Source organism: Jaculus jaculus, chromosome 14 (assembly GCF_020740685.1).
Source record: "Jaculus jaculus isolate mJacJac1 chromosome 14, mJacJac1.mat.Y.cur, whole genome shotgun sequence".
Lineage (NCBI taxonomy): Eukaryota > Metazoa > Chordata > Mammalia > Rodentia > Dipodidae > Jaculus > Jaculus jaculus.
The window spans coordinates 363,369-433,911 of NC_059115.1; the positions used below are offsets into that span (position 1 = coordinate 363,369).

A 70,543-nucleotide genomic window follows, 5' to 3' on the forward strand; every position below is an offset into this window, starting at 1 on the left:
CTATGTAGTCTCAGGCTGGCCTTGAATTCACAGTGATCCTCCTACCTCTGCCTCCAAGTGCTGGCTGTTTCCATTCATTAAGTCACTTCCTCACCATTTTCTCCAGGGATGCTTCTGTACAATACTCATTGGGAGCTGACTACTCCATCCTGAGTAAACCCTTGAGGTGAGCCTGCCACATAGATTGTGGCCTCTTACTCAGCTCCCACTATGTTATGAGAGGACTTTTCCAAACACATGTAGTTTAATGCCCAAGAATTGGTATTTGTGGGAGTGTGCATTCCATCCCCTGCACAATCTTGCAATGTGCATTTCTGGCCATGAGGCAGCAGCAGAGAGTAGTCAGTGAGAACAGGTGCCAGTCAAAGGTAGGCTTGCCCTGTGTATGTGACTGCACGAGTGAATTCCTTCCCTGAGAGCCAAGCATGGTGGCACATGTCTTTAATCCCAGTGAGTTCAAGGCTACCATGAGACTACAGAGTAAATTCAGGTCATCCTGAGCTACAGTGAGACCATACCTTGAAAAACAAAACAAAAAAATTACTTCCCTGAGCCTCAGTTTCCTCCAATCACAGACCCTATTAGAATTAAGCAGTGTAGCATCATGTCTCTTGGTGCATAGAAATGCTAAAAGCATGGTAGCCATTACTGTTAAATCTTACAAAGTCAGGCACCACAGGGTGCTCCTGTAACCTCAGCACTTGAGAAATGGAAGCAGAAATGTCAGGCATTGAGGCCATCCTCAGTTTTATGTTGAGTTTGGGGCTAGCCAGGGATACATGAAATCCTGTTTTTAAAAACCAAAACAAACAAAATAGATCTTCAGAGCTAGGGGTGCAGATCAGTGGTATAGTACTTGCCTAGCATGCTCACAACTCTAGCTTGGCCCCCAGAGTGGCAAGAAAAAAGTATTTATATTTATATAAATATATGCACACATTCCCTTTGACCTAACAGCTTCATCTGTGGTAATCTATTCAAAGGGAGTAATTAGAGTTGTGCACAAATATTTAGCTGCTTGGAGTTTTTGAGGATAATGATTTGAATAGCAAAATATTTATCACAGCACAGACATTAAATAAGAAAGCGTGGTTAAGCAAATTAGAGTTCGTTGATAGGATGGCTTCTTATGCAGCCCTAAAAATAATCTTCTTGAAGAATATTTTTTCTCTTTTGCTATTTTTATTTTGCACTATAAAAAACCAATAATATACTGCTTTTTTTCACATTCACATGGGTCTGAGGAAAATACTGCCTTTTCCCCTAGAGAAACCACCTACTGACAGTAGTACCGCACTGCAAAATATGCAAATCCCAGTAGTAGCTTGAAGACAGCCCCCAGGGGCAGGGAGAGGACACGTGTCACAAGAAGCAACACACAAGCAAACAGGACACCAAGTTGAGGAATGGCTTCTCAGTGTCACTGACCCAGAACACAGTGTGTACCCTGTGTTTATGTGCACCCACTATCTCCACCTCAAAGGGGTAATTTTTGGTCTAGAATATGAAAAAAACTCTTCAGATGACACTAGGGTTGCTTTGAGGAAAGATGCAATGAGACAGGTTCAAGTATGAATAAAAACCATGCCAAAGTTCAAGGTCAAGGAAGAAACTACAAGTGAAAAAGAAACTCAGAGTCAATGTCTTACTCCTTACAGCTTCCATTTGACCAGAGAGGGAATCTCAAAAACACTTCTGGGTTTGAACTGGAATACAGTAGTGTCCCCATGAACCCAGCAGGGTTATTTTCCTGATCAGCTTATGCCCTGAAGCAACAGAGGCAGACATCAAGATCACGAAAGTTCAAAATCCAAGGTGGAACTGTGCTTCCTCTGAAAGAAATTGGCTTCATCATTGCCTTTTCTCACAATCCAGCAGCTTCTTTTCGCCATGTTGCTGCAGGTTTTTATTGCCTTATGCTTGAAATGAAAAGGTGAACTTTTGTTTTGTTTTGTTTTGTTTTTGAGGTAGGGTCTCGCTCTAGCCCAGGTTGACCTGGAATTCATTATGTAGTGTGAGGGTGACCTCGAACTCATGGCGGTCCTCCTACCCCTGCCTCCCAAGTGCTGGGATTAAAGGCGTGCACCACCATACCCAGCTCTAAAGCGAACTTTTGAGTTGCAAGGACTGGATGATCCTGAATGGGCACAGGGTCTAGTAGTACAATACTTAGCTCTCACTGTGCTATGGTTATGGCTTGGCCTTCCTTCCATCTCAAGAACCCATCCTCCAGGTCATCTGCAAGCTTGGTGACCACTCACCATCTTGCTGGGGCAGTGGGACAGACAGAGGTCTTCAGTATTGCACAGGTATGAAATGTCCTCAAGAAAGGAAAAGGAAGATAGAAAGAGGGGAGGGAGAGAAGGAGAAAACGAAAGGAGGGAAGAAAGAGGGCTGAAGAGATAGCTTAGGGGTTAAGTGCTTGCCTGTGAAACCTAAGGACCCTGGTTCGAGGCTCAATTCTCCAAGACCCACGTAAGCCAGATGCACAAGGTGGTGCATGCATCTGGTGCTCATTTACAGGGCTGGAGGCCCTGGCATGCCCATTCTCTCTCTCTCTCTCTCTCTCTCTCTCTCTCTGTCTATCTGCTCTTTCTCTCTCTGTTGCTCTCCAATAAATAAATAAAAATAAACAAAAAAAGAAAGAAAAACAGGCAGACAGCCAGGCGTGGTGGTGCACGCCCTCAATCCCAGCACTTGGGAGGCAGAGGTAGGAGGATCACCATGAGTTCAAGGCCACCCTGAGACTACATAGTGAATTCCAGGTCAGCCTGGGCTAAAGTGAGAACTACCTCATAAAGTCAAAAGAGAGAGAGAGAGAGGGAAACACAATCACCATTGTTCTTGGGGCTTGGCTACTGCCCCCTTCAAGTCTCCGTTGGATGTGGCTGTGGCCACAGGGCTCCCATGGAGCTCTGTGACTGTCTAGTGGTTGGCCCCTAGTGCCACAGCAAGGTAGGGATGTGCAGTAGGCACCCTGTACATCAGGGCTCAGTGTCTATAAATGGCCTACAGACACTGATTCAGCTACTACCCCTTGGCAGGAGGGTGGCTGAGGTGGTGGGGGCGCTTGGAAGGCAGGATCTCAGACTCAAAGTGCAGGAGCTGGCCGGCTAAGCCAAAGTTGGGAGAGAGATCACACTCCTCCTCTGCTTGATGGAATCGAAGGCCTCTTTCAGGCCGAAATGCTTGGTCTTCATGAGGTAAGCCATGCAGATGGTTGGTAACGGGGGGACCCCAGCCTCCCAGTGGACCAGGACCTTGCCTCCCTTTCCCTGTCAGTGAAGTCTACTGCTTTCTTGAAAATGGGAGTTAATGTCAACTGTGTGGCTCTCTTCCACAAGGATCCATTTGTGCTGTAGGTAGGTGGGTTCTGCAGGTCTCAGCGTTCAGCAGGGCTGTCATGTGCAGGTTGTTGAGAAACTCGCACTTCCTAGGTAGAGGAAGGGAAGGATCTCAGCTGGGCCACCCTGGTCATAAGCTGACCTGTGGCAGACGCTGAGCACTGCACACTGGCTGAGAAGCCTTCTCTCATTTCCAATCTTCTCTTGTGAAATAGGTTTTATGGTGGTGCATGCCTTTAATCCCAGCACTCGGGAGGCAGAGGAAAGAGGATCACTATGAGGTCAAGGCCACCTGAGACTACATAGTGAATTTTTGCTAGAGGGAGACCCTACAATAAATAAATAAAAGAGAAAGGAAAGAAAGAAATGGGTTTTACATCTTCACGTCATTCAGTATACGGTGAGTAGAAAGCGGTCTCATAACCCCCTTTGAGGAAGTAGACCCGCGGGCGGCAGGCCAGCATCCAGGTGAGCACCGCTGCCCCCGGCTCGCCGCAGCGCCGCAGCACCGCTGAGTTCAGGTCGACTTTACCCAGAAAGCGGGTAGGGCGGTCGGTCACCGCCTCCTTGCAGGCCTCGTACGCAGCTGGCAGCTGGCGCGTCTAGAGACTTGACCTTCCAGCCGCCACCACCCGAGGCCCCGCGCTGTGCGCCCCTGCACTTGCCCACCAGGGTGCGGGCGGGAGAGACTCAGAGGGCTGCCAGTGAAGCTCCCTGAAGTCACTGTGTAGTCAGGCTGGCCTCGAACTCACAGCGATCCTCCTACGCCAGCCTAAGTGTTGGGACTGAAGGCTTGCGCCAATACACTTGGACTTGAAGAATACTTAACACAGAAAGCTACTGCTGATAATCTTGATTTCAAAAGAGAATATTCTGCCCAGCACTTTGGAAGTGGATGCAAGAGGATCAGGAGCTCAAGATCAACCTCAGCTACATACATAGTCAGTTTGAGTTGAGCCTAAAATATATGAGACCCTGTCTTTTAAAATAAAATTGAGAGGCTGGTGAGATGGCTTAGCTGTTAAGGCGTTTGCCTGCGAAGCCTAAAGATGCAGGTTTGATTCCAAAGTAAGGCAGAGTCTGGAGTTTATTTGCAGTGCTTTGGAGGCCCTGATGCACCCATTTTTTTTCTGTTTCTCTTAAATTAATTGAATTAAAGAATTTTTAAATTTATTTATTTATTTGTTTGTTTGTTTATTTATTTTGCTAGGCATGGTGGCGCACACCTTTAATCCCAGCACGCTGGGGGCAGAAGTAGGAGGATTGCTGTGAGTTCTAGGCCAGTCTGGGAATACAGAGTGGGTTCCAGGTCAGCCTGGACTACAGTGAGACTCTATCTGGAAACAGGAAAGAAAAAAAATGACCTGAAGATAGCCAGGCCTGGTGGCACTGAAGAGGCTGAGGCAGGAGGATTGAAAGTTCAAGGCCTAGGCTGGAGAGATGGTTTAGCAGTTAAGGCACTTGCCTGCAAAGCCAAAAGACCCAGGTTGGATTCCGCAGGACCCAGTTAAGTCAGATGCACAAGGTGGCACATGTATCTGGAGTTCATTTGCAGTGTTTGGATGCCCTGGGACACCCATTCTCTCTCTCTTCCTCTCTCTGCCTCTTTCTCTTTCTCTCTCAAATAAATAAATAAATAAAAATATTTTAAAAGAAAGTTCAAGGCCTGCCTGGGCTACAGAGTGAGTTCAGGGCCAGACTGGGCAACTTAGTGAAATCCTATCTCAAAATCAAAACTAAAAAGTAGGGCTGGAGGGATGGCTTATTGTTTGCAGCAGGAGAAGGCCCTGGCATGCCCATTTTCTTTATCTGCCCCCACCTCCTCTATCAAATAAAAATAAAATAAAAAGTAAAACAGAGATCTGGAGATGTAGCTCAGTGATAGGGCACTTGCCTAGAATCCACCAGTAAGGACTTAGAGGAGGTCAACTGTACAGCTCTTGCCTATTATGAACCAGTCCCTAGGTTTACCTAGGTCGCTTAGTGGTTAAGGCACTTGCCTGCAAAGCCAAAGGACCCATGTTCGATTCCTCAGGACCCGTGTAAGCCAAATGCGCAAGGTGGTGCATATGTCTGGAGTTCATTTGCAGTAGCTGGAGGCCCTGGCGTGCCCATTCACTCTTTATCTCTATCCATTTATCTGCCTCTCTCTCTCTCTCTCTCTCTCTTGCTCTCACTCTCTTGCTCTCTCTCAAATAAATAAAAATAAAATCTTTTAAAAAAAGGGTTGGATGGCTGGAGAGATGGCTTAGCAGTTAAAGCATTTGCTAGCGAAGCCAGAGGACCCAGGTTTGATTCTCCAGGACCCATATAAGCCAGCTAGCTGCACAAGGGGCACATGTGTCTGGAGTTCGTTTGCAATGGCTAGAGGCCCTGGTGTGCCCATTCTCTCCTTTTTTTTCTCTCTCTCTCTGCTTGCAAAAAACAGGCGGGGGGGGGGGGTGTTGGAGAGATTGCTCAGTGGTTAAGGTGCTTGTCTGCAAAGCCTAACGACCTGGGTTCAGTTCCCTAGTACCCACATACAGCCAGATGCACAAAGTAGCCCATGCATCTGGAGTTCATTTGCAGTGGCTAGAAGCCTTGACACACCCATTCTCCCTCTCCCCCACTCTCTCCTTGGAAATATATGAAAAAGTAAAATATTTTTAAAATGAAATTTAAATTTGAAAGCCCAAAGACCTCAAGATGAGGAAGGATCTTAAATGTCTGTTTTTCAGGAAGTATAAGAAGTCCATTGCATAGTAAGATTATAGACACTCAATTTTGTTAGTTTATGGCTTTTCCCTCCCTGTATTTTTTTTTTTTTTCGAGGTAGTGTTGCACTCTAGCCCAGGCTGATCTGGAATTCACTATGTAGTCTTAAGGTGGCCTCGAACTACCACTGCCTCCTGAGTGCTGGGATTAAAGGTGTGTGCCACCATGCTTGGCTACATTTTTACTACTTATTACAAACTTATTTTAAAAATGAAGATCAGGGGGGCTGGAGAGAAGGCTTAGCGGTTAAGCGCTTATCTGTGAAGCCTAAGGACCCCAGTTTGAGGCTGGATCCCCCAGGCCCCATGTAAGAACAGGTTGGCGCATGCATCTGGAGTTCATTTGCAGTGGCTGGGGGCCCTGGCATGCCCATTCTATGTATCTGCCTCTTTCTCTCCCTGTCTGTCGCTCTCAAATAAATAAATAAAAATAAACAAAAATGAATATCAGGGCTGGAGAGATAGTTTAGCGATTAAGGCACTTGCCTGGAGATGCTAAGGACCCAGGTTTAATTCTCTAGTACCCACGTAAGCCAGATGCACAAGGTGGTGTGTGCATATGGAGTTCTTTTGCAGTGACTAGAGGCCCTGGCGCATCCATTCTTTCTGCTTCTGTCTCTCTCAAATAAATAAATAAGAATTTTTTTAAATGAAGATCAAAGCTGGACATGGTGGCACATGCCTTTAATCCCAGCACTGAGAAGGCAGAGGTAGGAATGAGTCCTAAACCACCCTGGGACTACTGCGTTTCAGGTCAGTCTGCCTCAGGAAAATAAAATGTCAGATTCCCAAACCCAGACAGACCATCATTCAAAATATATAACCTGCTTTCTGTGACTATAAACCAACTAACTCCTTTCTGAGCCTTTTTTTTTTTAAAATCTGTAAAACGGGTATTAATAATACAACAAAGGGCTGGGGAGGTGGCCTACAGGAAGCCTGGAGTTCTATCCCTAACCCTGCATAGAGCCGGGTGTGGCTGCACACATGCCTGTAATCCCAGCACTGGGAAGGTCGAGGCAGGAGGACCAGAATTCAAGGTCATCCTCAGCTACAGAGTGAGTTCGAGGTCAGCATGGGATACCTGAGAGCTGGTCAGGACTATGATACGTAATTACAAGGACCGATGCAAACCATAGTAAAGTGATCCAGGACTGCTTTAGGCCGTCAATTCACTGCCGTATTCCACCTTCTTACTCCTTAAGAGGAAGGGAACCTGTGTAACAAGAAACCGTCGTTTCCCCTTTAAGACACCGGGTGGGACGGGAATCAGCGTGTCGCACCTTTTCCAAATTTTCCAATCTCTGCTCGGCATTTTCTACTCGAAAGTCTTCCATTGGACAAGGGGCGCCAAGTCAGAGGCTGGAGCGGACGCTGCCGGGCGCCGAGCTCCGCCCCTGCGTAAGCCCCACCCCCATGCCAGGGTAGCGCCGTTGCTATGGGGACTAGTGGGCGGTGAAGGGGAAAGCCCCGGATGTTCGTTGGGATCCAATATGGCGGCGGCTGTGGCCGCGGTGGCAGCGGCGCGAGGCAGCTGAGGGCAGTGCGCGGGCGCGGAGTTCCGGGTCGAGCAGCTAGGTCGCGAGCGACGGCGACGGCGACGGCGACGCTGAGCCGGTGGGTGAGGCAGGCAGTCTGGGCTGGGCGCTGGCGGCGGGTGCCGGGGTGAGCGCGGAAGGGGGCGGGCCCGCAGGGTCAGAGTTCACCGGTGGAGGCCCGGGTCGGGTAGGACGGGGTCGGAACCGAAGGACGGACACACCGCGGGGAGATGCCCGAGGTCCGACTAGCGACGGAGGCGTGGCCGGAGGCTCGTGCCCCGAGCGCGGTGGGCGCGCGTTTGGGGGTTCGGGCGAGTTTCCAAAGGGCGTTCGAAGAAGGACGAGGGTGTACCTGTAAGGTAGGAAATCACCCCCGGGGCGGCGGGCGCCCAGGGACCGCAGTTGCAGCGCTCAGGACGGTGAATGCCCTGTAGCAAGTTTGGGGGTGTGCTATAGGGGTTCATTTCGGTTAATGGCTGGAGAGTACAGAGTTCAAAATCTTATAGTTGCGGGACGGGGTGTCAAAAGCTAAAAAGCTCAGGATGGGGATGGAGAGATGGCTTAGTGGTCGAGGTACTAGCCTGTGAAGCCTAAGGACCCGGGTTCCATTTTTCAGGACCCACAAGGTGGTGCATGCGTCTGGAGTTCGTTTGCAGTGGCTAGAGGCCCTGGAGTTCCCATCCTTTATCTGCCCCTCTCGCGATTAAATAAATAAACTCAAAAACATGTTTTTTTTTAAAGCCCAGGTGGAACTCTGCTGGGGAGGATGAGCAGGGACAACCCGGAGAGCAGAGAAGTGGGTCCTGGTGGTAGGAAAAGGGGAGCCCTAGCAGAGACAATGACGATAATAGCAACACACCGTAAAGCACAGGTTATGATGGGCTGGGCCTCACTTCTCAAAGCTTAAAGCTCCACATCTGTACTTATTTAGCCCTCACTACCACCTTAGGGCGCTCGTGAGATACTATTAAGTGGTTAATTTGCACAAAGTCAATGTGTAAGTTGAGCTGCTGAGATTCAACTCTGGACTTTGGAGTTGTGGCCCAGGGTCCTTCTCAAGTGAAAGTGCACATTGTGTGTGCCTAGTCTTGTTTCATCTCTACTCCACGAACTTGAGAAATGCGTATTGGAGAAAAACTCCACTTTACAGACAGAAAACGATGAGTTTCTGCTAAGGACAGAGGCAGATTCAAAGCTGGATGTGGATGGTTCCAGACCTCCCACACCTAACTGACCTACTGCCCATTTCCCAGGAGGGTCTGTTCCTGGAAGCAGATTACTGGGTTTGGCTGGGCCACTCCCTGGGTGGGAACAAAGTGTCTGTTTAGCCTCCTTGGAAGGGTGTGCCCTGGGAGGGGAGGTTCCCATCACCCTGTGGGAGTTGATGGGTGGCCTGGAGTCCAGTGAGTCCTAGTAGCTCTTGGTCGGGTGGGTGTAATTTTGGCAGTTCTCTGTTCTTAAACACAGCAAGCTCTTCCTGTATCCTAAGTGGCTCTCACTCTTTTTTTCCCCCATTAAGTAGAAACTTTTTTTGTGGACACATCATGTTGTGTTGGTACCATCATTCCCGCCCTCCTTTTTTTAAATTGACAATCTTGTCACTTTTTAAAAATTATTTATTTATTTGAGAGCGAAAGAGAGAGAATAGGCGCGCCAGGGCCTCCAGCCACTGCAAACAAACTCCAGATGCATGTGTCCCCTTGTGCATCTGGCTAACGTGGGTCCTGGGGAATCGAGCCTCCAACCGGGGTCCTTAGGCTTTACAGGCAAGTGCCTAACTGCTAAGCCATTTCTCTAGCCCTATTTTTTTTTTTTAATTTTTAAAAACATTTTCTTTATTTGAAAGAGAGTGAATGGGATCACCAGGGTCTCTAGCCACTGTAAATGAACCCCAGATGCATGCACCACCTTGTGTAGCTGACTTTACATAGGTTCTGTGGAATTGAACCTGAGTCCTTTGGCTTTGCAGGCAAGCGCCTTAACTGCTAAACCATAGCTCCAGCCCAATTTTTTTTTTTTTTGAGGTAGGGTCTCACTCTGGCCCAGGCTGACCTGGAATTAACTATGTATTCTCAGGGTGGCCTCAAACCCACAGTGATCCTCCTACCTCTGCCTCCCGAGTGCTGGGATTAAAGACATGTGCCACTATTTTTGTTTTTTTTTAAGGTAGGGTTTCACTGTAGCCCAGGCTGACCTAGAATTCACTATGTAGTCTCAGGGTAGCCTCAGACTCATAGGCGATCCTTCTACCTCTGTCTCCTGAGTGCTGGGATTAAAGTCGTGGGCCACTGAACCTGGGCTCCCTGCTCTTTTTTTTTTTTTTTAAAGTATTTATTTATTTATTTATTTGAGAGCGACAGACACAGAGAGAAAGACAGATAGAGGGAGAGAGAGAATGGGTGCACCAGGGCTTCCAGCCTCTGCAAACGAACTCCAGATGCGTGCGCCCCCTTGTGCATCTGGCTAATGTGGGACCTGGGGAACCGAGCCTCGAACCGGGGTCCTTAGGCTTCACAGGCAAGCGCTTAACCGCTAAGCCATCTCTCCAGCCCTCCCTGCTCTTTTTTAAACAGCTGTTGTCGCCATGGCTCCTAAGCTCTTCAGCTCTAGGCTTAGGCCTCTCTCCAGGGCTCTGCTCTTCCTGGAATCCTTTCCCCACCTGGCCTGCTCTCCCTTATGTGTCCCTCATTCTCATTGCCCTGTTTTTGTGGGAGGAAGCCTATACTGCCTTTATCTTGTTTCTAAGGGTGTGTATCATGTCTGCTAGAAAGTTTATGCTCCTGAAGCATGGCCTGGCTGAAGAGGGTGCTCTGTGGGTGCTGGGACTGGCAGGGAACAAGTGCCACACAGCCTGTAGCCTCAAGGGCCACTCAGTGTCTCCTGTGGGAGCAGACTGTGATCAGACCCCGGCAAGGACACTCAGCCACATTTCTGTATATGGTGCTGGGACAGGGAGAGTGCCCATCCTGTGGACCTGGCTTGTGGTTTGTGTCCCTGGAAAGTCCCTTGAGGAAGCTCTAAGAGTTGCATATGAGGGACAGGAAGGAACACCAAAGCAGAGGCAGAGTGTGCACAGGCTCTGGGTGAGTACAGAGGCCAGGGGATTTGCTCAGAGTTGGGGCCTAGGAGCAGTTGCTTGTAAGTGCCTCATTTTCCTCCTCTCTGGGCATAGCATGAGAGTGGCCACCTTGAGGAACTTCTGTTTAGTATGGAATGCTCAGCCAGAGGCAGTAGGCACTGTGCAAACTCTGCTGTTAACTAATGCTGCCCCTTGCTTCCTGGCTTTCTCCACAGCTAGCCCTAGTGGTGGAAGGGAGCCTGTATGCTTCCAGGCAGCCTTGTAGTACCAGCTTGGCACAGATTAGGAGAGATGGGGCTGTGTCACTGGAGAGCACATCAGGCCCTGCCTAACTCTGACTAGCTTGTGACTTGGGTAAGTGATTTAGTTGCCAGTTTTTTCCTTATAATCCACACTAGGCTAGTGAGCAGAGCTTTCTGTGTAAGGAAACAACCAGCTATCAGGCCAGGCCTGTGATAGAACCCACTGTGCATGCCCCCAGAGCAAGGGGGTTGTCTCTCTCCTCCATTCCATCCTCCCTTGCAGTGGTGGACATAGGCTAAGGTATTCAGACAGAGGCAATAGTTTTCCACTCATGCCACATTGAAGTACCTAGTGAGCCTACCCAGAGATTCTTTCTGATCCGGCCTCTCAGGGTCTGAACTGGGACTGTCTCAGGCCTTTGGAAGCCCATAGGTGAGAGCTGACCACCTGAGTTTCACAGTCATAGAGCAGTGTGTGTTTAACACAGCCTGTCTGCTGCTTGCTGGTTTCTGTCACTTAGTTTGTGTGGTGTGTCACACAGAGGCATCCATTCACCATTTAGTGGCCATTTAGGTAATTCCCTTGTGGGTTGTCACCATGCTGTTCTGGGATGAACATCCTAGAACGTATTCTTGTGTGCCATGGCCATATTGTGTCTTGCCTATGCATTGAAGTAGAGGTGATGTTTTTCCCAGATGCTGGGAGACTGTTCTCTTAGGCAGTTATGCTATGTACTTCCCAACAGTGTTGGACGGTTCTCTTACAGCATCACTTGCTTTGGGTACATTTGTGTCCCTGGCTGAAAGCAGTTCCTCAGATAGTCAGTGAATGCTATAGGACCCCTTACTCCCCAAGGAAGGAACAACTGGGGAGATGGCTTACATGACCGCATTACCCTGCCACCTGCCACTAAGTCCCACATTTAGGGTATGGGACAAGCTGGAATGACATTGGCCATTCCCTTTTAGGACATGCAGGGTGCTGACCATAGCTTTGACCTGGTTCTCCTTTTAGGTAGCTCCAGGGTGGCATTTAGGAAAGGGTCCCAACTGTCTTGAACACCCTGGAAGGAGACAGAGGTGAGGGAGAGGTGGACATATCTTTTTACATTCTGCCTGTGTGATTGTTGGTCTCAGTGGTGACCAACACAGCCCTTGGCAGATCTGCTGTCCCTTGAAAAGTAACCAGTCAGAGAGATGAAAAGGGCAGGCTCAGGAAGAGGGGAGTGGACCATGATAGGGAGGCACTTAACCCAATCTGGAGTCAGTTAGATCCTTCTTGAGAAAGGGACATCTGGTTCATGAGAAAGAATGAGCCAGGGCCTGAGCTAAGGCACTTGATAGCAAAGCCAAAGGATCCAGGATCAATCCCCCCAGTACTCACATAAACTTGGAATGCACAAGGTGGCACGTACACCTGGAGCTCATTTGCAGCAGCTAGATGCCCTGATGTGTCCATATTTTTTCTCTCTACCTGCCCTCAAATAAATAAATAAAGTACTTTAAAAAATAACTTAAGGGCTGGAGTGATGGCTTAGTGGTTAAGGCACTTGCCTGCATAGCCAAAGGACCCAGGTTCAATTCCCCAGGACCCATGTAAACCAGATGCACATGGTGGTGTATGTGTATGGAGTTCATTTGCAGCAGCTGAAGGCCTTGGTGTACCCATTCTCCCTCCCTCTCTCTCAAACAAATAAAATTACAAAGTTAAAAAAAAAAAAAAAAGAATGAGCCAGACCTAAAAAAAGAAAATAGGTAGTGGGGTGCTGAAGGTGCAAAGGCCCTGGGGTCTGAGCTTGGGATATTCAAAGAGCATCAGAGCAGATAGCATAACTGAGCAGGGCATGGTTGGGAGTGACGAGCACGTGGCAGGTGCACCTGTGCAGATGACTGAGGTAAGAAGCATGAGAAGGCTTGGACAACATCAGCTTCTTTTAAAAATTGCCCAGGCTGCTATAAGAGGACAAATCATGGGCGGGGGGGGGGGGTGCTGGGCAGCAAAGAGACTGCTGTGATGGAATGGAGAGTGGATGGCAGTGAGAGGAGGGTGAAGAAAGAGAGGAGGGTCCCGTGTGCCCACCATGGCTGTGATTTCTTCCCATGTGATCTTCACAAGTCAAGAAAGTAAGCACTACAGTCGTCCCCACTTTAGAGATAAGAACACAGAAACACACAGAGGTATGAAACTTGCCTAAGGTTACCCAGTAGGCAAGTAGTGTAGGCAGGATTGAACCATGGAGTTGGGTTTCAGAATCAACGATTATGGCTGTCCTCCAGTGATTTGAAAGTGGCTTTGGTTTGACAGTGTTCTTTCTCATCCCCATGGTTCTTACCCAGGCCCCCTTTCAGAAGAAGCTCCCTGGGGACCTATTGTACATGAAGAGTGTCTGGGCAGAGTCCATTCCTCCCCCCACCCCCGCCCCAGTGCACCCAGCACCCTGCCCTTTCTTTGCACTGCTGTGCCTCTCTTTGACCCAAGGCTCCTGTTGAGCTAGACTTCCTGGCCAGACGTCTGTCAGGGTTGTCCCCAGCAGCTGTTTGTCCCATCTCCTTAGTGGGCAGGCAGCCATAGATGCCTCCAGTAGGAAGCTGGCCCCTTCCAAATTGTAACCAGGGAAATTGGACCCTTCCTGACCCCACCACTCATCCGGGGCTAGAGCTAATTGTCTGTCAGCTGCCTTGGCCCACAGGAAGGTTGCCTCCCTCCCCAGGAAGGTCAGAGGGGGAACTCTCCTAGATCCCAGGGGAGCCTGCTATGGCTGATGTGATAGAAGCCTAGAAGTCACTGCTCAATGCAGCCTTTTTCCTGGGGCTGCTGATGTCCTGCTCTTTCCAGCAACCCCAGTGACAAGAGGGACTTCCCCTCCTGGTAGTGGACAGTCCTTACACATTTCTGGGCCAGGCTCCTTGCTGGAAACCCCTAGGGAAGAGACAGGCTCCCTGCTGGGGAGAGGGCAGATTCCAGGGAATCCTGTGTATAAAGTGTGCTTGGCTCAGGGCCTGGCCCACAGTAAGCCTGGTGAGCACTGAACTTGATGGCTTTCACAGGTGTCTCCTGGCGCCCTGTCCTGTGGCTTCTCTTGTGGTGTAGCTGCCTGGCATGTATGCTATGTGCTTTATTGCCAGGGCTCTGCCCAGGGACCCCAGGACTAGGTATTCCAGGTACTCTTCTTTTAAAAAAAATAATAATTGGTTTTTCAAGGTACAATCTTGCTCTTGCCTAGGCTGACCTGGAATTCACTTTGTAGTCTCAGGGTGATCTCAAACTCACTGTGATTCACCTACCTCTGCCTCCAGAGTTCTGGGATTAAAGTTGTGTGCCACTACCACACCCTACCAGCTATTCTTTTGTTTGTTTGTTTAAGTTTTATTTTACCTTTAGAGCCAGAGAGAGAGAATTGGCACACCAGGGCCTCAGCCACTGAATTCAAACTCTCGATGCTTATGTCACCTAGTGGGCATGTGCGACCTTGTAACTTTTGTGTGTCTGGCTTGCTTGGGATCTGGAGAGTTGAACATGTGTCCTTAGGCTTCTCAGGCAAGCACCTTAACTGCTAAGCCATCTCTCCAGCCTTTTTTGTCATCTGTTTTATTTATTTTACCAGCCAGCTGTTTTTTTATTTTTATTTTTTTTATTAACAACTTTCATGATTATAAACAATATCCCATGGTAATGCCCTCTCTCCTCCCACTTTCCCCCTTGAAACTATTCTGCATCATATCCCCTCCCCCTCTCAGTCAGTCTCTTATTTTGATGTCATGATCTTTTCCTCCTATTATGATGGTCTTGTGTAGGTGTCACACACTGTGTTAGGCACTGTGAGGTCATGGCCATTTTGTGTCTGGAGGAGCACGTTGTAAGGAGTCCTACCCTTCCTTTGGGTCTTACATTCTTTCCGCCACCTCTTCCGCAGTGGACCCTGAGCCTTGGAAGGTGTAAGGGGCTTTGCAGTGCTGAGCACTCCTCTGTCACTTCTTCCCAGCACCATGGTGCCTTCTGAGTCATCCCAAGGTCACTGCCATCTGAAAAGAGAAGGTTCTCTACCAACAGTGAGAGTAGCATTAATATATGGGTATGAACATTAAGAGAAGTGCTTACTGGGCAGTTTGATGAGCATAGTGTATACATCTAGCCAGACAGCAGCAGATGTTACACCCCTATGTATTCCCTCCCATGTAGCGGGCCTCCAGTCCAATTGGAGGGCAGTTGGTTTCCACCATGACAGACGTGCCACTATTGCACACATTGGCTTATTTGGCCTGGCTCAGCCAGCTATTCTTTTTTTTCTCTCAATTTTTATTAACATTTTCCATGATTATAAAAAATATCCCATGGTAATACCCTCCCTTCCCCCACTTTCCCCTTTGAGATTCCATTCTCCATCATATCCCCTCCCCATCTCAACCAGTCTCTCTTTTATTTTGATGTCATGATCTTTTCCTCCTCATATGATGGTCTTGTGTAGTAGTGTCAGGCACTATGAGGTCATGGATATCCAGGCCATTTTATGTCTGGAGGGAGCCATTGTAAGGAGTCCTACCCTTCCTTTGGCTCTTACGTTCTTTCCGCCACCTCTTCTGCATTAGACCCTGAGCCTTGGAAGGTGTGATTGAGATATTACTCAGTACTCCAGTCACTTCTTTCCAGGACTATGATATCTTCTGAGTCATCCCAAGGTCACTGCCATATGAAAAGAGAAGATTCTCTTCCCAAAGTGAAAGTAGCGTTAATATAAGGGTATAAATATTAAGAGAAGTGCTTACTGGCCAGTTTGATAAGCATAGTATATACATTTTTCCAGACATCAGCAGATGTTACACCCCTAGGGCTCATGACTACCCCTGTTTTAAGTTTTCAGTATCAGGGATGTATTCCCTCCCATGGAGTGGGCCTCCAGTCCAATTGGAGGGCAGTTGGTTTCCACCATGACAGATGTGCCACTATTGCACCCCTTGGGTCATTTGGCCTGGCTGGCCAGTTATAAGGCTTGCAGTGTCCACTGTTGAGTATCTTCACTGGTGTATCTCTTTCTCCCATTGAACTACATGTAGAATGGCTTCTTCCAGCTTTCTGTCAGCTGATCTACATGGAGGAGGTTATCAGCTCAGTTCCAGCAGGATTTCTCAGTGGCCTTGCCACCCAAGTATGTGGAGTCTTCAGCAATAGGGTCTTACCCTCTATTCCTGGTGGGAAACCAAGGGCCTTGGCAATGGCCTATAATGTCTTGGGGGCATCAGGGACCTCCCTGGCCACCAACTCACTGGAGGTATCTCATCCCTGGCACTGAAAATTTTCTAACAATGATCTGTGGCTCCTGAGTTTTCCATTGTCCGAAACCGGAGGATTCCATATGATTTATTTGCATCCTCTTAGATTTTGATTAGCCCTCCCTCTACCTTTCCTTTACTCAATCTCTTCCCCTGACCTCACTTTGGGCCTTTTCACCCCCATTAATCTATTCTTCTACTTACATATATACAATACCAACCTATTAAGTACCCTCCTCCCTTCCTTTCTCTTCCCTTTATATCTCCTTTTTAACTTACTGTCCTCTGCTACTGAGGTTTTTTCCTTTTCACACAGAAGCCCAATCATCTGTAGCTAGGATCCACATATGAGGGAGAACATGCAGCACTTGTCAGCCAGCTATTCTTGATCTCATTTCTCTTCCTGCCTTTGCATTTCACGAAGGTTCATTTTTACTGCATGTGCATGGATTACCCAGTTCTCAAACCATCACCAAGAAACAGCACGTGGTACAAGGCGATCCAACAGAGAGGACACCTTCCAGACATAGTGCATCGTTTCCAGTTTCAGTTCTCTCCCTCACCATGTGTGTCCCTGCAGATGTGCTGCTTTTTGTTTTTACTCAAATGGAATAGACTTCAAAGTTTGTGTCTTTGCATTTAGCTCCCCTTCCTTAATTCTTTGTGTGTGTGTGCAGGCATGTGCCTGCCGCAGAGCACGTGTGGCAGTTAGAGGACAATCTTGAGTGTCACTCTTCAACTTCTACCTTGTTTGAGGTGCAGGGTCTCCTCTTGTTCACTGTTCATGTAGCAGGCTGTGTTGTTCATGAGCTTCCAGGGATTCTCCTGTGTCTGCCTCCCATCTTGCCATAGGTTTGTGTGCCACGATTACAGGTGGAGGAACCACGTCCAGCTTTACTCAGTCTTTATTTAAAACGAGGTCTCACACTGTGGCCTGGGCTAGCCTCAAACTCGATATGTAACCCAGGCTGCCTTTGAACTCACGGCTATCCTCCTGCCTCAGCCTTCCAAGTGCTAAGATAATAGGTGTGCATTACCATATCTGGCTCACATTTTGCACTTTCCCTCCCAAATTCTGGGTCAAGATGGAGTGCATTTTCCAGTCTTCCATGTCATGTATGTGCCCCTTCTCTGTGGCTTGCCCTGCTGCATGCTGGGCTTCTCCTGTGAGCATGGCTATTCTGGTATGGCCTCCTAGCAATGGACTCCTGGAGCTATGCCCTGTAGCTGCACCAGAATGTTCCACCTGCCAAACAGGTGCTGCCAGTTTGTCATCCCAGCCCTAGTGTCTGATGGCACCACACCCATGGCCTTGGTATTATCTGACACTTTGACCTTTTAGTCAGATAGGTGGCAATAATTTTCATTGCTGTTCTGAGTTGTTTAGTATAGGCAAAGTGGGGCTTCTTTGTGCTGCTGAAAGCCACCTCATGGTCCTTTTCTGGTTGTTGTTTATACCTGATCATTTTCCTTTCCCACTGTAGCACAAGTCACAACCCCATTGGGAGAAAATGATGGATGTGGCTCTATGCCAGAGCTCAGAACTGCCCATTATAACCAGGGATGCAGCATGGCTGTGGAGGCTGCTTTGCCACTTGTCAGACAAGTCACATCTCCTGTCTGCCTGTGCCTCACCTGAAAATGGTGATAATAATGGTGTTTCCTCACTGGGTGGTGCATGTCTGTGTCTGGCACTTGGGAGGCTGAGGCAGAAGAATTGCCATGAGTTTGAGACCTGGTGCTACAGAATGAGTTCCAGATCAGCCTGGGCTTACAGTGATATGCTGCTTCAGAGGCAGTGGGTGGAAAGATGGCATCAAAGTAGAAAAGGGCTGGGGGCTGGAGAATGGTTCAGCAGTCAAGCACTGGCCTGCAAAGCCTAACAAACCCATGTTTGATTCCCCAGTACCCACATAAGCCAGATGCACAAAGTGGTGCATGCATCTGGAGTTTGTTTGCAGTGGCTGGAGGCCCTGGCACACCCATTCTTTCTCTCCTTCTTCTTTCCATCTCTCTCCACGCAAATAAAATAAATAAATAGCATGGCATGGTGGCACACATGAATTCCAGCACTCAGGAGGCAGAGGTAGGAGGATTGCCATGAATTCTAGGTCATCCTGAGCTAGAGTGAGACCCTACGTCGAAAAACCAAAAATAAAATAAATAAATAAATATTTTAAAAAGAAAAGGGAGGACTAGAGAGCTGCCTCAGCAGTTAAATGCACTTCCTGTGCAAGCATGAGGGCTTGAGGGGTCTAAGACCAGCACAGTTCAAGTCCTCAAATCCCACATAAACAGCTGGCTGTGGCCACACATGCCTGTAACTCCAATTCCACAGAGGAGCAGAGACCTTGAAGGTCCAGAATCAGTAAGAGACTCAGGCACCAAACAAGACCAGGTGGAAGAGCAATGGTGTAGGGCTCCCAGCATCCTGTTCTATCCACTGTAGGTGAACACCCCCTGCCGCAGGTTAGTATATCCACAGCATGCGAGCAAACACACAGAAGCAGACAACACAGAAGAGGGATTAGTTGGAAATAAGAGATTCAGTGGAGGGTGATAGAGGAGTGGAGGGATATAAGAGGGTAGTGGGAGGGGGTTATGATCAGAGTACATTGTATGTATGTATCTATGTTGTCAATAACGAGGTTTTCTTTTTCTTTTTTTATTTGGTTTTTCAAGGTAGGGTCTCTCTCTAATCTAGTCCAGGCTGACTTGGAATTCACTATGTAATCTTAGGGTGTCCTCGAACTCACAGTGATCCTCTTACCTCTGCCTCCCGAGTGCTGAGATTAAAGGCATGCGCCACCATGCCCGGCTATAAAAAGTTTTTTAAAACGATAGGAAATGGAGAGCCTTGAAGTTTGGCCTGGTATCGCAGAGCAAGCAGGGCTGGGAATTGGACCCAGGAGGCCTGGCTGCTAATTGCTGTGGCCACTCCTATCACTAAGAAGGCCCTCCTTCCCAGGTGTTTTCGTTCTAGGCTTCAGGGGAGCCCTGAGGGGACCCTAAGACAGGTGGTCACCCTCAGTGTCCTCACATGCAGAGTATGTCCTGCTTGGGCCCGGCTCTGGGAACTCTGATGAAATCCCATTGTGTGATTTTCCAGCCTACTTCCCAAATGTGATCTCACCACTCTCACATAACAGAGTGACCTACCATCCTGGCCAAGGGAGATGCCAGGCCTGACCCTCTTGTCTGCTTCTAATGGCTGTCACACTGGTGTGGGGGTACTAAGGAGTACTGCTTCTCTGTAGACTCATCCTCAGCTGAAGGTCCCTTTAGGCAGTTTGTGTACCTTTCCTGAGGACCCCTCCCTTCCTGCTGCCCACAGTTGCTTCCACAGCCCTGTCATTTCTTCTCCTTAAATGCCCACAGAAATCTGCTCCAGATTATTCAGCTGAAATGCTGTGCATATACAAAGCATTTATTATTGTACTGACATCACTTCCTGTCACAGTCCTTTATTCTTGTCTGCCTCAGAATTCTTATTCTATTCTAGGCTAAGTCCTGCCTCAGGACCTTGGTTCTTGCTGTCTGTCTAGCAGCCTAGCTCTGGCCATCCTTGCATTCAGGAAGTCTCTGCTGATTGTCACCCCCACCCCCAGGAAGACTCCTGAGTACTGAGGGATGCTACAGTAGTATCCACTCCCCCCTCCAACCTCCTTGTCTTAATTTTCTCTGTGGCAATCACCTTAGTTACTTACATGACATTGTGATCTATATGCCTGTTGGTGTATGGTGGCCCCATCCCATAGCTTAGTTTTGTGATTTTGTGATGGTGCGGCTGGAGTAGGACATGGCCCTGACCATGTTCCTTGCTCTGTCCTCATGGTTTGGTTTGCAGTGAGTGCCCTAAATCCTGGTGGTCTGAACTACTGATGGAATGAGCTACAGTGGCTAAGGGTCATTGCTAAAGCATGTCCTGGGGGACCCAGTGGCCAGGCATGTGGGCAGACTTCCTGAGCAGGAAATGACACTTGAAGGACCAGCTGGCCATCACTTAGGTCTCCTAAGTGATGAATTGAAGGAAGGTGGGGGGGGTCCCCAGTTGGTCTACATTTGGATCTTGACAGCCACTCAGGCCTCTTCATGCCTCAGTGTCTTCCTGTCTAGATTGCAGCTCTTGAGGCATTCCAGGGTGTTCCAGGGTACATGTTCATCTTGGTGCCTGCTGTGTAAATAGAATTGGGATTTTTATTTATTTGTTTTTTCTATTCCAGCATGACCTCCAAAGGGACATGGTATTTGGATACATAAACCCATTTGCCACCCATTTGGAGCTTCTTGAGCATTTGAGGCCAGCCACCCTGCTTAGGGCAGAAGGCTTGACATGATCCCAGGCCGAGGAGCCTATGCATTCTGGATACAGAACCCTCTTTAGGCGGGCTAGTAGGGGAATCTAATTGAGGGTGTGTGTGTGCCAGCCCTGTGCCTGGTGCTGCGCTCCTAATTAGCAGTCCAGGCCTTCCTGGAATCCCAAGGATACCATGCCAGTCTGACCCATTTCCCAGATAAGAAAATAAGCCTGGTACCTGTGGGTAGTCGTTGGTGTCTCTTCCCCAGCAATTGGCATCTCCTTGGTGGCCCTTGGGCCCTGCAGCTTCTCAGTGGCCTTCAAAGCTCAAAAACTTAATGGTGTTGCATGCTTGCTCTGTTATTAGGCCATCTGCCCTTTTATTTTTGCTTTCTCTCTCTCTCGTTTTTTTTTTTTTTAAGTATTTTATTATTTATTTATTTATTTGACAGAGAGCTAGAGAGAGAATGGGCATGCAGGGCCTCCACTGCACTCCACTCAACTACAAACTGAACTGCATATGCATGTACCACCATGTGCATCTGGCTGACATGGGTACTGGGGAATTGAACTTAGGTCCTCAGGTTTCACAGGCAAGTAAGTAACCACTGAGCCATCTCTCCAGCCCCCCCCCACCACTTTTTTTAGTTAAATCCTAGACTGCATGAGGGCCTTTTTCTGGAATCAAGCCTGAGTTTTTAGGCTTCACAGGCAAGTGAACACCTTAACCGCTGAGCCATCTCTTCTGCCCAAGGGCCTTGATGAAGTGTTTAATTTTAAGGATGTCAAATTCATCCTTCATTTCTTTTTGTATTTTAAAATACTTTATTTATTTATTTGAGAGGGAGAGAGAGGGAGAGAAAGAGGCAGATAGAGTGAGAGAGAATGGGCATGCCAGGGTCTCCAGCCACTGCAAACAAAACTCCAGACACATGTACCACCTTGTGGCATCTGGCTTATGTGGGTACTGGGGAATTGAACCAAGCTCCTTAGGCTTTGCAGGCAAGTACCCTAACTGTTAAGCCATCTCCCCAGCCCTTATTTCTTTTCTTCCTTTTTAAAATTTTTCTTTACTTATTTGAGAAAGAGACAGATAAAGAAAGAATGAGTTGGGCATGGTGGCACACGCCTTTAATCCCAGCACTTGGGAGACGGAGGTAAGAGGATAACTGTGGTTGTTTGATTCAGGTGTCCCCCATAAACTTAGGTGTTCTGAATGCTAGGTTCCCAGCTGGTGGAGATTTGGGAATTATGCCTCCTGGAAGGAGTGTATTGTTGGGGGCAGGCTTATGGTTGTTATAGCCAGTTTCCCCTTGCCAGTGTTTGGCACACTGTTCTGTTGCTATGGTCCACCTGATGTTGGCCGGGGGTGATGTCCACCCTGTGTTCGTTCATGTTGTCATTTCCCCTGCCATCGTGGAGCTTCCCCTCGAGCCTGTAAGCGAAAATAAACCTCTTTTTACCACAAGCTGCTCTTGGTTGAGTAATTTCTGCCAGGAATGCGAGCCTGACTGCATCAATAACCATGAGTTCGAGGCCTCCTTGAGACTACATAGTGAATTCCAGGTCAGCCTTGTCTAGACTAAGACCCTATCTTGGGAATGGGGGAAGAATGGGTATGCCAGGGCCCCCCAGCCACTGCAAATGAACTCTAGACAGACACATTCACCTTACGTGGTGTGGTGGTTTGATTCAGGTGTCCCCCATAAAATTATGTATTCTGAATGCTAGGTTCCCAGCTGATGAAGATTTGGGAATTAGTACCTCCTGGAGGCAGTGTTGTTGGCAGCAGGCTTATGGGTGTTATAGCCAGTTTCCCCATGCCAGTGTGTGACATACTCTCCTGTTGCTATTGTCAACCTTATGTTGGCCAGGGGGTGATGTCCACCCTCTGCTCATGCTCTCATTTTCCCTTACATTATGGAGCTTCCCCCTCGAGCCTGTAAGCCAAAATAAACTTCTTTTTCCCCACAAACTGCTCTTGGTTGGGTGATTTCTACCAGCAATGTGGACCTGACTGCAACAGTAAAGTTGCCAAGTTACCAAGAGTGGGGTGGACGGCTTTGGCCTTTTGGAGCTGATTTTCAAGAGGAATGTGGAAGGATTTGAAACCTTGGTCTAAGAGACGCCTTGCAGTGCTGTTAGTACAGCTTGATAGACTATTCTGGTCCGGGTTGAAAGACCTGAAAGCAATAAGAACTGTGGACTGTGAGGTTTGGCTTATGAAGGTGAGAAAGTTTTTCTTGGACTGGGCTAGCAGTTTGTGTGAGAAGCTTGCTATTATGTCCATGTCCTGAGAAGTTGTGCAGGGTTGCACTGCATAGAAATGAAGTGGTGTGAGCAGAGGGATATGGCAGAGGAAAAAAAATCTTTGTATGAACTACTGCCTGTTCAGCTGCAATTGAGAGATTACAGCCTTTGAAATTGGGCCAGCTGACCTGCACTGGGGCAACAGAAAGAATGTAGACTCTTGAAGGGGCCTGAGTGCTCAAGGAATCCTGTTCTTCAAAGTCTGCTTTATTCCCCCTGGATTAACAAATTGGCACCCTACCTGGTATTGTGGAGTATTAAGAAATGCAGGAAAGAGAGGATCATTGAGTTTGCAACACGGTCTTGTGTTTTGGAAATGGCCATGGGCGGTGCGAAGCAGGTTTGCTGGATGCCTGCGTGGAGACTCAATGGAGCCATGAGGGTGAACCGTGGATTGCAGTGGAGATCCAGTGGAGCTGCCAGGACCATGAGATGGCTGTTAAGGAAAGCTGCTGGCCCTGATGAAGTTTTCCAGGACTATGAGTAGCCTAGCTGGAGGGATGGAATTGGAATGCCAGAGACTTATTGCTTGTTAGAATTATCAAACTTGGAGATTCATCACTGGCTAGAATTGGACTTGAAACTCCAGAGTTTGATGTTTTCCCTGGTTGTTTTAAATCTTGAATTGGTTGAATATTTCTTTGCTATGCCCAGTGTCATCTTTTGCAGTGTGAATGTTTATTCTGTGCCATTATGGGGTGTGTGGGGGGGTATTTTTTGGTATTATGGCTCAGTTAAAAGATCTTGGACTGTGCGGGCTGGAGAGATGGCTTAGTTGTAAAGCGCTTGCCTGTGAAGCCTAAGGACCCCGGTTCGAGGCTCAATTCCCCAGGACCCACATTAGCCAGATGCACAAGGGGGCGCACGCGTCTGGAGTTTGTTTGCAGTGGCTGAAGGCCCTGGCGCGCCCATTTTCTCTCTCTCTCTCTCTCTCTCTCTCTCTCTCTCTCTCTCTCTCGATCTGCCTCTTTCTCTGTCACTCTCAAATAAATAAAAATACCCAAAAAAAATAAAAAAAAAAAAAGATCTTGGACTGTGGATGTACGAACATCATTGGGATTGACAAAAACTCTGGGGACTTTTAAAGTTGGACTGAATATACTATATTTTACATTATGTATGGATATCAGTTTATGGAGGCCAGGGGTGGAATGTGGTGGTTTGATTTGGGTGTCCCCCATAAAATTATGTGTTCTGGATGCTAGGTTCCCAGCTGATGGATATTTGGGAATTAGTACCTCCTGGAGGCGGTGTTGTTGGCAGCAGGCTTATGGGTGTTATAGCCAGTTTCCCCATGCCAGTGTTGGGCACACTCTCCTATTGCTATTGTCCACCTTATGTTGGCCGGGGGGTGATGTCCACCCTGTGCTCATGCTATCGTTTTCCCTGCCATCGTGCAGCTTCCCCCTCAAGCCTGTAAGCCAAAACAAACCTCTTTTTTTCTCACAAGCTGCTCTTGTTTGGATGATTTCTACCAGCGATGCAGACCTGACTGCAAATGTAGGCACTTGGAAATCAAACTTGAGTCCTTAGGCTTTGCAGTCAAGCACTTGAACCACTGAACCATCTCTTCAGCCTCATCCTTCATTTCTTTATAGCTTCATAGTCCATTTCATATTTAGCCCTTTCTGTTATGTGTTTTTATGTATGTGTGTGTGCATGTGAAGTAATGTCCAATTTCACATTTTCTGCATAGATCCCCATTCATTCAAGCCCTTTTTACTCTACACTTCTGCCCTTGTCATAAGTCATGTCTCTGTTTGTCTCTGGACATTCTCTGTGTTTCTCTTGCGTGTTTGTTCCTGCATCATGTCATATTGTCCTTATTTCTTCAATCATAAGACTTCATCACAGTAAGAAGCAACCTCCCACGTGTTCAAGAATGTTGTCTTAGCCATTCTTGGCTTTTTTTTTTTTGTTTGTTTTTGTTTTTCGAAGTAGGGTCTTGCTCTAGCCCAGGCTGACCTGGAATTTATTATGTAGTCTCAGCCTGGCTTCATACTCACAGTGATCCTCCTACCTCTGCCTCCCTCCTGAGTGCTGGGATTAAAGGTGTGCCACCAGCCAGCTCAATCTTGGTTTTTACAATTTCATGTAAATGAGACAAGCAGCTTGTTACTGTGTACACACAAGTGTGTGTGCTCATGTGTGCTACATTCACACACACACACGACCCACCCAATCCATGAATGTGGTATGTCTATCTGTTTATTTCTTCTCCCATGACTCAAAAAAGTGTCATATAGCTGGGCATGGTGGGCACACCTTTAATCCCAGCACTTGGATGGCAGAGGTAGGAGGATTGCCATGAGTTTGAGGCCACCCTGAGACCACATAGTGAATTCCAGGTCAACCTGAGCTAGAGTGAGACCCTACCTTGAAAAACCAAAAACAAAATGTTATACATCCCAGCAAGGCCTTCCCTGACTCCTGTTTTTCCCAGGTACTGGGTGGATGTAGCAGAGGATCTCTGTTCTCTACTCCCACAAGGCACCCAGCTCCCCAAGTTTGGCCTTGCTGAGTGAGACCCTCCCCCATTCCCTGTTCTTGCCTGGCACCACCCTGGACCCTGCAAAGGGCGGGCAGGGTGCCCATGAAGGAGGCTATAATTTTCCCGAATGATTTCAGGGGCTAATTAAAGGTTTTCCTTGACTAATCAGCTTACAGTTTAATTATCAGTGAATAGGCACAGGGATATGGAAGCAGCTCTGCTGGAATCTCCCCTTAGCATGGCTGGGAGAAGCCAAGATCCAACCCTCCCCCTTAGCCTTCCCAGGATGTTTGGATATCCCACACCTTCCCATGGGTCAGCAGGGTGAAGGACTGCATGTGCGACTGAGGTTGGTTAGACCAAGCCCTTGCCCTGCTCCAGCTGCTTTTATGGCTCCTGTAGCTAGGGATGAGATGGGCTGGACTCCATGGCTTAAACAGAGAGAGCCCTGGCCTCCTCTTAGTGTCCTTCACTGGTTCTGGGGTCCTGACTTAGAGGCCAGCATTCCTGGAAAGCCTGTGCAGGTGCCAGCCTGTCCAGCTGGGGTGCTGTAGCCTCCTGCTATCTGGCTGGTCACAGTTAGTGACCACACACACTGATAAGTGAGCTGAGGGAGATTCCCATACTGGACCCTGTGGCTTGGGGGCAAGGGCTTCTGGAGAGGAGCACTGAGGAGAGTGCTGAGGAGGAGGGGACAGGGGCATTGAGTGATAGCTTAGGCTGGCTGCTCCAGGATGGATCATGAGAGTCTATGAAGGGGAGGGGGCCCCAGAGATGGCTGTGTCAAGCCTGGTTTCATTCCTTGCATTCCTCAGTAGGCCCCAGACTCCTAGTGGCTCTAAGTGGGGGATGGTGCCCAGCAGAAGGACCTTGTGGACATCAGCCCTGCTGTGTCAGTTTCCCTTATTCACACCCTGCCATCTCCAGGCCTGGGTCTTTGGCCACCCTCCATTTCATCAGCAGGTAGAGACACCTGGAATAGGTTGAGGCGATGTAGGAGCTTAGGGCCACAGTGTTTGGTACTCCACTGTGTCTCTTGCTGTGGAGCTGGGCACACAGTGTCTGGTGAGCTGAGCAGAAACAGCAGGATGCAAGCTGCTGGCCTGAAGGCACAGTAGCACACTTCTGTTAGCTTTTGTGACAGTCTGACTAGGAGGGTTAAATCATGGTACACTGTGAAGAAACGACTGTTCTTAGGAACAGGCTTCCATTCCTGGAGGTGTGTAGCTTTTTTTTTTTTTTAAACCCCACCCCAGCCACTTTTGTTCTGGGTACTAGGGCAGTAGTCTGCCCGTGCATGCATACATACATGTTTTGTTTTGTTTTGTTTTGTTTTCAAGGTAGGGTCCCACTCTAGCCCAGGCTGACATGGAACTCACTCTGTAGACCCAGGCTGGGTTTAAACTCACAGTGATCCTCCTACCTCTGCCTCCCAATCACTAGGAGTAAAGGCATTACTACGCTTAGCTTTTTCCTTTTTTTTTTTTTTTTTTTTTGTTTGTTTTTGGTTCTTTGAGGTAGGGTCTCACTGTGGTCCAGGCTGACGTGTAATTAACTATGTAGTCTCAGGGTGGCCTCGAACTCTCAGCGATCCTCCTACTTCTGCCTCCTAAGTGCTGGGATTAAAGGAGTGCACCACTATGCCCGGCCTCTACCTTGTTTTTTTGATACAAGTTCTCACACAACCTAGAGCTCACTGATTCCACTAGACTAGCTAGGTAGTAAAACCCAGGGATGCTTCTGTCTCCACCTCCCCAGTGCTGTGATTACAGGTAATGTGCTGCTGTGCTAGTTGTTTTTTTTTTTTTTTTTTAATATTCAATTAGGGCTGGAGAGATGTCTTAGTGGATAAGGCACTTGCTTGTGAAACCTAAGGACCCAGGTTCGATTCCCCAGAACCCATGTAAGCCAGATGCACAGGTGGCACATGTATCTGGAGATTATTTGCAGTGGCTAGAGGCCCTGTGTCCATTTTCTCTTACATAAATAAATAAAATGTTAAATACTTACTTATTTGAGAAAGAGAGAAAGACATATATGAAAGAGTCCTGGGGAATTGAACTTGGGTCCTTAAGCTTCGCAGGCAAGCACCTTAACCGCCAAGCCATCTCTCCAGCCCCCAAGTTGGTTATTGTTGTTGTTGTTTGTTTGTTTGTTGGTATGTGTATGTGTAGTATATGTGGTGTGTGTAGTGTATGCAAGTGTCTGTAGATACGCACACCTCAAGCACACACCAGAATCCAGAATAGGTCATCAGTATCCTTCTTTATTATTCTTCCATTTTATTTCCCTGAGCCAGTCTCTCACTGAACCGGAAACTTGCTGTCTTTTGGTTAGACTGGTTGACCAGGGAATCCCAGAGATCCTTTTGTCTCTGCACCCTGAGCTCTGTAGTTACAGGCACATACAGCCAGACGCAGGTCCTCATGCTTGCGCAACAAGCAGTCTTACCCCTTGAGCCATCTCCCCAGCTCCTGCACCAGACTGTGCCGGTCTTGGGTACTTCTGTTCAGGTCCTCATGCTTACATGCCAAAGCACGTTATCTACCCAGGCATCTTCCCAGCTCCTCTTGTCGCATTCTCATTTCCCTCTCTCCTTCTCCCTTTCCCCTGCAGAAGTTTTGCCGATGAAGCCAGAGAGTGATGGCATCTGCAGCCCCAGGAGATCCTTGTGGTAGGGAGGAATGCTGATGTCATCTAGCCAGTCTTCCTCCCTGCTTTTATGTAGAGTTGGGTGTGGGGGGTCATACATCACATTGACAATTGGAGGCTACTGGGATTGCTTCTGGAACCTGGAGCCACCAGACCTTACATGGGCACTAGAGTTTGGCTATCCATTGCCAGTTGATTTCCAGCTGCTGTGGCCTGCTGGCCCTAGTTTAAAGCCAGTCCAGGCTTATGCTAAAATGTGAATACTGCATTGCAGGAGCCTCAATTATTTTGGTTCCATAGTCCCCACATGCTGTGAGCTATGCTGTCTTCTCTTCCCCACCCATCTGGGAGTGCCTTCCTCTCTGACCTCAGGCAAGGCCCTTAGCTCAGATGGCCCTACTTCCTATATCTTGTGCTAGAGGATAATGACTGGCTCCCCACTAGGACTGCTGGGGAGTGAGGAAGTGAGTATGGGGCATGTGTGTGGTTCAGAGCCTGCTATCATCTGTCATTAGAGTCCCCATTACTGTTATTACCATTACGGTTGTTAGAGAGGCTGGGTGTACCCTTGGATCTGTAGACAGCATTTGCAAGACTAATGATTTTATAGCCCATCTCCCTTCATAAGATGTAGAACACCTTTGTATTACAGAAATGTCCTCACAGACTCAGACTCAGGGCTTTCCTCTCCTCCCCAGGTGCCTGTCACCAGCTTCAGCAGCTATTATTCATGGCCTTTGCCATCTGAAGCCCCAGCCCAGATTAGAATTAGGGTCCCAGGCTGGCTTAGAACTCATAGCAATCCTCCTGTCTGCCTCCCGAGTGCTTAGATTAAAGGCGTGCACCACCACGCCTGTCTTTTTTTTTAATATTATTTATTTAAGGGAGTGAGAAAGAGAAAGGCAGGGAAAGAAAGAAACGATGGGTGGGTCAGGGCCTCTAGCCAAATGCAAACAAACTCCATATGTATATGCCACTTTGTGCATTTAGCTTTACATGGACACTGGGGAATTGAACTTGGGTCCTTAGGCTTTGCAGGCAAGCGCCTTAACTGCTGAGCTGCCTCTCCAGTCCAAAGTTTTTGAGACAACTGTACATTCATGTTGAAGTTGTGAGATGCCTGTAAGCAGGATGTGTCACATTCTTCCCCCAGTGGTAACATCTTAGAAAAATGTGTCTAGTATAACAACCAGAATGTGGACCTTGATCTGGTTAAGACTGAACATTCCGTCAGAAGTATCCCTCCTGTCGCCTTTCACACCTGAGCTTCTCTCCACCTCTAACTTCAGTCATCCATTCCCTAGTTTTATAATTCCATCGTTTCAGCAGTGTTACACAAGCAGACTCATACCACAGGGAACCTTTAGGAATCAGCTTCATTCACGCAGCTCAGTTCTCTGGAGATGCTTGCAGATGGTCGGGAGCTCCTCCCTTGTTATTGCTGGGTGGCACTCACAGATACACCAGGGTGTTTAGCCATCCACCCATTGAGGGACATCTGCTTATTTCTAGCTTTTTGGCTATTACAAGTAAAGCTGCTATAAACGTGCACATATTGTTTTTTGTGTGGAGCATAAATTTTTCTTTCTCTGGGACAAATACCCCAATGTGTAATCACTGGGCAGCATGGCGGTTGCCTGTTCTAAGGAAGCTGACAGACTGTTTTGCACAGTGGCTGCACCATTCATTTTCCATTCCTCCCGGCACTGTGTGGAGGATCCTGTTTCTCTGCAGCCTCACCAGCATTTGGTATTGTCGCTATTTGTTATTTTAACTCTTGTCATAAGTGTGTAGCGCTATTTCTGGATGGCTTTAATGGGCATCACTCTAATGGCTAGTGTTGTTAAAATCCCCATGTGTGCTTATCTGTCATCTGTGGGTCTGCCTGGGTGACATGTCCTGGTTTCTGCTCATTTCTTATTGGACTTTTTTGGTTTGTTTATTGCTCAGTTCTGAAACTACTTTATCTAGCCTAGGCACTATGTTTGTCAGATATGTGGCATGCAAACATTTCTCTCAGTCTGTGGCTTGTCTTTTTTTTTTTTTTTTCCTGGTGCTGGGGATTGAATGTAGGGCCTCACACATACTATGCAAGTGCTCTACCACTGAGCTACATTCTCAGCCCTGTAGCTTATCTTTGTTTTTGTTTGTTTTTTTAAAGTTTCTTGCTTATTTTTACTTATTTATTTGAGCATGACAGAGAGAGAAAGAGGCAGATAGAGAGAATGGGCGTGCGAGGGCCTTTAGCCACTGCAAACAAACTCGACGCATGTGCCCCCTTGTGCATCTGGCTAACATGGGTCCTGGGGAGTCGAGCATTGAACTGGGGTTCTTTTTTTTTTTTTTTTTTTTTTTTTGGTTTTTCGAGGTAGGGTCTCACTCTGGTCCAGGCTGACCTGCAATTAACTCTGTCATCTCAGGGTGGCCTTGAACTCATGGCAATCCTCCTACCTCTGCCTCCTGACTGGGATTAAAGGTGTGCGCCACCACGCCCGGCTCGAACCGGGGTTCTTTGGCTTCACAGGCAAGGGCTTAACTGCTACACCATCTCTTCAGCCCCTTATCTTTGTTTTGTTGTTGTTGAGATAGGGTCTCACTCTAGCCCAGGCTGACCAGAAACTTGCTCTGTAGTCTCAGGCTAGCCTGGAATTCATGGTGATCCTCCTACCTCTGCCTCCCCAGTGCTGGGATTAAAGGCATGCACCACCACGTCTGACTTTATTATCATCATCGTTATCAGAGAGAAAGAAAATGAATTGGCATGCCAGGCTCTCTAGCCACTGTACTCAAACTCTAGACACATGCATCATCTTGTGCGCATGTGTGATCTTGTGCGCTTGCATCACATTATGCGTCTGGCTTACGTGGGACCTGGAGAGTCAAACATGAGTCCTTAGGCTTCGCAGGTAAGTGCCTTAACTGCTGAGCCATCTCTCCAGCCCTGTAGCTTGTCTTTTTAGCCTTTTCACATGGACTTTTGCAGAGGGAAAAAAAATTTCTCTTTCCTTTAGAAAAAACTTGGAGCCAGGTATGATAGTGCGCACCTTTAATTCCAGCACTTGGGAGGCAGAGGTAGGAGCATCGCTGTGAGTTTGAGGCCACCCTGAGACTATCTAGTGAATTCCAGGTTAGACTAAGCTAGAGTAAGACCCTACCTCAAAAAAACCAAAAAAAAAAAAAAGTGGTTATTTGCGTGCGAGTGTGTGTGTGTGTGCGCGTGTGCGTGTGTACGGGCACCAGGGTTTCTTGTTGCTACACATGAATGTGTATCCATCTTTATGTGGTTACTGAGGCATTGAACCCAGGCTGGCAAGCTTTGCAAGCAAGTTCTTTTAGCCACTGAGCCATCTCCCCACCCCCAGCCCCCCTTTTTTTGTTTGTGTCTTTGTTTTTGAGGTAGGGTCTTGCTCTAGTTTAGGCTGACCTAGAATTCACACTCAGACACACACACTGGCTGGTCTTGATCTTGAACTCAAGGCAATCCTCCTACCTCAGCCTCCTGAGTGTTGGGATTCTAGGAACTAGTCAGCATTCCTAGCTCATTTTTCCTTTTATGGATCATGCTTTTGTTATCAAGCCCAAGAACCCTGGTGCCAGATCCTGAAATCCTGAAGATATTCTTCTGGGTTTTTTTGTTTGTTTGCCTGCTTGCTTAGTACTGGAGATTGACCCTAGAGTCTTGCACATGCTGGATAAGCATTCTTAACTAGCCCTTAGTCCTCCTTTTACTTTTAATTTTGAGACAGAGTCTTGCTAGCCTTGTATCTGTCATTGTCTTGCCTCAGCCTCCCAAGCAGCTTGTATTATAGGCCCAATTTTGTTTTCTAAAAGTCTTTAAGTTTTACATTTAAGGCTATAATCTCTTGTGAGTTAAATTTTGTGTAAAGTGCTTCAACCAAGGTGGAAGATGAGGACCAACCTGAAGTAGGAGGTGCATCCCGTAATCCCTGACCTCCACACGCACTCCATAGCACATAACACACTCATAATATGCAATAAATCAATAAACCTTTTAAGTTGTTTATTTATTTGTGAGACAGAGACAGAATGTGGGTGCTCCAGAGCCTCTTGCCACTGCAAACTCCAGTTACATGCACCAGTATGTGCATCTGGCTTTAGGTGGGTACTAGGGAACTGAACCCAGCCAGTAGGCTTTGCAAGCAAGTACCTCTTACTACTGAATCATCTCCGCAGCCCAAGTGAAGCTTTTTAAGCCGGTCATGGTACAGTGCACCTTTAATTCCAGCACTCTGGAGGCAGAAGTAGGTGGATCTCCAGGAGTGAATTCAAGGCCACCCTGAGACTACATAGTGAATTCCTGGTCAGCCTGGCTTAGAGTGCAACCCTATTTCAGGAGGGGAAAAAAAAAACACAAAAACAAAAAAGAAGCCCACCTTTTTAAAAAGCCACTGTGTTGTACACTGACAAGTAAAATGATAAATGAATATGTTACCACAATAAAATAATCATTTTGAGGAAATTTGTGGTGTTCTGTTTTTTTCCTTGCAGGGGTGGGGATGGGATTTAAGGTAGTGTCTCACTCTTGTTCAGGCTGACCTGGAACTCAAATCTGTAGTCCCAGGCTGACCCTGAACTCAAGGAGTACTTCCTACCCCAGCCTTGTAAGCCTGGAGTTAAAGGTTAGAGCCATCAAGTTTGACATCATCATAATCTTATTCTATTTATTTTAATTTTTGAGACTCATAGAGATCCTTCTACCAGAGCCTTGTGAATGCTGGGATTAAAGGTTAGAGCCATCACATCCAGCAGCAGCAGCATTATTTTTATTTATTATTTATTTTTGCTTTTTTAAAATATATTTTTGTTTATTTTTTTTTTATTTATTTGAGAGCGACAGAGAGAGAGAGTTAGAGAGAATGGGCACGCCAGGACTTCCAGCCACTGCAAGTGAACTCCAGATGCGTGCGCCCCTTTGTGCATCTGGCTAACATGGGTCCTGGGGAATCGAGCCTCAAACTGGGGTCCTTAGGCTTCACAGGCAAGTGCTTAACCGCTAAGCCATCTCTCCAGTCCTGTTTTTGCTTTTTTGAGGTCGACCTTACTATGTATATCAGGCTGGTCTCAGACTGTCAGTGATTCTTCTGCTTTTGTCTCCTCAGTGCTGGGATTACAGGTATGCACCATCATGTCTGGCATAAACACTGTTTTTAAAACCCACTAAGGTGTCCTGGTTTGGGTCTGGTTGTGGGTTCTCCTGTTGTTTTACTGTCTTGATATCTTTATATTCGTTCATGAATGTCTTGATTGCCACAGTTGAATGGCAATGGAATGACACCTCATGCTTCGTTCTTCCCCACAGAGCTCTTCTAGGGCCTTTTAAAACCTCTCCAGGATCCCAGTGTACAGGCTGGAGGCAACTCATTTTGCTCAGTTTCAGATCACCCTGGCCACCTCCCTCATCCTCAGTCCTGTGTCCAACTCATCACGAATGTTGTGAACTCACAACTGTCCCTCTCCAAATCCCTGCTGTTCTGTCCTTAGCTGCCTGGCCCATGTTCTGTCCTGACCTCTCTTTCCCACAGCAACTCAGGCCTCCTAGGTCCTACCCGCTCCCAGGAGCCAAAGTAATAATATCAAAGTTCATGTCTTGTCCTTGGCAACCCACATCAGTCCCCTTGCCCTCCTATGTCTGTCTGGCTTCTACCACAGCATCCTCCCCTCTAGACAGCCTGTCAGCCGGAGTTCATGTTTCATTTGTGTGATGTCTGGCTGGAAACCCCATGTGGCTTCTGATGGGCATGTGATGGATTCCTGGTGAGGATCCCTGAGTGCTGAAAGCAAGTTGCAAGTGGCTGGAGCTGGTGACTGGGGAAGAGGGAATGAAGAAATGAGGACAGAGTTGGGCATGGCCCGAGGCCTCCTGGTGGGGAGATGACTTTAGCTGCATAGATTTTCAGCAGAGAGGGACATGCTCAGATTAGCTTTACAAAAGTCTGCCTGAACAAGCAGAAAAGTAAGCAGAGGTTTTGAATAGAGACTTAGCGGAAAAGAACATTCTGTAAGCATGAAAGGATACTCAGTGGACTAAGTAGAAAATGCAAATAAAAACTAGGCTGAGCCTGACAGACTTCTCTGGGCAAAAATCAGAGAGATTGGTAGCACTTATGCTGCAGCAGCTAGAGGAATGGGCAGGCCCAGGTCTTGCTGTGGGGCCAGTAGCCAAGTAACCCTCACACAGGGCCACTTGGCAGTGGTAAGCTCTGCCTGGCAGTTCTACTTATAGGCATTTACCCACAGACAAGCTTGCACACCTGTGAGGTGCTAGCTGCATGCAGTTAGCATTGCTGCATTGCTTGTAAGATCTGGCTCCAAGGGGGCTGGTTCAGGGAATCACAACCCTTCCACAAGGCTGCTCATCATTCTTCCACGATTAAGACATGGAAAATTGCACATTACATACATACATATTCTCTTTCTTTTTTAAAAAAATATTTTTTGTTTGTTTATTTGAGAGTGACAGCCACAGAGAGAGGGAGAGGCAGAGAAAGAGAGAGAATGGGCGTGCCATGGCCTCCAGCCACTGCAAATGAACTCCAGATGTGTGCGCCCCCTTGTGCATCTGGCTAACGTGGGTCCTGGAGAATCAAGCCCCAAACCAGAGTCCTTAGGCTTCACAGGCAAGCACTTAACTGCTAAGCCATCTCTCCAGCCCCATACTCTTTTTCTTTACCATAGTAATTTGAAATTGTTAGAATGCATTCTGAAAAGAGCATAACCAGTTATTATAAAAGTCAAGTTTTGTTGATATCCTCCAGGTAAAGACCAAGATAGTGGGTGACAGCATCTTTGTACCCTCAAAATCTGCTCTTTTTCCTTTTCTTTTTTTCTTTCTTTTTTTTTTTTTTTTTTAAGCATGATATAGGCATTTCAGCCCCTCGCTCACTGGTGAATTCTAGGCAAGCATTGTACTGCTAATCTGCACCCCTACAACCCACACTGGTGGATTCTAGGCTGGTCAGGGAAAGCTCACTCTTTACCTATTTTTTGGTTGTGTTTTTTTTGTTGTTGTTGTTGTTTTTGTTTTTTGAGGTAGGGTCTCATTCTGGCCAAGGCTGACCTGGAATTAACTATGTAGTCTCAGGGTGGCCTCAAACTCGCGGTGATCCTCCTACCTCTGCCTCCCTAGTGCTAGGATTAAAGGCGTGCGCCACCATGCCCAGCGTTTTGTTTTGTTTTGTTTTGTTTTTAAAGAGGCTAAGATTGAGACAGGATCTTGCTATGTAGTCCTGGCCAACCTGGTACTCACTGTGTATCCCAGGCTGGCCTCAGACTTGGAACAGTCCTATTGCCTCAGCCTCCTGAGTGCTATGATTTCCATGTTTTTAAAAAAATTTTTATTTTGAGACAGGGCCTCACCTAGTTGCCCAGGCTGGCCTTGAACTCACTCTAAAACCCAGGTAGATCTTGATCTTTCAATCCTCCCACCTCATTCTCCCCTGTAGCGAGGATCACAGGTGTGTGCCACCATGCCTGGCCATTCTTCTGACTCCTGGAGCCATCACGCCATTGCCACCCCTGGCAAAGCACTAAAATGTATCCTTTCAATTGCCCGGCCTTGCACTTCATCTTAGCAGAATCCTGGGCTGTTTTATGTTTGTTTTTTAATTTATTTATTAGAGAGAAAAAGATACAGAGAGAAAGCAAGAAACAGAGAAGAGGGAATGGACATGCCAGAACCTCCAGTCATTGCAAACAGACTCCAGATGCATGCTCCACCTTGTGCATCTGGCTTATGTGGGTACTGGGGAATTGAACTTAGGTCCTTAGGCTTCACATGCAAGTGCCTTAACTGCTAAGCCATCTCTCTAGTCCTGTGTGTAATGTTTTTGAGACTAACCCGTATGTAGTGTAAACCTTTAGGCTCTCTGTGCTGTGCCCTTCCAAAGAGCCAGTAAGTCACAGTTTATGTACAACTCCTGAAGGTATTGTTTGCAGGCTCTAGTGATTGCCACCAGACTTCCTGTAGGTCAGCATTTTGCTTGAGTTGGTACCAGAACACCCGGTCCCTAGTGTGTTTTCCACCCAACTGGTGCCGCCAGAATCCTCCTAAGTGCCAGTCCCATGGCAGAGCCCAGGAGTGTTCATGAGCAGGGCTAGGTATGCAGCACATGTTGGTGGGGTTCTTTAAAGAGTGTGTATGCAGATACATTCGTGCACACATGTGTTGCCTCCAGGACAGACTCGTGACAGTGTAGGGGAAGCATCCTGCCTCTGTTTGTTCTTTGGTACCTTTTGGCTTTGGTACCATGTGACTGTATTGTACAGATTGAGGTAGGGAGATGAAAGGAAAGGGGTGTCTGGGCTCAGTGGCTCAAGGCACTTGCTTGCAAAACCTGCTGGCCCTTGGTTGATCCCCAGTACTCATGTAAAACCAGTTACACAATGTAGCCCATGCATTTAGAGTTCATATGCATCAGGCAAGAGGCCCTAGCATGCCTGTACTCTGGCTCTTCTCTCTCACTGTTGTTTTTTTTTTTTTTTTTTTTTGAGGTAGGGTTTCACTCTAGTCCAGGCTGACCTGGAATTCTGTATGTAGTCTCAGGGTGGCCTTGAACTGATGGTGATCCTCCTACTTCTTCCTGAATGCTGTGCGCCACCATGCCCGGCTTCTCTCACTCAAATAAATGAAGAAGAATATATATATATATATATATATATATATATAATTTTTTTTAAGGGACAGGGGGCTGGAGAGATGGCTAAGTGGTTAAGGTGCTTGTCTGCAAAGCCTAAGGTTCAATTCTCCAGGTCCCACATAAGCCAGATGCACAAAGTGGTACATGCTTCTGGAGATCGTTTGCAGTGGCTAGAGACCCTGAAGTGCCTATTCTCTCTATCTTCTCTGTATTTCTCTCTCTCTGCTTACAAATAAACAAATATTTTTTTAAAAATAATAAATAAAAAATAAAGCCATGCATGGTGGTGCACGCCTTTAATCCCAGCACTCGGGAGGCAGGGGTAGGAGATCGCCATGAGTTTGAGGCCACCCTGAGACTACATAGTGAATTCCAGGTCAGCCTGGACCAGAGTGAGACCCTACCTTGAAAAACCAAAAAATAAAATAGAATAAAAGGGACAGGGGCTGGGCGTGGTGATGCACCCCTTTAATCCCAGCACTCGAGAGCCTGAAGTAGGAGGATCTCTGTGAGTTCTAGGCCACTCTGAGACTGAATTACAGGTCAGCCTGGGCTAGAGTGAGACCCTACCTCGAAGGAAAAAAAAAAAAGGAAAGGGATATGAGTGTTTCCATAGGGCAAACCATGACTAGTTGAGAGTCCCTTTGCTCAGCCTTCCCTTCCCTTGGACCTGTTTCTTAGAGCTGGCCAGAGCTGCCCAGTCCTTGCTGTCTCCCTGCCCCCACCAGAGCCCAAACCTGCTGATCTGGTTTGGGGAGGCCGCCCCACTTGGCTTCTCTCTGGGTGTCTGTTTCCTGGATGCCCTACCCCCACCGGGAGGGGTTAGCCAGAGATCTGGGACTTCTAGGGTCCTGTAGACCAGCCCTGCCCCAGGGACTCTTGGGTGGCCAAGCAGGATGAAAGGGACAGAGGGCTCCAGGCCCTTAAAGCCATGTTCTGTATCTGGATGTAGTCTGTCCTCAGGGAGACTGTGATGGAGAGGGGCCAGGATGGCCACTTGCTGGCTGGCCTCACTACACTCACCAGAGACAGGGCCTGGGTGCTAAGAACATGTCTTTCCCTATATGCATTGCACCAAAGAAGCTCTCAACAGAGCCCTCTAAGGTCCAATCCTAGGGCTGGACCTTTCATCTAACTTGTCTACTTTGTGCCCTTGTGTGTGCTAGGAGCTTGGTAAGTTCAGAGAGACTGACAGTAGAAGAAAGAGGCCTGGCTGCCTTGGGGAAGCAAGGGCATCAAGGTAGGCCCAGAAGAGACATGTGACTCAGCTTGGGCTCTCAGGGAAGGCTTTCCTGGCAGATGCCTGAGATGGGCCGTGGCCCTGCTCTCACACAGCTTTTGGCCTTAGAAGGACAGACAGGGCCTTAAGTAAAGGGCTTTTTGCCCTGGGACCAAGCATCTATAGGGATGTTTCACCCAGGGCCAGCAGCCATTTGCAAAGGAGATATCAGGAGAGGAAGAAGAGGCTCAAAGCAAACCTACTTCATTCAGAGCAGCTGGTTAAGGGTATATATACCATGGGGATGACCTGCCTGGGAATCCTGGTACCTGACCTCCCTATGTCCCCTGAAGTACATTGGACAAATCACACAACCTCCCTGGGTCTCTGATGTTAAATAGCCTTGGTCAAGTACCTAACCCGTGTCTATGACCATAGTACCCTAAACAATAATCTGATCTGATTCCTGAAGCTAAGCAGGGTTGGGCCTGTTTAGTTTTGAATGAGACACATAAAGTACCTAATCCATGCAGAGCTGTGGCAAGGGAGTAGTTTTCCTCCAGTAAGATGATTGTGACCCTGTCCTTGCCAGTACCAGTGTGGCATTTATAAATCCCAGCCTCTGCCCCTCCATTTCTTTCCACTGTCCACATTTCCCCTTTCATCTTTCCTACTTGCAGCTCTTGCTGGAAACCCAGCAGGGCAGGGTAGAGGGGGGATGATTTACTAGGCTCTCTAGCTCTACCTCAGGGAGCCCAAACATCCTCCCACCCCAGGAAGCCCATCTGTCCCTCAGTCCCCATCCTCAACCACCTCAGCCCACCATCCCCCACCTCAGAGAGCTCACTCAGCCCAGAAGCCCTGTCCTGCACCTAGCCCCCTCTCTCAGGCCTCTGTCACCCACAGCCTGGTGTGGGGGGTATCTAGGTCAGTGGAGGCTGATCCTGCTGAAGCCAAACTGTGGCTGGGATCCCTGGCCAGCCCCTCTGTCCAGAAATTGTGGTCCACATGGCCCAGGCCCACCTACCCTGGCCTGCTGGCTTGACCCGCCTTCCGCCTCCTTTCCTCCCGCCCTCTGTGGGTGGGAACCACAGTCCCAGCTGGGCTGCTGCCAGGGCAGGCCCTTACAGCACTATCTCCACCCTGGAGCCTGGGGTGCACAGCCAACCACTCTGCTGGGTGGGTGCCCTGTTGGTCACTCTTGCTTTCTATGCTGGGAGCTCTGGCCTCCAGCTGCCCCTGGAGGGTGGCCCAGGAAGTAGGAAAAGGATGGTGGAGGTAAGCTGGCTGGGCTGGGCTGAGCTGCAGGGGAGCAGAAGACAGGGTGGGACTGGCTCCTGGAACCAGCTGTGCACTTGGGACCAACCACACCTTCTTGAGACCAGGCTCAGGTCATGATTGTTTCCATGTGTGAGTGGTAGGTACTGCTAAGGACTTGCTGGTGTCTGAGTATAGGTCCCTAAGCCTCTGTGGGAGTGTGTTCCTGGGTTCTAGCTTGCATGGGCCCTCTGTGGGGCTGTGCCCAGAGTTATTCTGGTGGTCTTGGATCTTTGGGGCTTTCACCACCTATCTACTGACTGTATATTGGTCTAGGGTTGTGTGAGTCTCAGAGTGTAGTCTTGGTAGGTCTTGGTGTGTGTGGCTGTCTTGGGGTACCTCCTTCACCAAGTCTGGCGGTTTTGAGCATCATCAGGGTTATGTCTGTACACATTCCCTACATTTCTTTGTTTCTTTGTTTTGTGTGTTTTTTCAAGGTAGGGTCTCGCTCTAGCCCAGGCTGACCTGGAATTCACTATGTGTAGTCTCAGGGTGGTCTTAAACTCATATTGATCCTCCTACCTCTGCCTTCCAAGTGCTGGCATTAAAGGTGCACACCACTATGCCTAGCACATTCCCTACATTTCTGTGTGCCATAGAGTGTGACGTGATTCTGGAGATGTAAGTGTGGGTGCCTTTCAAAAGCCCCTGTATCTGTCTTCAGGGTGTGGGGTCATATGTTTACAGAGGGCCCTGCCATGGGCTACCTTAGGTCCCAGCCTTTCAGCTTGCTGATTGCTTGCTCAGAGCCCACAGCCTACAAGCTGCTTCCCTGCATTTTCCCTCTGGTTCTCCCAACCTCCCTGGACCAGGCTCTGCTGGCATCACTGTTACAGAGGCAGGAACTCAGATCAAGGCTCATGTCCCTTCCCCACACCACATAGCAATCAAGGCATTGGCCCTGACCACCCTCCTGCAGTGTCTGTGCCTCTGCCAGCCACCACCCAGATGCTTGGGATGCTGGGGTATAGAGGGTGGATTACTACAATCTGTAGCTAGTTGGGGCCTTGCTGGGTAACTGATGTATATTGCTGGGGTCTTTGGTAGTGTGTGGCCAGTCCTGTGGGCTGTGGAATAGGTTTACTCTCCTGTGCATGTGTGCGTGTGTGAGATTCAGGGTGACCATGAGTTTGTTTGGTTTACTGGTGTTGGCTCTGTGATAAGAAGATAAGTATATATTGTGGCTATTAGTAACTCCGTGGTGTGTCTCCAGGGATCTGCGTGTACCCTTGTGTGGGGAGTGGGTTCTTGGCCCTGTATTGCATGGCAGAAAGATCAGCAAGAGAGGGACAGGGGAGGCAGACCCTCCTCTCTGCCTCACCCTCTCCTTCCTGCCCAGCCTTGGTCAGGGTAAGTGAAGTTTAGTACTATGTCCCCAGTCCCTGCAGTTCACCCACACTACCAAGTTTGCTCTGGAAACCATCCCACTCTGATTAAAGTTGGGGGCAGGGACACAGGCCAGCTCCTCATTCAGCCACACTCTGCAACACACCCTCACCTACTGCGTGCTGTACAGTGTTGGGGACACAGGAAGACTAAGACGCCGCGGACCCTACCTTCTTGGGCAGCAAGTTCAACAAGCAAGGCAGACTGGTCCTCAGACAGTAGCAACCCATCATGTTCCTCATCCCAGCCTAGGGGAAAGTGAGACTAACTCATGTACACTCCCAGGAGAACTGTGACCATTGTCCTCTTTCATGTGTTCATTCATTCATTCCGGGAGCATCAGAAGCAGTGGTTGTGGTAGTAACAGTGGCTAGTGTGCGGCAAGGACCCATTGAGGACAGGCCCTGCTCTACATGCTTCACTTGTGTCATCTAAACACGGACTAGTATTGCTGGGGTCTGGTAGTGTGTGGCCAGTCGTGTGGGCTGTGGACTGCTGCCCAAGAAGTCAGGGTCTGCAGTGTCTGCTCTGACCTCTAGTTTACACATGGAACTCTGAGGGCCAGAAATGTTGAGTGACTTGTCCAAGGCACACAGTTGGAATGGTGGAGCCAACATCTGTGTCTGAGCAGTTTGCTATTAACCACCAACTGCCAATTGAGCCCCTGTACAAAAGAGACAAATCCTGTCTTCATGGGGCTTCTCATCCACCCAGGAAGACATATGTCAATCAAAGGATCAAACAGACAAAAAGAAAATAATAATTGTGACAGGTGCCCTCATGGCAGTTGGAAGAAAAAAGGGATGAGAGGTGGAAGTTGTAAAGTGGGGTGTATCTCTGGACCCAGAATAAGGGCCCAGCCTATGCAAGGCCTACTGGGGGAGGATAGTTCTACCTTTGGCCAGGACAAACAGGGCAGGCCTGTCCTGGTTTCCCAGATGACCACCTTCTCCAGGTTAGGGTTGGCCACTCTGAGGGCTGGGGAGAATGTCTGCAGGCTTCTGCATGGGGTTAGCCTCTTGTTTGTCACTGCTCTGGTTGCATCTTCCCTGCTGAGGCCAAAGTGCTTGGGTAGATGGGCTTTCCTATCAATGAAGGACCTGGGGCCAATTTCACTGGGGTGCCTTTAGGTTGTGTTAAACACACACCAGGCTTCTCAACTGGATTCTTAGGCATCAGGGAACAGATATCCAGGTAGCTTGGATCAGAGGCTCTGGGGACACCTTGTGTGCAACACTTCCTTGCTTGCTTCTCAGGGTCCAGATTCATTACTTGGGCAAGTGTATCACTCACACCTGCCTCTCAGTGCCCACTGTGTACCAGACATTGCTCAAGGTGCCAGACAGCTGGCATTAAATAGGTGGAGATGAAGGTGGAGGAAGGAGGACCACATTTGATGGGTATGTGGTACCAGGTTATGATAAGAGCCATGGGAAAAGAGAAAGTAGGGTCTCAAATCTTTTTATTATTATTATTTTGGAATTTTTTTAAGAAAAAAAAATTATTTGAGAGAGAGAGAGAATGAGCATGCCCGGGCCTCCAGCCACTGCAAACAAACTTCAGACACATGTGCCGTCTTGTGTATCTGGCTTACAATTCCCCTGGGGAATTGAGCTTAGTCCTTTGGCTGTGCAGGCAAGTGCCTTAACTGCTGAGCCATTTCCTCCACCCTCTTTTTGTATTTTTGAGGTGGGGTCTTGCTCTAGTCCAGGCTGACCTGGAGTTCACTATGTAGTCTCAGGGTGGCCTCTAATTCACAGTGATTCTCCTGCCTCTGCTCCCAAGTGCTGAGATTAAAGGTGGGTGCCACCATGCCTGCCTGGCTCCAAATCTTTTTTTTTTTTTTTTTGATGGTGGGGACAGTTTAAGGCTCTTCCCTACAAAGCCAAAGGACCTAGGTTTGATGCCCCCGAACCCTCCTAAAGCCAGATGCAAAAGGTGGCACGTGTGTCTTTTTTTTTTCTTTTTTTCAAGACAGGGTCTCACTCTAGTCCAAGCTGACCTAGAACTCACTCTGTAGTCCCATACTGGCCTTAAACTTGCAGCAATTCTCCTACCTCTTCCTCTGAGTGTTGCAATTAAAGGTGTGTGCTACCACACTTAGCTAGGGTCCTAAATCCTTTTTTTTTTTTTTTTTTTTGGAAGCAAAGTAAGTTTTATTTGGGAAAGACATGAGCTGCCAGGCTGTCTGGTGAGACAAGAGCACAGCCAGGGTCCCAGATCTTGTTAGGGGAGGGGTCTGGACTATCTTTCTGAGGAGGTTTATGGGCACTAAGACCTGAATATCAAGAAAGGGTGGGGCTGGAGAGATGGCTTAGCCAAAGGACCCAGGTTTGATTCCACAGGACTCATGTAAGCCAGATGTACAAGATGGCACATGTGTCTGGGTTTTGCAGTGGCAAGAGGCCCTGACATGCCTGTTTTATCTGCCACTTTCTCTCTAATATATTTTTTTTTTAAGGGTGAGCTATGAAATTCTGGGAAAAAGGCACAGGAGGTGCAAAGGTCCTAAGGCTGGGACAAACTTCAGTTTCCACTTGGATAAGCTTGGCTGGAATACAGCAGAGAGGAGACAGGAGTTCTAAGTGGGCAGGGCTCCAGCAGGCAGGGTCATGTGGTTACTGTTGGAGTCACTAGGAAGCCTAGAAGAGTTGTATCCTCACTCCCCTTCCTCCTAAAGGCAGCTTCTCTGGCTGATGGTGAGGTTCACAAACCATCTCTGTGGTACAGAGTGGATAACCTGGCATTGTGTGGTCCTGCACAGTGGTTTTCACCATTTGGGCCTTCAGTTTCCTGGGAAGCATGAAGAAGACTCCTCACCCACTCAGTACTATTCAGAAGACCCAACATGTCCAGACTGCACGTCTGGATTAAGCTGGACTTCAGCAGCAGGGGGAAACCCACCATGGCTACACTCTGCCTAGGCACTGAAGTGCAGCCACAACCGAGTATATGACCCCTTTCCACATGAGCTGCCATTACAGCAAGGAAGGCAGCATAGGGCAAACTGGCAGTGTCATACTGGGGGCACTAAGCATGGGCTGGGAGCCAGTGGGCCAGGCTGAGTATCAAAGCAAGCTTTTACCAAACAAGCCAGGCCACTGAAACATGGGGACTGTCTTGTTTTGGGGGGACATAGTAAATAGAATCATTTTATTTCTCTTTTTCTGTTTGTTTTATTTTTTTATTTTTTATTTTGTTAAATTATTTATTTATTTATTTGAGAGCGACAGACACAGAGAGAAAGAGGGAGAGAGAGAGAATGGGGGCGCCAGGGCTTCCAGCCTCTGCAAACGAACTCCAGACGCGTGCGCCCCCTTGTGCATCTGGCTAACGTGGGACCTGGGGAACCGAGCCTCGAACCGGGGTTCTTAGGCTTCACAGGCAAGCGCTTAACCGCTAAGCCATCTCTCCAGCCCTGTTTGTTTTATTTTGAAGTAGAGTCTCACTCTAGCTCAGGCTGATCTGGAACTCATTACTCTCTCTGTAGTCCAGGCTGGCCTCAAACTCATAGTGATCCTCCTACTTCTGCCTCCCAAGTGCTAGGATTGAAAGGTGTATGCCTGATGATAGGATCATTTTCTTATGAAAAATCTGGGGTATAGTAGTAACTGGAAAATTTGAATGTTAAAGAATTTAAGTGATTTTTTTCTGAAATTAAAATATGCATTTCTGTTTGATTTTTTTAAAAATATTTTATTTATTTATTTTGGGTTTTCGAGGTAGGGTTTCACTCTAGTCCAGGCTAACCTGGAATTCACTATGTAGTCTCAGGGTGGCCTCAAACTCTCACAGTGATCCTCCTACCTCTGCCTCCAGAGTGCTGGCTGGTATTAAAGGCGTGCACCACCATGCCTGGCTAAATACTTTATTTTTATTTATTTGAGAGAGAGAAAATGGGCATGCCAGGCCATCCAGCCATTGCAAAGGAACCCCAGACACATGTGCCACCTTGTGCATCTGGTTTACATGGGTCCTGGGGAATCAAACCTGGGTCCTTTGGCTTTGAAGGCAAGCACCTTAACCGCTAAGCTGTCTCTCCAGCCCTGAAATATGCTTTTTTTTTTTTTTTTTTTTTTTTTTTAAGTAGAATACAGATATAGTACAGTTTTAGGGTCAAGCGTGACTTCAGAGGCTTCTGCCCCTAACTGGACCACCCACCTTTCCCATCATTCTTTCCCTTCCACAGTTATGGTCATCTTCCATCTCTGGGATCCCACAGTTTCTCTCAACTTTTCTACACTACATCAGAATGCCCACTGCCCCAGGTTGTAGGGAGCCTGGCAGCATTGTTGGTTACTGGATTCCCTTATGATGGTGATTGCCACATCAGCACTAAGCCAAGCTCCATTATGTCTTTTCTGCCAGGCCTTGGTGGCCCACACCTATAGTCCCAGCTACTCGTAGTCCAGGAGTTCTGGGTTATAGCGCAGTATGCCGATCCAGTGTCTGCACTACGCTCGGCATCAATATGGTATGGTAGCGGGGGGTCACCAGGTTACCTAAAGAGGGATGAATCAGCCCAGGTCAGATCTTTTCTGTGGCCAAATGCCTGGCTAAGGCCGGAGTGAACCCAGAAGCTTTGTTCCTCACAGGACCAGGATAGGCTGGGTGGTAATGAGGAAATGCCCTGTCTTTGGGAAAGGAAAAGGTTAGGGTTTTGTCTACTGGAGGGAAGGAAGGTTGTATGGTGGCCAGACCAGCCTTGGAGATAACTGTAGACAAAACCAGCAGACTCACACAGGTAAGAGCCCAGCCTTTGGAACCCAACTGCCTGGTTCAAACCTGGCAGCTTTTCACTAGCCTTTCATCAGCTAGATGCCCTGAACAAGGGGTTTCCACCGGCTAGCTCTCAGGTTTTAAAACAGAGAACTGGGATGATTAGGACCTGTCTTGGATGTGGGGTGTCATGGGATTAGGTATCATGAGCAAGGTATAAGTACTGCAATCAGAGAGACAGGTGCAGTAATTCTCAGAAGCATGCCCAGGAGCCTTGGGCCCAGAGACAGGCAACCTTGCCTATTGTCCAGCCAAGTTGGCTGTGCCCCTGGGCAAGTGGAGTGCTCTCTGTGTCTCACGTCCTTATCTGATGCAAGGAGCCTCATCCTGCCTGGGTCAAGAAGACAGATTGAAGGACAGAGGCAGCACACCCATGACCAGCACTAAGCCCTTAGCTGTGTGCAGCCTGCCTGTGCTGTAATCCTGGTGGCTTCAAGACAGGCCCTTAGTGCCTTGTTCTATGCTTTGTGTGACTCCTTGTAAAAGCTGCCAGAAGTAGCTACTGTCATCACCTCCTTTTATCAGAAGGAAACCGAGGCAGAGCACTGGAGCTCCTTCCCCAAGGCCATGTGCTGAGCTTCCTGGCATGGACTGGGTTGGGCCATCTCTACTTTACAAAGATAAAAAAGTGAGATTGAGGTATACTATTTCTAGCTGTGAGCAGGACTTATGAGAGCTGGGCTGCCTCTATAGTTATGAGCTGGTCTAGGAGGGCCAGGGTGGGTCTCTTGCCTGGTCATTATAAACATATCCAGTTCCTCTGTTTGTCCTGCCCTCCCTGCAGTGCCCAGAGGAAAGGGGTGGCTCAGGCTAATATATCCGGAGGTGTGTTCCTCAGTCCCTACCCCCACAGGGTCACAAGTGGCTGGGCTGCAGCCTGCAAGGTGGCTTGGAGATTATGGGTAGAGTTCTGCACATGAGAGTGCAAGCTGCCACACAGCCCTTGTCAGCCCTGAGTTCCTCTTTGGCTTTAGGGAAGGGTTACGTGACACCCCTCCCCCCATCCTGCCAAGGCAGAGAGCTGCTTTAGGGTTCCCTGGAGGTATGAGGAGCAGTCTGGACCCAGACAGGGAGCCCTAGGACATGGGCACAAGTGAGGCTGTCCAGGCAAGTGGAAAGGGGGTGGGGCTGCTGGGGTTTAGGGACAACCCTAGAGCTGGAACCAGGCAAACCTAGAGCTAGGACAGAGGAACCAGGAGGTGAGGGGAAGGGGCTAGCACAGATTGCAGGTCAAAGCTGCAAGGATTGGCCAGGTAGGAAAGTCTGGAAGGAGGCATGCATGGAGCTGGCACTGAGGAGAGACATCAAAGGGGCTTCTGATACTGCCAGAAGCCAGAGGTGCCTTGTCCTGCTCTATTCTACCCTGGCTATCCCAGTCCACAGTCAAGTCCTTGTGCTGAGGGCAAGTAAAGAAGTTGGGCCAACTGAGGAGAGCCCTGTCCAGGCCAGTCTCTGGCCACCCACTGGGCTCTCTGGACCAGTTGAGACAGGTTAGTTGCTGGGTTCCCACCTGCCTCCCACTGTGCTTTGCTGCTGAACCAGTTCATCTGGCTGGCTGCCCACTGATGGTCCTTTCCTGTGGGCTGAGTTGGCAGCTCCCCTACCAGAGCTACTACCACTGACAGGAAGCCATGCCAGGAGAAAAGAGCCAGCCTGGGCACCTTCAGCTCTCGGCTGAAGCCTTTCTTTCTAAGTTCAGAACTGTGCACTGTGCCAGACACTGGTGAGCCAGCTAGGAATGAGACTAAAGTCCCCAGCAGTGCTCACCTGGTCCTTTTGGCCCCCATTCACATGTTCCTCCTTTGGGAAGCCTCCCATGGCATACCTGCTATCCCTCCAAAGCCGGGTGGCACTCTTCATGACCCCAGCCCCAGCCACTGTACACTGTCACTAGTAATGCCCCAGTAGGTACATAGGGCCAGACACAGAGGCCTGTGGGTTTAAATGAATAAATGTGATAAAAGTGATCTTTTCTTTCCATTGTACAGATGAGTAACCCAAAGCCTCAAGAGGAGACATCACCCACCAAAGGGCACTTCTAGCCCAGTGAGCTTCAGACCAGGTGTGTGTGACTCTAGGATCTGTATGTGAGACAGCTGAGGTAGGGCCATCCCACCACTGGCAGCAGGGCTCAGGGCAAGGTATTCTCACAGAGCCCTTCATCCTCCACAGAGACCCTGAGGGGGTAAGTCTGAATCAGGGATGGGTTCAGTTACTTGCAGAAAGAGGTGAAGTATGTCATGGCCACCTGGCCCCTGCTGTTAGCCTTTTTTCTTTTTTTTTTGCAATGCTAGGGATTGAACCCAGTACCCCTGCATACTAGACAAGAGCTCTACTGTTAAACCATGCCTCCAGCTTTTTTAAAAATTATTATTATTATTTTGAAACAGACTTACAGAGTTGTCTAGGCTGGCATTGAATTTATTCTGTAGCCAAGGCTAGCCTTGAACTGTTCTGTTTGTTTGTTGAGATAGAGTCTTGCTCTAGCCCATGCTGACCTGGAGTTCACTGTGTAGTTTCAGGCTAGCCTTGAACTGACAATGATCTCCTACCACAAACTCCAGAGTGTTGGAATTAAAGGCGTGTGCCACCACACCTTGAATTTTTGATCTGCCTGCCTCATATTCCCAAGTAGATGGGAGCCCAGGCCTTGCTTTTGATTTTTTTCTTTTATTTCCTAACTTCCTTTTTTTTTTTTTTGATAGATACATGAAAATTGGTATTTTTGTACTTTTCTAAAATTTTTTTTGACAATTTTATACATGTATATAATGTATTTTGAGCATATTCATCCCCATTATCTTTTCTTGCTTGCCCCTCCCACTAGATTCCTTCTTAGCTAGTTCTCCTACTTTGATGGGTTCTGTGGGGGGGGGGGTGTTTGGTGACCCATTGAGGTTAATTAGGGTTGCTTGCATAAGCATGAGTAGGCCCTTTGCTTCAACCTGCCTTGGGCTAGAGAGGTGGCTCAGTAGTTAAAAGATGCTTGCTTGTAAACCAGCCTTTACTGAGCTTTAATGCTTGGTACTGAGCTAAACAAAATGCCCAATTGAAGACCCAAGCCCTAAAAATAGGGGATGTTGTAATGAGGACTGTGTGTCCCACATGCCAGTAGCTATTGGTTGTGGTGGCCAGTCTGAATGGGGTGGGGAATATGCCAGACCCTGGTTGGGACCCTAAGGAGACTAGGTGGAAAGACTGGCCTGGGTATAGGCATTCTGGACACATGGGCACTGCACTGAATTCAAGTACCAACACCAGGTTCTTTACAGTTTAGGCTCTGAACGTGACTTGATGAAGGGTCAGTGGGAATGGGGGCTGTTTTATCTATGTGGTCATCAGAAGAACTGTAACTGTGGTCTGAATGGACAAAGCCACAGGGGCTCAACAGGGAAAAGCTGTGACCTAACCTCTGGTGTGAGGCTCAGCAGGACTGGGAAGACGCTGCCGCCCCCTGGTGGCACATGGTAAAGCAGGCTGAATCAACCAGGCAGTCAGAGGAGAGCTGGGTGGGTTTGAGTGATCCTCTGCTGACCCATAGTGCCTCATGTAGTATGTCCCTTGTGCAGGTGTCTGGAGGAGCCTGAGCCACAACGTGTATTCGTCGTGCTGAGCTCTTGGTGCCATGTTCGGGAAGAGGAAGAAGAGGGTGGAGATCTCTGCCCCATCCAACTTTGAGCACCGTGTGCACACGGGCTTTGATCAACATGAACAGAAATTCACAGGGCTGCCCCGCCAGTGGCAGAGCCTGATTGAAGAGTCGGCCCGTCGGCCCAAGCCACTTGTTGACCCTGCCTGCATCACCTCCATCCAGCCTGGAGCTCCCAAGGTACAGCAGAACCACTATCTCTGACTCAGAGTGGCCCTAGCCCTTTAGCCATCTTGACCTCCTTGCCCAGCCCCCAACCTCTGCAGTCTATCACTGGCCTTCTACCAGTTGCCCCATCTAAGGAAGCCGAAGCTGAACCCCAACACTTCCCATATGTACCCTGAGCACCACACATCCAACCTTGGCCTTCCCAGTGTTACCATTGATGGGGAACAAGCCCATTCTCTGATGATTACAAATTAAGGCATCAGACCTGGAGTGAGGGGACACCTATACTGCACCCCAAGGGCTGAGGAACAATTAATGAGCAGGACAGGAGCACAGGCAGTGGCTTCCATGAAACTCTAGCTACTCAGTTTTATGGAGGTTTTTACTGCCATCCTGATCAAATGACAGGGTGGGACCCCAGGTTCAGATCCAGCGTCCTCTATTCTTCCCATAATCCTGTCTCGTGTGCAATGTGAGAATTAGAATTCTGGTGCCCAGATGTAGCTGGCAGCCACACAGTCCCAGTAGTGAAAATTGTCTCTGGCTGAGCCTGCTGAAGCTGGCCTCAAAGCTAGACTTAATCCCATGGGTAAGGGACCCAAGGTGCCTTGGCTGGCACTGCCTGTAGTAGGCCTAGAGGCACCTGGGTTTACTGCCCTTGGCCAGGACTCACCCCAGGCCTCACATGGCCTTCTTGATCCTTGATAGTTTTTTTGTTTGTTTGTCTTTGTTAGGTTTGGTCTCATTCTGGAACTTACTCTGTAGCCAGGCTGGTTTTTGAACTCATGGTGATCTTCCTGTCTCAGCCTCCTGAATGCTAGGATTATGTATGTGAGCCACCATATCCAGCGTTTTTGTTGTTTTTGTTTTTGTTTTTGTTTTTCGAGATAGGGTCTCACTCTAGCTCAGGCTGACCTGGAATTCTCTATGTAGTCTTCAGGGTGGCCTGGAACTCAACGGGGATTCTTCTACCTCTGCCTCCCAAAGTGCTGGGATTAAAGGTGTGTGCCACTGCCCGGCTACCACAACCAGCCTTGGACTTCACGTTCTGACAGTAAAGCCTAATGGATATCCACCTTGTTTTCTGGGTTCCCTGGTCAGTCAGGACCAGGCTTCTGAGCTGGCGGCCAGGGCCCAGGGGAAATAGAAGCCACAGTCAACCACCAGACCTTTGGCTTTCATGTGGCCCTTATAGGCTCAGGGTTCCTTGCATCTCAGAGACCCTGTCCCTGCCATCTGGGGGCAGTGGTGGAACAAGTTCCCTATCTGCAGGCTCACTGGCCTTTTCTCATCTTCCCCCTTCCTCCTCTGTCCCTTCTTCAGCAAATGTTTACTAGCACCTTCCATGTGCCAGACACTGATCTAGAGGCTGACATAACAGGACTGGAAATAGACAGCAAAACAGTCTCTGCTGGGCAGATCCCTGCAGTAAAGAAGGATGTTGTCAGCTGGTGTTAACTGTCTAGAGGAAAGAAATCAGGGAAGGGGGCAGGGACTTGGAAACTGGCATTTAAACTGGTGGTCAGCAAAGCCTCTCAGATAAGCAAGTCTTGAGCAAACACATGAAGGGCAGGGAAACAGCCATGGGAAACCTGGAGGAAAACAGGCTCTCGGTAAGGGGAAGAGCCAGTACAAAGGACCTGTAGTTGCACATGACTGGTGTGTTGGAGCAGGGGAGCTCTGGAAGTAACAATTTAGTGCAGAAGGAGAGATGGGGTGGTGCTGGCCGGGGTGGGGTAAAGTGGGTGAGGGCTGGCTGTTCAGAATATATTCACATTGATTGTTGCTTGGTCCCAGGCCCCTTAGGCCTTGACTTTGGACCAGGGCTTTCTGTACCCCACCCCCAGCTTCCAGGGAAGCATGTGGTTTTTGGAGCCTGAAGAGGGGAAGTGCTGAGCTGGGCAGCCTATAATTTGCAGCTCTCTGGGCCGATTATAGGCTGGGTTCTTCTCCTTCCCTCCCTCCCTCCAGCCCATAGTCAGGCCTCTTCCCCAGGCTGGGAACCAAGAAAAGACCACAGGCACTTATTGGGCTGCCCCCAGCCTAGTCTGTGTGGTTGACACCAAGATCTTGGGGGCTGTAGGGTCCCCCTGGTCCTGCCCTCCCCCATCATCACCCATGGCATTACTTCATTCCATCTCTGTCTTGTCTCTGTGTGTGCTATGTTGTCCTGTTTCCGTGTGGGATGCACGTCCCATGTTACCTCCTTTCCCGGCCCTGCCCTACCATTGCCTGGACCCTAGACCATCGTGCGAGGCAGCAAAGGTGCCAAGGATGGGGCCCTCACCCTACTGCTGGACGAATTTGAGAACATGTCCGTGACTCGCTCCAACTCCCTGCGCAGAGACAGCCCGCCTCCCCCTACCCGAGCCCACCAGGAGAATGGGATGCCAGAAGAGCGGAGCACCCAGGCCAGAGGGGCCTTGGAGAAGCCTGGAGGCAAATGCCCAGCCAAGGGCCGCAGTGAGGCTGGCAGTGGCAGCGGCAGTGGTGACAGGCGGCGGGTGGGGCCAGAGAAGAGGCCCAAGTCTTCTAGAGAGGGTCCTGCAGGATCCCTGGAGTCCTCCCGGGACAAGCGCCCCCTCTCTGGGCCTGATGTCAGCACCCCACAGCCTGCTAGTCTGCCCAGTGGGGCAAAATTGGCAGCTGGCAGGCCTTTTAACACATACCCACGGGCTGATACGGACCATCCACCCCGGGGTGCCCAGGTAACCTGCACCCCTCACTCCAGGATTCCCAGCATCCTCTTCCTCTTCCTTCCCCTTCTCCATATGCCAACCAGCCACCATAGCCCCACCCAGCCCCTTTGCATCATTCATCCTGACCACCCATGTGTTTGTCACACAGCTGGGAGGCGCCAACTCAGCCTTCCACTCACAGCATCTCTCTTTTGTTGCAGGGGGAGCCTCACAATGTGGTCCCCAATGGGCCATCAGCTGGGGTCCTGGCTGCCCCTCAGTCCTCTTCTCGGCCACCCACACGAGCACATGGCACCCCCAGCCCTGGAGTGCTAGGCCCCCATGCCTCTGAGCCCCAGCTGGCTCCTCCAGCCCGTGCCCTTGCCACCCCTGCTGCACCCCCTGTCCCTGGGCCCCCTGGACCACGGTCACCTCAGCGGGAGCCCCAGAGAGTATCTCATGAGCAGTTCCGGGCTGCCCTGCAACTAGTGGTAGACCCAGGGGACCCACGCTCCTACCTGGACAACTTCATCAAGATCGGTGAGGGCTCCACCGGCATCGTGTGCATTGCCACTGTGCGCAGCTCTGGCAAGCTGGTGGCTGTCAAGAAGATGGACTTGCGCAAGCAGCAGAGGCGCGAGCTGCTCTTCAATGAGGTGGGTGAGAGATGGTCTCCCATCCCTTCAGTGAGGTGGGTGAGCGATGGTCTCCCATTCCTTCAGTGAGGTGGGTGAGCGATGGTCTCCCATTCCTTTGGTACCTCTCCCCCACCTATAACTGCCCTCTTACCTTCTCAGCACCTTCCTCACTCATGACCATAAAGTTTCTGCCTTTGTTCTATTCTGTTTGGTACCTATGCCCATGGCTATCCCCATTCCATTCCAGTCTTTGCCTCTCAAGTCTAGTCCCAGGTCCTGGGCCTACTGAAGCCTACCCTCTCGGGGCTGCACCAGCATTCACCATGCTGTGTCCAATCTGACCTGTATTCTTCCTTCCAGACATTTTCTCCTCAACATCAACCTGTCTTGGGGAGATCCCAATACGCCTCACTCCAGACAGAGCCCTGGATACTCTCTTCTCTTCCTCTATACAGCCCTGTTCTCTCTTTCTCAGGTTCCTTGGGCTTCTGACATCCTTAGTCGTCTCTTGTACATTACCCATGTAACAGCCAGGTGGTCTGTAACATCAAGGCCTGCCAGGTCCCTACCTCCTACAGATCTTCTCAGCCTCCCGTTCCCTCAGGATAGAGCCATGGTCCCTTTGCCAGTGTTGAAACCCTTCTCCATCCAGCCCCTAGCAAGGCACTTAGTTTTATCCAACTTCTAGCTCTGGCTCTTAGTTTTGTGTCCCATCACAAAGGCAGAGAGGACTGTGGCTGTGAGAAGTGTCTCCCACCTATGAGGTAGGAGTTCCCTGAGGTCGAATTTGGAGGCTGTCTGGGCTGGGGTGCCTTTCTATCTCCCAACACTTCCTCCACCATCCCAATGTGTCCTCACCCCCACATTCCAATACTTCAGCCATACCAAGACCTGTCCTGGTCCACTGCTCTCCATAAGCATGGCATTCCCTGCCGCCGCCACCCTCTGCCAGGCTTTTCAGTGGCCAGGTCCTAATTGTTACTGCTATTGCACCTGGAATTAATCCCCTCCACACTTTTTTTTGTTTTGTTTTTGTTTTTTTGTTTTTTTGAGGTAGGGTCTCACTGTAGCCCAGGCTGACCTGGAATTCACTATGGAGTCTCAGGGTGGTCTCGAACTCACAGTGATCCTCCTACCTCTGCCTCCCGAGTGCTGGGATTAAAGGTACGTGCCACCCACCATACCTGGCATCCCTCCACACTTTTTTGAAGGAAGGACTTACATATGTAGTATATGTTATATGATGTGAGGGGGTATGCATGTTTATGTGCAGATATGCACACCTGTGTATCCAGTGTCCTGTTTGTTGTTGTTTTTCGAGGTAGGGTCTCTCTCTGGTCCAGGTTGACCTGGAATTAACTATGTAGTCTCAGGGTAGCCTGGAACTCATGGAAATCCTCCTACCTCTGCCTCCCGAGTGCTGGGATTCAAGGTGTGCACCACCACACTTGGCTCTCTATCTCTTATCTCTATATTTTCTTGAGATGGAATCTCTGAATGCAAAGCTTTTTTTTTTTTTGAGTCATACTGATTCTCCTTTGTTTGTCACAGGACTGAAGTTACAGACATGAATCAAACTCAGGCAGTCTCAGGCCCCATCATGCCTTCATGTCTGTGGCAAGGAATCTTACCTGTTGAGCCATTCTTTCCAGCCCCCCCCCTTTTTTTTTTTTTTTGTTTTTCGAGGTAGGGTCTCACTGTAGCCCAGGCTGACCTGGAATTCACTGTGTCTCAGGCTGGCCTCAAACTCACGCTGATCCTCCTACCTCTCCCTACAAGTGCTGGGATTTAAAGGCATGTACCACCACGCCAGGCTTCCAGCCCCTTTTTAAAATTTTTTATTTTTTATATGTTTATTTGATGAGAGAGAGAGAATGAGTATGGGTACATCAGGGCCTCCAGCCATTGCAGATCAACTCCAGACACACGCATCACCATATGCATCTAGCTTATGTGGGTTCTGGGGGAATCAAACCTGGGTCCTTAAGCTCTGCAGATAAATGCTTTAACCACTAAGCCATCTCTCCAGCCTTCACTCCCCTATTTTGCTTTTTGAGTTGGAGTCTCAGTCTAACCTAGGCTGACCTGGAACACACCATATATTCCAGGTTGCCCTTCAACCTACTGCAATCCTCTTGCCACCATCCCTATCCACCCCTCATACACCTTTTCTTATAACCACTCTTTAAAAAAAAAAAATTATTATTTTTTTTTACTTATTTGTTTGAGAGAGACATAGTTAAGAGAAAATAGGGACACACCAGGGTTTCCTGCCACTGCAAACAAATTACAGATACATGCACCACTGGCTTTATGTAGGAGGTAAGGAATCAAACCAAGGCTATTAGGCTTTGCAAGCAAGCACCTTTAACTGCTAAGCAATCTCTCCATTCCCGTAACCATTCTTCATACCTGCTTATTCCTCTTATTTCCTTTCTCTCCCCATACTACCTCATTGTCAGGCCACTCAAAGGTCAGCCAGAACTGGTCAGAGTCAGGATGAGAGATCACTGTGGTGTGGAGTAAAAGATGAACCCTCAGAACAGAAGCATTCTCCTCAGGCTGAATTCAAGGACTTGGTCTTGGCAGCTGGAACTGTCCAAGGAAGGGTACTGGCTGGATGGGGGGGGAGGCCAGGCTACTGAGCTGCACTGACTCTCCCTCTCACCTAGGTGGTGATCATGAGGGACTACCGGCACGAGAATGTGGTGGAGATGTACAACAGCTACTTGGTGGGTGATGAGCTCTGGGTGGTGATGGAGTTCCTAGAGGGAGGTGCCCTCACAGACATCGTCACCCACACCAGGTACTGCAGGGTGTTTACCACCCATCCTGCTGTTTCCTATGCTCCCCTAGGGTGGTGTCAGGTCCCTTCAGACTTCTCCCTTGACTGGACAGATACCTTCTAGACAGTGTGTGTAGGGCAGCACTACCAGGCTCTAGAGTTGTGTTGTAGCATCTTAGCTTCCCCTCCACCTCTATTTGTGTGACCTTCCTTGACTTCCCAGGCCAAAGCTGGGTCTTCTCAACACCCCACCCCAAGACAGGACACCCTGCTCAGAGCCTCAGGCAGGACCCAGACTGCTCACTCACTCTCTCTACCTGTGCAGGATGAATGAAGAACAGATTGCTGCAGTGTGCCTGGCTGTGTTGCAGGCACTGTCTGTGCTCCATGCCCAGGGCGTCATCCACCGGGACATCAAAAGTGACTCGATCCTGCTGACCCATGATGGCAGGGTGAGCAGCAGTGCAGTTGGATGTGCTAGTCGGTTTTTCGTTGCTCTGATAAAACATCTGAGTAAAACAGTTTGAGAGGGGAAAGGCTGATTTTGGGTCAAGGCTTCAGAAAGTTCAGCCCTTCATAGTGGAGAGTGTGTAGCATAGCAGAGCAGCTCACCTCATAATGCCAGGGAGCAGAGAGAGAACACCTGCTCTACCAGCTTCTGCCCCTTCTCCCTTTACTCCATCTGGGAGTAAACCCAGCCTATGGGTGTTGCCACCACATTCTGGGCAGGTCTTTCCCCCTTAGTAATCCTTTCTGGAAAGCCTCAGACACTCAAGGTATGCTGTATGAATCTCCTAGGTGATTGTCTGCTGTACTTTTTCTCTGCTGTTAGTAAGCCCTGTCTCTCTGTATAAAATCAGTCTCTGTGTTCATGCACACACAGGCAGGGTTGTACACCTCTCAAATCAGTGAGTAGAGGACTTGCTCCTCCAAGGTCACATGAGACCAGGAGCTAAGCCCGTCTGGTCCTTTTGTAACCTTTGCTATCTACAGGATTGATCCACTTCCCTCAAGAGACCCAAAGTACCTCATGTGGTCCCTGCCAAGCTCATCAGAATGGCAGATGCGAGTTCCTGCAGGCCCTGCTAGGGATGGTATTTGCCCTAAGGTTGGGCTCTAGAGCCCAGCCCTGACTTCTGGGCTGCTCAACAAAGCCACTGGCCTTTGATGAGGTCAAGCAGCCAGATAGGTGGGCACTTTTGATATCTCCAACCTGTGGTCTCTCCTTGCCCCAGGTGAAGCTCTCCGACTTTGGATTCTGTGCCCAGGTCAGCAAGGAAGTCCCACGGAGGAAGTCACTGGTTGGCACACCCTACTGGATGGCCCCAGAGCTCATCTCCCGGCTTCCCTATGGGCCAGAGGTAAGTGTAGCCCTGACCTGGCTGCCAAGTCCTGAAGTAGCCAGACACTGGGGTTGAGGGGCTGTCTAGGGAATAGGTTACCACATACAGCTTTACTTATGAGGAGGTAAGAAACGTGCCATGTTTATTGGTTTATTCATTGTTGATTAAATACCAGTTCTGAGCCAGACCCTGTGCTTGGCAGTGGGAACAACATGCTGAACAGAAGTGGCCAGGGGCCCTGTCTGACAGCCAGTCACAAAAACCACAGACTGGCAGGTATATGGCCTGAAGATGCCCTGGAAAACAGTTACTTTTTTTTTTAGTTTTAGTTTTAGTTTTTTGAGACTAGGTCTCACTGTATAGCCCAGGCTGGCCTCAAACTTGCAGCAACCTTTTCTGTATCACCTTCAAGTGCTAGGGTCACAGGTATGAGCCACCACACCAAGCTGACAGTGTGCCCATCCTCTGTTGGAAAGGCATGGCTGGCCATGTGGAGGCAGGATTTTCTCATGGCAACTACTGGTGGGGATATAGATGCCTTTGTTCTGGCCATGGTCTCCACCCATGCCAGCCACTACCCTAACCTGCCTCACTGCTGCTATGAACTGTCTTACCCTGAGACATCTTCCCTGTCAGTCAACAAGACCTGACCCAGTATCTGGCCAGAAGGGGACTCCCATCATGGGGTACAGGGCAGGCCAACTAGAGGAAGAATCCTTGAGGACATCTTAGTCAGGACTGCCTGTGAGTGACAGGACCCCATAACAAATGTATTTAGCAATCTGTGAGGGCTCCTGTTCCCTAGACCCGTGAAGGTTGGTGTGAGCAGACTTCAGTAGCCATCCATGTATGTGTATGTTCACTCTTGCGCTACCCTGGCTCAGATAACCACTCCCCTTATGGGAGCAGAGATGTCCCATGGCATAAGGGGCCATGTTTCTCCAGCCATCTAGGAGCTGTAGTTCCTGACTGACTCTGATTGAATCAGTTTAGCTCATGTCACCCTCCATGTACTAATCCCTTTGTTCTGACTAATGTCTGAGAAGCCTGGTTGGTCATGGGCTTCTTGCTAGGACTGTGAGAACTGAGATGGGGAGGGATGGATGTGGCTAGCAAGAGAGCAGGCTGCTTGGTGCAGGGTGGGAAGCACCCTTCAGAGAGTTCCGAGGAAATAGCATAGGAAGTGTAGACAGACAAGCATCTGAAGGAAGATTCTGTGCCCAGGACTCTAAGGCCTGGCCACCCTCCCCAGCTCAACCTTGTCATCCCTTTCCTGCCACAGGTGGACATTTGGTCACTAGGGGTAATGGTGATTGAGATGGTGGATGGAGAGCCCCCCTACTTCAATGAGCCACCCCTCAAAGCCATGAAGATGATTCGGGACAACCTGCCACCCCGATTAAAGAACCTGCACAAGGTGGGCCCTCCCTGGCAGGCAGATCCCCAGTATGATGTGTGGATGGCCTGTGTCATGGCGACTCCTGGGATGGGCTCCCACCCCCAGGCCTGCCTGTCTATACAGACAGCTTTGGGTAGTAACTCAGTCATTGGGTCTGTTGTGACCTCGGCTGTCAGAGGTTGTGCTTAGGTTGCCTGGCTGAAGGCCTTGCCCTGTTCCAGAAAGCTCTGGGTAGAGGCAAGAGACACCTGGGATTCCTTTGCCCCACCATACACACCTCCCCGAGGTGTCATCAGCCCATAGGACAGAGGGGAAATGTGGTCCTATAGCAAGTAAGCCTCTTCCCCTGATCCTCCCCTGCATCCCCACAGGCTTCGCCATCCCTGAAGGGTTTCCTGGACCGCCTGCTAGTGCGTGACCCAACCCAGCGGGCCACAGCTGCTGAGCTGCTGAAGCACCCATTCCTGACCAAGGCAGGGCCACCAGCCAGCATTGTGCCTCTCATGCGCCAGCACCGTACCAGATGAGGCCGGTACCTGGTCCTGAACCAAAGATCCTGGGGTTGCCTGCCCTGCAGAAGCCAGTAGGAGGCTGGCCCACTCCCCCAGCCCAAGAGACACTCCACATGCACCATCATCCATAGTGTTGGGAACTTTGTGGGACCCTACTACTAAACTCTGTTGTAGGTTTCGTGACTTTAAAGCAATGCAGGGTAATGTGGGAGTGAGGTTCCCAAGGTCCCCCACCCTCTAGGGCAGACTCCCTCCCCTCCCCTGTGCTCGGTCCACAGGAAGGAGGATGGCCACCCATCACTGGAACTCTGCAGCAGGACCCACTGGGGCAGAAGTGACACTATGAGGAAGATGCACTGTGTGCATGTGTGTATGTGCAAGAGTGTATGCATGTGTGTATGTGCAAGTGTGTGTGTGTGCGCGTGTGCGCGTGCCTTAAAAGTCCAGCTACTCTGTCCTCAGCCTACAAATGGGAGTGTCAGTCATTGCCTGGCACCCAGCCTTTCCCCCCTGAGCCATTGTGGGGTCAATCATGAATGTCTGAATGAAGAGTGGCCTTTTCCTGGAGCCCCACATACCCTACCTGTGGCTAGAAGGGACAGGGTAGAATTTTCCTGAACCCCAGCCTCTGTAACAAATGACTACTGCACCTGGACAGCCTCCGTTTTCTAGAAGTCTATTTATATATTGTCATTTTATAACACTAGTCCTCCCTGACCTAGAGACAAATGATCCCTGTCTTGAGGGGTGGCCCAGGAAAGAGCCACTTTGAAGAATCAGGTTCCTGCCCTGACACCTCGTCCTCTCTCTTTCAAATTAGTTTTACAATTAAACATTTTCTTGTTTTGTGTTGTGTGTGTGCACATGTGACCATGCATGTACAGGGGCCACTGCCTGGCTGTGTAGGAGTGGGAACTTGGGGGATGGACCTGTTAACCCAGGCTTCTGTCGGCAGGTAGACCCCAGCCCTGGAAGCTGATGGTTGGCCAGAGTCCAAGAGGCACCATTACCAGCTTGTCATGTTCTTTTTTTTTTTTTTTAAATTATTTATTTATTTATTTGAGAGCGACAGACACAGAGAGAAAGACAGATAGAGGAAGAGAGAATGGGCGCGCCAGGGCTTCCAGCCTCTGCAAACGAACTCCAGACGCGTGCGCCCCCTTGTGCATCTGGCTAATGTGGGACCTGGGGAACTGAGCCTCGAACCGGGGTCCTTAGGCTTCACAGGCAAGCGCTTAACCGCTAAACCATCTCTCCAGCCCTCATGTTCTTTTTTGGAGACAAGTCTCATCGAGGCCAGGCTGGTCTTGAACTTGCTGTGTAGCTGAGTGCTGAGATTATAGGCAAGTTCCACTTTTTATTTTTGAAACAGGGTCTTATAACAGCCCAGGCCAGCCTTCAAATTTGTAACAGTCCTCCTCCCTGTCTTCTGAGAGCTGATTGGAGAAGAGCAATCCCCAGTCCTGGCCTTTAAATTTAAAGGAAACTTAAACATTGGTTGTTTTGAGCAAGGTCATTGGGTAGGAACTGACCCAAAATGGGCTAGCACTACTAAGTGGACCATTTGACAAGCTAGTCATGCCAGGCTGAAGCTGAGTGACCTGGAGCTGCCACCAAGAACAAAGAGTGCTGGGCATGCTTTACATTTTCCCCAGCATCTCAGGAGGTGGCAAGTAGGGGGAATGAGGGCCAGCTGGGTACCCTGAAACCAGGACCTTATCTTTGCTTACGATAAGGGCCGACAGCCATCCAGACTGTCACCATGTCCATTGTCATACCCCCTGCAACTCTGGACTCCCGAGGATTGGGGTGCTCTTCAGCAAGCCCTTGTCAAGTGCCTCAGGATCTGAGAAATCCACATTAGACATAACTGAGAAGCTGTTTCTGCTGTGGAGGAATATGAGGCCTCAGAGTAGATGCCTTTCTGGGGACACAGACCTAAATTAGCCAAAGAAAAATTAAAAACAAGAAGGCCAGTGGCCAGTGTATCTACACACACCCAAAAATAAATTTAAAAAGCTTCAAGCCTGAACAGTTTTATAAATGAGGTCTATCCTGGCCTGAAGATACAGCTCAGTTGGTAGAGTGCCTGCCTGGCATGCATGAAGTTCTGGGTTTGGTCCCCAGAGCCACATAAACAAGGTGTGGTAGAGTACACCTGTAATCCCAGCACTCTGGAAGTGGGAGAAGATCTGTCCTCAGACACAGAAAGTTGGAGGCCAGCCGACCCACTGATCAGTGAAGGAGCAGATGATTGTGATTCCTGCCCATACAAGTTGTTCCAGAAAGCAGAGTGACACCACCCCACTTGGGTTAGACCAGCCAGGGCTAATGAGCAACAGAGCATTCTAGAGTCCTGTGGCTGAGCTGTCCTTGGTCCCCGTGGGCACTGAGAACAGCACTAGGAGGTGCCGCACTCTGGGTGAAGAAACAACCCAAAACACCTGCACCATCCCATGGCCATGCTGACCACTGGTTTTGGCATTGTCAGTCACTGTGCCTGCAGTCAGAAGGGAAGCCCATCCCTCTAGTTCTACTGTCACTACCACCCACCTGTGCAGAGATGTCCCTACAGATCAGTCACTGGCCATAAACACAGCTCGGACTGTTTCTGACTCGAACTAAATAGAAGGGTTGAAAGTTAATGTTGGGAAGTTCAGAGGAGCCAAATAAGGCCAGAGACAATGGAGGATGCTGCCACTCATGTGACTAGGACAAAAAGGATCTATTGTGCCGGCGGTGGTGGCACACCTCTGCTGTGGGCAGAGCAGAATGACTCCCCCACTGCCTCTCCTGTACTTGAAGAACCTTTCCACCGGCACCTTCTTGGCCAGTTGACAAGGGCATTTCTACAGAGTGCTTTCTCAAACTTCAGGCTGGGTGGAATGAGGACTCAGTAGCGCATAGGAGGTCCTGGATTGTGTGGCAAACCTATCTGCCACAGCAATGCCAGTGGAACTAGGTGCTTGCTCTGTCTTGATGTTGTCAGCTAAGTCCAGCATTCCCAAATGTGTTTGACCAGACTTTGTGCTCTCCAAGAAATGCGTGTCAGCAGGGCGGAAGGTGGGAGTCAGGGGTGTTTGACCTGCAAGCTAGAGGGATGTACACAGAGAACTTGAACCATAGAAACATGTCAAACCTATGCATCTCAAAGAGTTTTCCCAGACTAGCCCTGGAAACTCGGAAGTGTGACTTCCTACACTCCACCCAGGCTGAATCAGAACCTGGGTGGACCCAGCCAATATGTTCCAACTAGGGATTTCGAGATCTGCTCCAAGTGCAAGAACCCCTTAGACCCGCAATCGCTTGATGCAAAACAAATCTATATGGGATTCTGCCCAACCCCTTCATTCCTAGGACTGTAGCCTCTCATGTACAATAAGACTCAGGAGCCGGGCGTGGTGGCGCACGCCTTTAATCCCAGCACTTGGGAGGCAGAGGTAGGAGGATTGCCATAAGTTCAAGGCCACCCTGAGATGACAGAGTTAATTCCAGGTCAGCCTGGACCAGAGTGAGACCCTACCTTGAAAAACAAAAAAAAAAAAAAAAGACTCAGAACAGAAGGACACTCCCCTGTAAGGACTTGACCCACACACAATGTTTGCATTGGCCAACAGTTGCTCAGCTGCACCCAGAAGCAAACGAGGCTGGGAAATGTTGTGCCTGCTGTGAGCAGCTGTGTCTTAACTCCTGTGATTCATTAGATTTGCTGGCCTTCACCCTAGGAATTCTGACTTTTAATGACATACCAGGGAGCCCAGAAGCAGATCAGATATGTACAGGAGCTTCCCATCCTAGAAAGATGGCCCCACAAGGCAACAAGATTGTTAGAAGTCGGCCGTGGTGGCGGCACATGCCTTTAATCCCAGCACTGGGAAGGCAGAGGTAGGAGGATTGCTGTGAGTTCGAGGCCACCCTGAGACTCCATAGTGAATTCCAGGTCAGCCTGGGTTAGAGTGAGTTCCTACCTTGAAAACTTCCCCCCCCCCCAAAAAAAAAAAGATTGTTAGTGTTAGATAGCAGTACTGGGAAATTTTATCTAGAGAAAGAAAACTCCCTCCTAATTCTACACAGGGAAAGCCAGCCTAGAACTGGGAAGGTGGCTCAGATGCACATTGCACATGCTCAATTGCCACGTGTAGGCAGAGGCCACTGCTTGGCTGCAGATCTAAAAAACACTATGGCCTCAGCTCAACTAGACAGTGTTTTTTGGGTTTTCAAGGCAGGGTCTGACTCTAGCCCATTCTGACCTGGAATTCACTATGTAGTTTAGAGTGGCCTCAAACTCTCAGTGATCCTTCTACCTCCCAAGTGTGGTGATTAAAGACATGTGCCACCATGCCCGGCTAACTAGACTGTGAAGCAAAATTATCTAGGGATGAAAAACCATGGAATTGTCCCCATAGTGTTCACATACCAAACACTTGATTGCCAGTTTAATGGGGTTTTGAGAGATGATTGGTTCATGGGGACCCTGATCTCATCAAGGGATTATCCCAGTGAGCTTCTAGCTGAATGAGCTACGAAGAAGTGGAGACAAGAGCTGGGCATGTGCTGCGCACCTTTAACCCCAGCACTCTGGAGGCCGAGGTAGGAGGATTGCTGCTAGTTCAAGGCCACACTGAGAGACTGCGTAGAGAATGCCAGGTCAGCCTGGACTAAAGCAAGACCCTACCTACAAAAAAAAGAAGTGGAAGCCAGGCGTGGTGGCACATGCCTTTAATCCCAGCACTCTGGAGGCAGAGGTAGGAGGATTGCCGTGAGTTTGAAACCACCCTGAGACTACATAGTGAATTCTGGGTAAGTCTGAGCTAGAGTGAAACCCTATCTCGAAAAACCAAAACAAAAAGAAGTGGAGACTGATCACAGAAGCAGTTTTCTTGGGGGGAGAGGGGTGACTTTGAAGGGTGCATTTTTAAATTTATTTACAAGGAGAGAATTGAGTGTGCCAGGGGCCTCTGGCCACTGCAGATAAACTCCAGATGCATGCACCACTTTATGCATCTGGCCTACATGGGTACTGGGGAATCAAACCTGGGTTGTTAGGCATTGTAGGAAAGTGCCTTGACCACTGAACCATCTGTCCAGTACTGAAGGGTATATCTTATCCCCAACCTCTCCCTCCATGCTTCTGTGCTTCCCATCTGCCATGAGGTGAGCCCAAAAGCAACAGAGCCAATTGACCACGGACTGAAACCGTGAGCTGAAATAAATTCTCAAATATTTTGTCATAGCAACCAAAGGTTAATGTGTTAGTTACTTGTTACTATGACAAGAGGCTGGGAAGATTAAAGGCAATTGCTTGCAAAGCCCACCAGCCCGGGTTCAATTCCCCAGCCATCAATGTAAAACCAGACAGACTTGTTTGCAGCAGCCCATAGCATACACATATGTGCACCCATGCTTGCATGCATGTGTAAACACACACGCACACACACATATTTTTTAAAAGATCTAACAAAATCAATTTGAGTCCACTATGGTTGGGGGGACATTGTGGCAGGAGCATAAAGTAGCTGGCTGCAGCTGTAAAGCAGAGAGATGAATGCTGGTGTTTAGCTGGCTTTCTCCTTTTTCTATGTAGTCCAGGACCCTAGTCCATGTAATAGCACCTCTCATATTTAGGGTGTGTCTTCCCACTTCCAAGGTTTTTGTTTTGTTTTTTAGGTAGGGTCTCACTCTAACCCAGAAGTTCACTATGTAGTCACAGGGTAGCCTTGAACTCTTGGCGATCCTCCTACCTCTGCCTCCTGAGTGCTGGGATTAAAGGCATGTACCACCACATCTGGCCAACAGTCAAGATTAACCACATCAACTAACACAAAAACTGTCAATGACTGCCAGGTCAAGGATGGCTGAAACAAAAGTACATAAGGAATATAGTTGGGGGACTGGAAAGATGTTTCTCACTTAAGGTGCCTGTCTGCAAAGCCAAAGGACCCAGGTTCAATTCCCCAGTACCCATATAAGCCAGAGCATAAGGGGGTGCATGCATCTGGAGTTCATTTGCAGTGGCTGAAGGCTCTGGTACGCCCATTTCTCTCTTCCTCCCTCTGTCCCTCTTTTTACCTCTTCCTCTCAAATAATTAAAAATTTAAGAAACAATACAGGGCTGGAGAGATGGGTTAGCAGTTAAGGCATTTGCCTGCAAAGCCAGAGGATCCCAGTTCAATTCTCCAGGACCCACGTAAGCCAGATGCACAAAGGGGCACATGCATCTGGAGTTCATTTGCAGTGGCTGGAGACCCTGGCATGCCTATTCTCTCTCCCTCTTTCTCTCAAATAAAATATTAAAAAATAAAAATTAGAAAATCAATACAATAGGGGAACTGTAGAGAGAGTTTAGTAGTTAAGGTGCACTAGTGCCCACATAGGTCAGATGCACAAGGTAGTTTGTTTTCCGTGGCTAGAGGCCCTGGTTTTATTTATTTATATGTGTGTGTGTGTGTGTGTGTGTGTGTGTGTGTGTGTGTACATGCACACACATCGATATACCTCTCTCAAATACTTGGGGATAAAAAGCCTAGCGTGGTGGCACAAGCCTTTAATCCCAGCCCTTGGGAGGCAGAGGTAAGAGGATTGCTGTGAGCTCGAGGCCACCCTGAGACTATGTAGTAAATTCCAAGTCAGCCTGAGCTAGAGTGAGACCCTGCCTTAAAAAAAAAAAAAAAAATACCACTGGGCTGTGGGAGTTTGTTCAGTGTCAAGTTGCTTGTTTGCAGTCTGCTCCCTGGAGTTCAACTCCCCATTACTCATGTAAAGCCACATGCGTCTGTGATCCCGGTGCTCCTGCTCTAATGGGAGGTAGAGCTGGGAGGATCTGAAACTCGAGGGCCAGCTAGTGTGATGTTCCTTTACAGTCTGGCCATTGGTTTACAGCAGCAAGAGACTACATCCAGCCATAGTGATGCATGCCTTTAATCCCAGCACTTGAAAGGCAGAGGTAGTATTGCCATGAATTCAAGACTCATAATAAATTCATAATAAATTGCAGGTTTGCCTGGGCTAGAGTGAAACCCTACCTCGAAAAAACAAGAAGGGGGAAAAAAAAAAACATGCTGTATCAAAGAAGGTGGAACACAAACACCTTAAATTTGTCCTTTAGCCTACACATACATGTCATGGCATATGTGCTCATATACACGAACAAATTTATTTATTTTTAAAAAACAATATACACTTGGGAAGCAGAGGTAGGAGGGTTGCTGTGATTTCAAGGCCACCCTGAGGCTACATAGTGAATTCCAGGTCAGCCTGGGCTAGAGTGAGACCCTACTTTGAAAACAACAATAATACAGTTGGACTGGAGAGATGACTTAGTGATTAAGGTGCTTGCCTGTGAAGCCTAAGGACTCATGTTTGACTCTTCAGTTCCCACATAAGCCAAACACAAAGTGACATAACCGTGCAAGATTGCATGTGCACAAGGGAGCACACACGTCTGGAGTTGACTACAGTGCCTGGAAGCCCTAGTGTACTAATTCTCTTTTTCACTCTTTTGCATAAAAAGACCATTCTGTTGGGCTTCTCTCCCTCTCCCTCTCCCTCTCCCTCCCCCTCCCCCTCCCCCTCCCCCTCCCCCTCCCCCTCCCCCTCCCCCTCCCCTCCCCCTCCCCCTCCCCTCCCCCTCCCCCTCCCCTCCCCCCTCCCCCTCCCCCTCCCCCTCCCCCTCCCCCCTCCCCCTCCCCCTCCCCCTCCCCCTCTCCCTCTCCCTCTCCCTCTCCCTCTCCCTCTATATATAGCTGGGGCTGTAGAGATGGATCAGCAGTTAAGGCACTGCAAAGACTAAGAACCCAGGTTTGATTACCCAGTACTCCTATAAAGCCAGATGCACAAGGTGCATGTATCTGGACTTCTTTTGCAGTGGCTAGAGGACCTCGTGCATTTATTCTTTGTCTCTCAAAATATTTTTTAAAGGATATAGTTGAGAAAGGAGTGGGGATGGAAGCAAAGAGGGAGAAAGGAAACAAACAAACAAAAATGTTTGCTAGCAGTTTGGTATCTCTCTGTATGGATCCATGCATGTGAGCCAGTTTCTTCCACCATTGATGGTATTCCCCTGGAATTTATAAGCCTGAAATAAATCCTTCACTCTTTAAAAATTTTTGTTGGAAAAATGCCATAATTAAAACAAAACCTATGTATACTAATAAATTTTTTGCAATTTGTTTATGAGAGTGAGAAAGAAATGGCATACCAGGGCCTCTAGCCACTGCAACCAAACTCCAGACGTGTGTGTGCCACATTGTGCACATGTGTAACCTTGCGTGTGTCTGGCTTATGTGGTACCTAGAGAATCAAACATGAGTCCTTGGGCTTTGCAGGCAAGCACCTTAACCATTGAGCTATCTCTTCAGCATTGCATATATAGATAGATACAGATATATATTTTAAGGTAGGGTCTCACTCTAGCCCAGGCTGACCTAGAATTCACTCTAGTCTCAGGGTAGCCTCAAAGTCAAGGTGATCCTCCTACCTCTGCCTCCCAAGTGCTGGGATTAAAGGTGTGCACCACTATGCCTGGCTCTACAGCTAATAAATTTTTAATTAAAGATGAAGCCAGGTGTGGTGGCACACACCTTTAATCCCAGCACTCGGGAGGCAGAGGTAGGAGGATCAATGTGAGTTCAAGATCACCCTGAGACTACAAAGTTAATTCCAGGTCAGTCTGGGCCAAAGTGAGACCCTACCTCAAAAAAAAAAAAAAAGAAAAAAGAAGGGCTGGAGAGATGGCTCAGCAGTTAAGGCACTTACCTACAAAGCCTAAGGGCTCCCTCAGGTTTGATTGCATTCTCCGGTACCCACAGAAAGCCAGATGCAGAAAGTGGTCATGAGTTTGGAGTTTATTTGCAGTGGCTAGAGGCCCTGGAACACCTATTCTAATCCCTCTCCCCTCAGGTCAAATAAAAATTTTTTTTAGAATTATCGCACCAGGGCCTCAGCCGCTGTAATCAAATTCCAGATGCCTGCACCACCTAGTTGGCATGTGCAACCTTGTGCTTGCCTCACCTTTTTGCACCTGATTCAACAAGGGATCTGGAGAGTTGAACATCCGTCCTTAGGCTTCGCAGGCAAGTGCCTTAACCACTAAGACATCTCTCCAGTCCTAAAATATTTTTTAAACCAATGTATTTATTTATTTGAGAAAGAGAATGAGCGTGCCAGGGCCTCCAACCACTGCAAACTCCAGACACATGCGCCATCCTGTGCATCTGGCTTATGTGGGTACTTGGGAATTGAACCTAGATCCTTAGGCCTCACAGGCAAGCACCTTAACTACTAAGCCATCTCTCCAGCTCCTAAAATTGTTCTTTTATTTTATTTTTTTTTTTTAAAGAAAATAAGGGGCTGGGCATGGTAGCACATGTCTTTAATCCCAGCACTCAGGAGGCAGAGGTAGGAGGATCACTGAGTTTGAGGCCACCCTGAGACTACATAGTGAATTCCAAGTCAGCCTGGGCTAGAGTGAAACCCTACCTTGAAATACCATTTTTAAAAAAGGGGGAGGCTGGAGAGATGGCTTAGCAGTTAAGTGCTTGCCTTTGAAGTCTAGGGACCCCAGTTCGAGGCTCGATTCCCCAGGACCCACATTAGCCAGATGTACAAGGGGGCACATGCATCTGGAGTTTGTTTGCAGTGGCTGGAGGCCCTGGTGCTCCCATTCCCTTTCTCTCTCATTCTCCCTCTTTCTCTCTCTGTCTGTTGTTCTCAAATAAATAAAACAAAAAAATATTTTTTAAAAAAGTTGTAAGGGGATAAATTGAAATGTCAACTTCCTTGTTTCCCCTCTCCCCACTCACACCTCTCAGTCCCCACAGATTCTGGTGTTTTTAGAAAACTGCACAGACCACAAAATTCCTACCCACTATTTGTGTGTATGTGTGTGTGTGTGTGTGTGTGTGTGTGTGTGTGTGTGTGTGTTTGTGTGTGTTAGTATATTTCTTCAGCCTACTGAATCTTCCTTTTTCCTACCTAGCAAAATATTTTGGTCATTGTCTATACATAAAAACAGCCTGTATATTGTTCCTGGCAATGCAATATTCCATTGAAAAGGTAAGCTGTGGCTGATTGGAGCAGGGCTATGGATGGACATACAGGGGACATACATTTGCGGTGCTCAAAGCAAAGTACAGCCTTACATTCCGCATGTGGGTGGATGATCAGCATTCCTACATTTCTTCCCTTCACCGCCTCCAAACGCTCACCCACTCAGTGATGCCTCCAGGTGTCTCAGACCTTGTGGGTCTTTCCCTCACTCGAGGCAACCCCCTCCCAGAACCATGTGTTTCACTTTTTCTTCCAATGCTTCAGCCTTTCCCTGTTTCTCTCTCTCTCACTGTCTCTCCCTGTTCTGACTTTGTATCTTTCTATTTTTCTTTTTGTTTATTTTTATTTATTTATTTGAGAGCAACAGAGAGAGAGAGAAGCAGATAGAGAGAATGGGCCTCCAGTCACTGCAAACAAACTCCAGATGCATGCACTCCTTTGTGCATTAGGCTTATGTGGGAGCTAGAGAATCAAACCATGGTCCTTAGGCTTCACAGGTATGCACCTTAATTGCTAAGCCATCTCTCCAACCTTCTTCTTTTCTTTATTAAAATTGTTTTTTAATTTATTTTAGAGAGAAGATGCATCTGGCTTGACTTGGGCACTGGGAAATCAAACCTAAGGGGTCCTTTGGTTTTGCAGGCAAGTTCTTAACCACTGAGCCATCTCTGCAGTCTCCAGCCTTCATTTGCTTTTTTGTTGTTGTTGTTTGTTTTTGTTTTTATCTTTCAAGAAGGGTCTTAGTGTAGCCCAGAATTCACTATGTAGTCTCCGGGTGGCCTTGAAGTCATAGCAATCCTACCTCTGCCTCCCAGTGCTGGGATTAAAGGTGTGTACCACCACACCCAGCTCTCTTTTGGTTTTTTGAGACAAGATCTCACTATGTAGCCCAAGAAGACCCAGAACCTACCATCTTCCTGCCTGTGCTTCCCAAAGCTTGGAATGGTGGTGCATGCCTTTATTCCCAGCACCTGGAGGCAGAGATAGGAGGATCACCATAAATCCAAGGCCACACTGAGATTACGTAATGAGTTCCAGGTCAGCCTGGACTAGAGTGAAACTCTATCTCAAAACACAACAACAACAAACCATAGAAAAGCAAATTCTCATCCACTGTGATGGTATATTCAGGAAGCTCAAGCAGGTGTATCATGAGTTCAAGACCAACCTGAGCTGAATAGAGAAATCCTGTCTCAAAGCAAAAATGGATGAACTGTGTAGATCAGTGATGGAATCCACCAATGCTGGGCTGGGGTGTGGCTCAGCGGTAGAACCCTTGTTTAGCATCCACAGTGAGGGGCTGGGGTCGTGGCTCAGAGGTAGAGGCCTTGTCTAGAACCCACAGTGAGGGGCTGGGAACGTGGCTCAGAGGTAGAGCACCTGTCTAGGATCCACAGTGAGGGGCTGGGGGCGTGGCTCAGAGGTAGAGCACTTGTCTAGAGTTCACAGTGAGGGGCTGGGGTGTGGCTCAGAGGTAGAGCACTTATCTGGAATCCACAGTGAGGGTTTGGGGGTGTGGCTTAGCAGTAGAGTGCTTTGTCCAGCACCACAAAAGAACTCAAGAGCATATTTAGTTCGCATGGTGGTGAACTCCTGACATCCCAGCACATGCTCATAAGCTGAAGCAGGAGGATAGCTATTTGGAGAAAAAAGTTAAAACCTAGCATGGTGGAGCACATCTGTACTTCCAGCACTCTGGAGGCTGAGGTAAAAGGAGCTCTGTGAGCTGGAGGCTAGTCTGGGGCTACAGAGTGAATTCTAGGTTAGCCTAAGCTAGAATGAAACCCTACCTTGGGGAAAAAAAAAAGAGCGTAGATACTTCACTGCACTTCTTTCATGATCTCTTTGGGCTCTGGCCCACACCCTGCCCTGGATTCTGGCTCTACTTGCCAGGCCTTCTTCCTTCCTTCAGCCATGACATGACAGCTGTGTGGGTTTATGTGCTTGTACTGGTCTTGGGAGTGTATGTGGTCATGGGTGTGTTGTGGGCTT

At 48.7% G+C, this 70,543-nt stretch overlaps 1 protein-coding gene and 1 pseudogene across 8 annotated transcripts; one reads left to right on the plus strand and one right to left on the minus strand.

The window, feature by feature from the left end:
- Nucleotides 1-2,832: 2,832 nt before the first annotated feature.
- Nucleotides 2,833-8,099, minus strand: LOC101598345 (annotated as a pseudogene).
- On the plus strand, nt 7,622-59,352 carry Pak4 (p21 (RAC1) activated kinase 4). Of its 8 annotated transcripts, none has more exons than XM_045134355.1 (10): nt 7,622-7,714; nt 47,321-47,394; nt 48,886-49,161; nt 51,393-51,857; nt 52,049-52,483; nt 55,138-55,271; nt 55,576-55,702; nt 56,486-56,611; nt 57,876-58,010; nt 58,364-59,352. In XM_045134355.1, the coding sequence occupies exons 3-10, from the start codon at nt 48,958-48,960 to the stop codon at nt 58,517-58,519; spliced, it is 1,782 nt and encodes a 593-aa protein (XP_044990290.1). In that variant the 5' UTR covers nt 7,622-7,714; nt 47,321-47,394; nt 48,886-48,957; the 3' UTR covers nt 58,520-59,352. The 8 variants fall into 8 exon arrangements, with proteins under 8 accessions (XP_044990290.1, XP_044990287.1, XP_044990292.1 ...); XM_045134352.1 differs by having other exon boundaries at nt 48,902-49,161; XM_045134354.1 differs by lacking the exon at nt 7,622-7,714 and adding an exon at nt 7,853-7,994.
- The last annotated feature ends 11,191 nt before the right edge of the window (nt 59,353-70,543 follow it).

Excerpts from the sequence above, each read along its gene's own strand:
- Pak4 (XM_045134355.1), top strand. The coding sequence starts at position 48,958 with ATGTTCGGGAAGAGGAAGAAGAGGGTGGAGATCTCTGCCCCATCCAAC. Across the intron at positions 49,162-51,392 it reads TCCAGCCTGGAGCTCCCAAG|ACCATCGTGCGAGGCAGCAA; the intron begins GTACAGCAGAAC and ends CCTGGACCCTAG. Across the intron at positions 52,484-55,137 it reads GCGAGCTGCTCTTCAATGAG|GTGGTGATCATGAGGGACTA; the intron begins GTGGGTGAGAGA and ends CCTCTCACCTAG.